The sequence below is a fragment of the Chlorocebus sabaeus genome, chromosome 2, assembly GCF_047675955.1.
Source record: "Chlorocebus sabaeus isolate Y175 chromosome 2, mChlSab1.0.hap1, whole genome shotgun sequence".
NCBI classification, from domain to species: Eukaryota; Metazoa; Chordata; class Mammalia; order Primates; family Cercopithecidae; genus Chlorocebus; species Chlorocebus sabaeus.
The window spans coordinates 11,469,024-11,541,112 of record NC_132905.1 but is presented as its reverse complement, the minus strand read 5'-3'; the positions used below and the strand labels follow the sequence as shown (position 1 = coordinate 11,541,112).

At 40.6% G+C, this 72,089-nt stretch overlaps 2 long non-coding RNA genes across 2 annotated transcripts in view; both read left to right on the top strand.

The window, feature by feature from the left end:
* Positions 1 to 12,056: 12,056 nt before the first annotated feature.
* On the top strand, positions 12,057 to 15,952 carry LOC103244152 (uncharacterized). Its single transcript, XR_005234898.2, has 3 exons — positions 12,057 to 12,712; positions 12,843 to 13,179; positions 15,284 to 15,952. It is a non-coding gene; the product is annotated as an uncharacterized lncRNA (long non-coding RNA).
* Positions 15,953 to 70,804: 54,852 nt separating this feature from the next.
* Positions 70,805 to 72,089, top strand: part of LOC103244127 (uncharacterized) — a 19,166-nt gene continuing 17,881 nt past the window's right edge. The window contains exons 1-2 of the long non-coding RNA XR_012089076.1: positions 70,805 to 71,673; positions 72,028 to 72,089. The exon at positions 72,028 to 72,089 is cut by the window's right edge and continues 798 nt beyond it. This is a non-coding gene — a long non-coding RNA (uncharacterized lncRNA). The remainder of the gene's footprint in view (positions 71,674 to 72,027) is intronic.

The window sequence follows — 72,089 nt, the reverse complement described above, 5'->3', positions numbered from 1 at the left end:
CACACAGACACACACACACACACACACACGAGAAGGCAATGTGAAGATGGAGGCAGAGATTTGTTATCTGGTCACAAACTCTGGAACTGCAGCAGGTAGGGAATATGTGCTCACCTGAGGCCACTGGAGGGAGTGCAGCGCTGCCAACACCTTCATGGCAGCCTTTTTCTCCAGAACTATGGGAGAACAAATTTATTTTAGTTTAAGACACAAAAGTATGTGGGAAATCATTACAGCGCCACAGGCGACAAATACAGAAATAATTAGTATCTTTTCCATTGCATGTATTTCTCTGTGATTCTTCTCACTTTTATGATGGTAAGAAATTAATGGTCTAGATTAGGATTGGCTATTGAGGAAAGGGATTGAGAGAAGCTGTGGGCTGATTTTCCTGTGGGGTCTTGGGTCTAAACTCTTGAATAAAGAGTACATTTGCTTAGAGGATTCTGATGCTATTATTGAGAACCTAATAAAATTTAGGGTAGGTGGATTCAGGGCCCTGGGTATCTTTAATGTTTCCCATATCAATAAGATCTCCTGTATGTAGTCGGTTATTGAACAACTCCAGGTTTTAGGATCATAGGTGACAAATCAGATAGACTATTCAGTCTTCATTACGGTGAGTGGGGAAGAGATGTTTAGGCAGAGAACCAAATGAGATGAGAAAGCAAACTTAGAGGACGTGCGTCTCAGGCAGAGGAGACTGTAGCCACAAAGGCCTGAGTCTGGAACTATTTTGGCTCATTTAAGGAATGTAAAAAGGCCAAAATAGTTGGAATTCAATGAAAGTGTTATATTGTTTGGTGCATATAGGTTTATGATTATAATGTCTTCTGTGGAAAGTATGTTTTTTACTGTTACACTATATTCCTCCTTATCCTTTTATTACTTTAACTCTAAATTCTATCTCGTCTGATGTTAACATTGATTTCCCGTTTTGTATATCTTTGCCCATACTTTTATTTCTCAATGTTTTCAAAAAATCAGTTTGTTTAAATTGTGTTTTTTGGTAAGTAACAAAATAACATATATCCTAAGGTAAATCATGTGTCATCTCCCCCATTTGAGAGGCATAAAAATGTGAATTTTGTTTACAAATATTTTCATCAGAATTTCTAATATGAACATATCTTGGTGCTAAGCAGACACTTCCATTATCCGAACATAACTTGCATACACAAAATAACTCATTTCCTGATAAGTTTCAGTAATTGAGGTATTATTGCACATGTCATTCAACATATTGAAATTTTAGGATCTCTACATGCACGAACTTTTAAAAAGAAAGTCATGGCTCTACTGGGCCACAAAGAATACATTTAAAATTTACAGAGTCAGCAAAAATTACTAATTTATTTAACTAATAACGATATTGGTTTTTATTTATGTCTATAGTCACACCATCAGTATGGCATATGTTTGAATTGTTCCAATAGTGCAGATGGAGTTACTGTGATTTAGCAAGACTTTCTCTACTGCACTTATGACCAATATGATACTCTTGGGAAGGGCCCAGATGTGGTCTAGATGGTCTGTGTCTGTGGGAAGGAAGCATCAAGTTTCAGCCCATAAAGGAATTGAACCCCTGACCGTGGCCTTATTAGCACCATGTTCTAGCCAACTGTGCTAATTGGTCACACATGGCAAAAATTTTGGAGACAACATTTTTTTTGTTGTTGTTCTGACAAAACATGTCGGAACATAGGATCCTTGGTTTTAACATGTTTGTTTTTGTCTGGAAAAAAAAAAAATCCTTAGATTTGGGGTCAGATCTAGCTTGGTTTGAGTATTAGCTCCCTCTCCTGATGACTGAGTTACCATGGTTTTCTCTTTGAACAATGAGGATAATGAGGCCAATTTTGGAAGATTTTTTTTTTTAATGTCAGTGTAAGTAAAATAATTTACATGGGAATACCTAGCATATAATGCAACACAAAGTAGTTATTCAATAAATATTCTTTTATAGTTTGGTTTAAATCCTTGTGAGGTAAACCGATGATGCAGAAAACCACAACACATCTCCTGCACTTAGATTATCCCCGCTCTCTTTCCACCTTCTGTCACCTTCAGCGACACAACTAACATGCTAACACATCATTCACTTGCAAAGTGATTATATTTATGCAATAAAAATAATGCAAGGCAGAGGAGAGCCACATTATTCAAGTGTTTTTAGTCTGTTTGGTCCTGGCTTGAGCACAGTGAGATGAGGTGAGTTCAGCACTCTAACCCTCCCAGGCAGCAGAAGCCTGGAGAGAAGGCAGCAGAGGAGTCAAGAGAGCGAGTCTTCAGGACTGCCCCCTGGGTTTTAATCCTTACTCTGTAGCTGTGCAGCCTTGGGGCAAGCGTTTAACCTTTCAAATCTCTGGTTTTCTCATCTGCAAAATGGGGATCGTTATTGTTACTACCCCAGAAGATTTTGTGAGATGAAGTGAGATAAGACAGGTGAATAATTTAACCAGACATATGGGAAGTGTTCAAAATTGCTCAGGGGAAGGTCATGTGTCTCATCTGCATACCATGCACTTTATGACCAGGGCTGCCTTTTTTAACTTCTCTGAGCCTCTCTCTCTCTCTCTCTGTGTGTGTGTGTGTGTTTTTTAAGACTTTAAGCCCGCCCCAACAAGCTTCTTTACTCAGAATGTAAAACAAATTTGCTATAGTATATTGACTAAATATACATCAGGTATCAATTTTATTTGTTGCAGGAATGAGTATACTGTGTGAGTCTCTTAAAAGGTTGGTACTCTGGTTTCAGCCTAACCTCAGCCTTGATCTGAATCCAATGTTTCTCAGCCTCTCTTTCTTATCCCCTGGCTCTACCCTTTAATTCCACATCAAATCGTTCTCTCCGGCAGTCTTACCCTGAATCAGTGGTATTGACCTCACATGGAATCACAGGACCGTTCCCCTCATTTCCTCTCCCCGTTTTTCACATTCAACCTCTGTTGACCCTTCCCAGGTGTTACTCATGTTATGTATTCTGTAGACTGAGTCATTTCCCCCTCTGAGTTTCCAATTTATTTCTTCCACTGCCAAAATGTCTTTTTCCCTCTGTATCTTTCACAACCCCTGTGTTCCACATCTGTCACCTTTATATGTGTCCTGAGCCTTGCGATTCTCCATCTGCACTCCTGACCACTTCCTCTTCCTCACTCTGAGCCCTTCATTCTCCGTGTTGAGTAAACATTCTTGGCCTCAAGGAGCTTTCATCAGCAATGCTAATATTTTAAATATTTTCATTACTTTTCTCTCTGCCATAAAAATCCTTCAAGACATCCGTATGATCAGTCTAGAGCACTGATTCTCAGTCAGGGAGGGGTGATTATGCCCACTAAGGGACGTTTGTAAATGTCTGGAGACATTTGTAGTTGTCACAACCGGTGGGGGTCCTTCTGGCACCTGGTGGGGAGAGGCCAGGGATGCTGCGGAACAATACTCCAAACCGACGACAGCCCCACAACAGAGAAATATTCAAATGCCAATAATGCCAATGTTGAAAAACTCTGGTATACATTAGAAAGTGTATTTATCTTAAAAAACTAAAATAGAACTCAAGCACAATGCAGTCATAGGGATAGTTAATAATAAAACCATAATAACTCAAATGTATTTGGCATTTGTCATGTGGCAGGCACCGTGCCAACAGTTTTCCCTTCTTTGCCTTATTTGCTCCTCATAATTACCCTATAAGGTAGGAACTATTATGATCCCCATCGCAAATGATAAAACCGTGGCCCAAATAAGTTAAATTATGCAACTAAAGTCACACAGCTGATTAAGGACTAAGCTGAGATCCAATCCCAGGAAGCCAAATGGGAAGGGCTTCTTTATTTTCAACCACTATGGTGAGCCCTGATGCATCTAGAAACAGATGTGCCGTATACTTCAGAGCGAGGATTCTCTAACTGAGGTTTCTTGGATAGGATTCAGGAGGTCTTTGAGCCCCGTGGAAATAAATGCAATATTTCCATCAATGTGCATTTCTTTTTTAGAGGGGAAGGGGGATATGGTTCAAACAGTCAAATTATCTCAAAAAGATTTGCAACCAGGAATACATTGGGAATCCATGAACAGCTTGCTCTTGACTTTCAGGAAAGGAGAGGTTTTGTGCCCTGGATTAGGCTGCCTTTCTGCAAAGGTGGGATTCTCTGCTAGTGGGCTCAAAAATTCTGAGCAGACTATGAACCATCATTGATTAAACTTGATAAATCATTTGCCAACCTTGAACTTCCAAGGACTGTTAAAGGGCACAAAGCAAATTTAATAAAAATCTTAAGAAATGGGGTGACCTTAGGTGATTTATTTATATAAGATTAGGAAGTAGAATGGCTTCAGGTACTAATGGTTTCAGTGTTGACCTATCCATGTCACAGGACTGTTTGCCTGGGTGTTGCTGATATTGTCCTCTGTGATTCTGACTGTCCCTGAATTCGTGGCTCACCTAGTGCCCTACAAATTTACATGTTTGCTTATCTGTGTTAATACCTTCAATCTGGTTACCTCCAGCTTTGATGGTTTAGGAATCACATTGATGCTTCTTTACATATTATAATTGATGATGTCTAGCATCTAGGACATTTGTTAAACACCCATCTCATGTGTATCAACTTTGGTAAACATTCCCTTTGATTGCAGTCATTTGTTGACTCTATTTTCCTTATTGATAATCTTTTCAGCTGCAAATGATGATATATTTGTTTCCTTTCAAATCCTTAGCCCTCTAATTAGCTTTTCTTTTTTTAATGTATTGGCTGGAATCTTCAGAACAGTATTGTAAAGTAACAGTGATGGGATTTTTTGACAGCACATCTTCTGAATTTTCACAGTTGCTATAAACTGAATATTTACGTCTCTCCAAGGTTCATATGTTGACATCCTAAGCCCCAAGTGATGGGATTAGGAGGTGGAGACTTGGTAGGTGATTAGGTCATGAGAGCAGAGCTTCCCTGAATGACACTAGTGCCTTTGAAAAAGGGATCCAGGCTGGGCATGGTGGCTCATGCCTGTAATCCCAGTACTTTGGGAGGCTGAGGTGGGCAGATCACTGGAGCCCAGCAGTTTGAGACCAGCCTGGCCAACATGGTGAAGCCCCATTTCTACCAAAAATACAAAAAAAGAGAAAAATTAGCCGGGTGTAGTGGTGTGTGCCTGTGATTCCAGCTACTAGAGGCTGAAGTGGGAGAACTGCTTGAACCCGGGAGGTGGAGGTTGCTGTGAGCTGAAGTTGCACCACTGCACTTCAGCTTGGGGCAACAGAGCAGACCCCATCTCAAAAAAACAAAAAAAAATCCAGAGCTTCCTTTCCCCTTTCACCATATAAGGACATGTGAGGAGATGATCATCTACAAAAGAAATACAAGCCCTCACCAGGCACCAAATCTGTCTGAACCTTGATCTGGGACTTTCCAGCCTCTAGAACTGTAAGAAATAAACATTTGTAGTTTATCAGTCACCCAATCTATGATAGTTCGTTGTAGCAGCCTGAACACACTAAGATCACCACTTAAAATGATGTTTCTTATAGGTGATTTTCCTACTAAAATTTTTTCTTTCCACTGCTATGTTGCTAATTCCCTATTATGGTAAAAAAAAAAAAAACATTTAAAATTATTAAATTGTATCCATTTTGCATCTACCAAGGACATCAGTTGACTTTTAAACTTTTATTTCTAAGTTGACTTTGCATTTTTCCGCTTTTATCCATGATGCTGTGGTTTCCCAGAGAACAATCATATTTAAAGGACTTTGAAGTAGGAGGCATTCACTGTCACCACCCATGGGCGTCCTACAGCTACATTCAATATGTTCTTGGAAATACATTGGCTACAATGTAATGACTACTCAAAATATTGCTATCATGACCTACTTAGACATAAGGTAGGGGAGAAAGAATATTTAGCATTTTCCATAAATATATATGTCTCCAGATGTACCTATTCACAGGGAGTCAGAACAAAACAGCATTATGAAATGCTCCATGAGGTCTCCAGGGCCATAAATCAACTGAACTCAGCCAGCAGCATGTCTTCTTCAGAAGTCTATCTTTAGTCTTTGAGACTGCCCATGACTAATAAAAGGAACAAGGATATTTTATGATGAAGTTTATTTTTCCAATATTGAAATACCAGAGGTCCTTGCTTCCAATAGGCACAAATTTCAGTTACCATGGTTTAATTAAATAACTCCAGTTCCCCAACAATATGGGTCAATTTTTAGTTACTATGGTATATTACCTGTAATTGCATGAAGCATGAATTTCCCTGCTAGCTCTTCAGTTCATAAATCACTACCTAAATAACACATGCACATCATGATCTGTGACTGATCATGTCACTTCTTCGAAGTCAATGACTGGTCACTACGCATCCGTATTCAGTTCATACACAGACAGCAAAGCGTGAAGTTGTGTTGTATCCTTGTCTCCCAGTTATTAAACCATGTGACATTTTATAAAAGTGAGTAATCCTGGCCGGGCGCGGTGGCTCACGCCTGTAATCCCAGCACTTTAGGAGGCCGAGGTGGGCGGATCACGAGGTCAAGAGACTGAGACCATCCTGGCCAACATTGTGAAACCCTGTCTCTACCAAAAATACAAAAATTAGCTGGGCGTGGTGGCGCACGCCTATAGTTCCAACTACTCAGGAGGCTAAGGCAGGAGAATTGCTTGAACTTGGGAGGCGGAGGTTGCAGTGAGCTGAGATTGTGCCACTGCACTCCACCCTGGCGACAGAGCAAGACTCTGTCTCAAAAACAAAACAAAACAAAACAATAAAATAAAAGTGAGTAATCCTAAGAGAGGATTAGCAACAAAGATAAAAGTGCATTAAAGAAATAAAAAGTGGTAGTGCTGGAAGTGAAACTTACATTGAACCTAAATGGAGTTATTAAAGAAATAGTTGATCGTAGGAATATTGGTGCTGCTGTGGTTGGAGGCTCTACTGTGCAGCTGGAGGAACTTCATGGAAGCGAGCTTATCAAAATAAGTAAGGAAAGTGGTTGTGACAAAAAGGATGAAGATGTCCCAGAGGAAAGGATGCTGGCAAAAAATTCACATTAAAGGGATTCTCAGAGATAACTGACAACATTGAAAGCTTCACACTCAAGGTTTGGAAGCTGATTCAAACTTTGAATTGAGCATAACAATTCACGAAGGTGTGGAGAAGATGTTTTGTCTCATAAGTTCTACAATGAGAAGTAGGCAAGCACTGTTCGAACTACTCTTGATAAGTTTTTAATAAAGAAAAAGACTTCAATTTTCAATGTTTCTAATTTTAAAATTGTGATGCACTAAAGTATTAGTTTTACTTTTTTTTATATTTCCCTACTTATAAGTGAGAATAAGTGATTTTTTAATGTTTTGACAAACATTTTTAAAGGTCACAGAACAACTGCAATTTTTACCACTGATTATTAATAATCAGATGGTTTTGCACAGTTGCAGCCTGCACAATCGTTTTTATGGTCCCACACTACTCTGCAAAGTGAGGACAGTGATGTAATTTTCTCATTGAAGAACGCTTGGAAAATAGAGCAAGAGAAGAAAATTTACATATAACTCCATCCCAAAGGCACTTGTGAGTATAAAAATGTATATCTTTCCAATAGTCATTTTGATTGGTATAATTTTATATCGATTGGTTTTACATACTTGTGATCATGCTGCTTAAAGAATTTTATTTCCTTTTTAAAAATAGACTTTACTTTTTAGAGGAGTTTTAACTTCACAGCAAAATGGAGTGGTAAGTACAGAGAGCTCCTATTATACCTCATATCCCCACATAAGCACAGACTCCCCTACCAGCAACATCATGCACCAGAGTGGTACCTTTGTTACAGTCAATGAATCTACATTGACACATCATCACCCAAAGTCCATAGTTTACATTAGGGTTTACTTTTAGTGATGTATATTCTATGGGTTTCTAACAAATGTATCATAACATGTATCCACCATTATCCTGTCACATAGAATCATACTGCCCTAATAAGCCTCTGTGCTCTTTGAATTTATTAATATGTCTCTCACCCCAACTCCTGGTAACCACTGATCTTTTTACTATCTTCATAGTTTTGCTGTTTTCTTTTATATATATTTTTTGATGTTAATATATAGGTTTTATTAATCTGCATAATAATCCATTGAGTGGATACATAATAACTTAACTTTTTAAGTGAATTAAACTGAGTCGTTACAGGTTTTCACTTTTTTACGGTTTTTCCTTTGGTATTTTGCTTTCTTTTCATAGGGTCGACTTCAGAAGTATAGCCATTAGGTCCAAAGTCTCAGCCAATGGATCAAATAAATCTAGCCTGCAGGCAAATTTGGCCTGGCCGGCATATTTGTGTGTGTGTGTGTGTGTGTATACACACACACACATATACACATATATAAATGGAGCCAGTAGTTAGCACAGTTTACATACAAATCTGAATTTCCTATTTCCTTGAAAAAAAAATCAGGAGATCTGTTGACTCCAGGTGTTTCCACATGTCAGCAAGAAGCCGGACCTGTGTAGCTACTACCCTTCAGAGAGAAAGCAGTCACATCCTCCGTGAGCAGTAGAGTTTTATTTTCACTAAATGTGATTAGCAAATGGTTTTTAAAGCCAAAAGAACCATAGTTTATTTGCTGTGTTATATTTTGATTTATAGTCCACATATATTTCAAAGGAATTTAAGATGTCTCAACAAACTGGCATATGGATGTGTGGGAAATGCTTCTATAATAATGAACCACCCTGAGTTTGTGGAGCATTAAAAAGTGCTTTGGTTTGAGCTATTCTATTCCACCTTTTCAAAAGGTGGGTTCTTCCCTGAACCATTATGTAGTGAGAAGTTTAGTATCTACAAAAGGTATGGTGTTTCGTCGTTTTGCATCTTGTTTGATCTTCACACTGGAGAGTAGCAAGTATAAATTTTAAAAAGTTTACTTTCTGGGCCGGGCGCGGTGGCTCAAGCCTGTAATCCTAGCACTTTGGGAGGCCGAGACGGGCGGAGCACGAGGTCAGGAGGTCGAGATCATCCTGACTAACACGGTGAAACCCCATCTCTACTAAAAAATACAAAAAACTAGCTGGGCGTGGTGGTGGGTGCCTGTAGTCCCAGCTACTCAGGAGGCTGAGGCAGGAAAATGGCCTAAACCTGGGAGGCGGAGCTTGCAGTGAGCTGAGATCCGGCCACTGCACTCCAGCCTGGGTGACAGAGCAAGACTTCGTCTAAAAAAAAAAAAAAAAAAAGTTTACTTCCTAAAATTACTCTGGAAGCTTACATGCAGATGACCATTGCTCTGCTCCACCACCTTCAATGGCTCCCTGCAGCCACTGCAATGCTCTCTCCATTCATTAGCCATTCATTAGCTCCTCCCACCCTGACTTCACCCATGTAATTGTTTCCCTCTCTAAAGGTCCATTTAAAATGTGATCTTCTCTCTCATACTGCAGAAATACGACTTTTCTCCTTGTGAATGCCCATTGCCTTAATTTCTGCCTCTGGTATGGCGGTTGCTACTTTTTCACTTTATATTTTAGGTGGTTGGGTGGATGACTTATCTCTTCTACAAGACCTTTGAGATTTTCTTTTTTTTTTTCTTGAAAGTTTATGTCTACAAGATGCTGTTGAGAGCAATTTGATTCCTCATTCATTTTTGTTTCCCACAAAGTTTATGCCTGAAATGTGTGTATAAACAACATTTCAGAGAAGAAATGGAAATCTCCCATTGCTGCATCTCAGTGTGAAGAGATGGAGGGAAATTAAGTTCTAAATGACCAGATTTGGATGTTACATGACAAGTGGCTTCTGCACAGTAAACTAAGGCAGAACTGTAAGTGATGAGTAGGTATTCAAGAATGAAAGAGATCATGACCAAGGACAGCCACATCCGACCATTTGTTGTGTTTTGTTGGTATGTCCTGACAATAGATGGCATAACCGAGGAGAGAAACTGCTGGGGGATAAGGGCTGTACCTCTGGATATATTTTTCTATTGTGATTTTAGCTTCAGAGAAACTTCCCTCTTACATAACAAAGACTCTTGAGTACTGAAGATGAATATTTATTGGGGGAAAATGCAATGGGAAAATAAAGTACATAAAGAAATCAGAAGATTGGAGAAGCTTGACAAACTACTGGAAGTTTTATTCCCAAGTAATTTATTTCTTATTTGTATTAATTTGATCAATATTACATAAGTTAGGATTATGTTGAATTGCAAATAACAAGATCAGGTTTTTTTTTTTTTAATATAATAACAAGTCTAGAGGTGTGTTTAGATGACTGTGCAATGGCTAGGCCACTGGTTCTGATACTCTTGGCTTTTTCCTTATGGTCACAAGATGACTGCTTCAGTACCAGTTCTTACACCTGCATTTAAGAAATTAAAAAAAGAAAAAAAAAAAAAAGGCACAGGTACTTCTGCAACTGCATCTATGCTCTTTTATCAGGAAAGCAAATATGTTCCTAGGAGCCACTGGCAGAATCAGTTCGTTTCATGGCCGTGTTGTCTCACATGGTTACGTATCGCCAAAAGGGAACCTTTGAAAGGGAATATTTCACGGAATGTTTTTATACTCTGAAAATAAAGTCATTGTTTATTATATATGAGATAAAAGAGAATGGTTATTAAACAGGTAACAGACAGAATCGGTCACTGCCATTTAACTCCAATGTCAGGGGTCCCTAACTTCAGTATTCTGGGATTATCTTTTCTTTTAAAGCTCAAAAATATTCTCTGGGCCCTCATTCAAGCTAAGGGTTCTTTTTCTCCCTCCATGTTGAGCATCTGAAAACTTCCTTCTTTTCCTTCCCTCTTTCCGTCTTTCCTTCCTTCCATCTTTCTTCCTTCCATCCATCCTTCCTCTCTTTCCTTCCTTCCTCTCTTTCCTTCCTTCCTCTCCTTCCTTCCTCTCCTTCCTTCCTTCCTTCCTCCCTTGTCTTCCTTCCTTCCTTTCTTCTTTCCTTCCTTCCTTCCTTCCTTCCTTCCATCTTTATTCCTTCCATCCTTCCTTCCTCTCCCCTCCTTTCCTTCCTTCCTCTCCTCTCCTCTCCCCTCCCCTCCCCTCCCTCCCTCCCTGCCTTCCTTCCTTCCTTCATCTTTCTTCCTTCCTTCCTTCATCTTTCTTCCTTCCATCCTTCCTTCCTCTCCTTCCTTCCTTCCTCCCTTTCTTCCTCCTCCTTCTTTTTCCTTTCTTTCTTCCTTCCTTCCTTCCTTCTTACCTCCCTCCCTCCTTTCCTCCTTCCCTCCCTCCCTTTATTCCTCTATTTCTCTTCCCTTCTCTCTCTCTTTCCTTCTTTCTCTCTTCTTTTTCTTTCCCTCTTTTTTTCTTTGCTTCTCTTCTCTTTTCTTTTCTTTCTTTTTTGAGACAGTGTCTCACTCTGTCTCCCAGACTGCAGTGCAGTGGTGGGATCACTGCTCATTGCAGCCTCAACCTCCCAGGCTCAAGGGCTCCTCCTGACTCAGCTTCCTTGGTAGCTGGGACTACAGGTGCACAACACTACACCTGGCTAATTTATTTTTATAGAGATGGGGGTCTCCCTATGTTGCCCAGGCTGCTCTTGAATTCCTGGGCTCAAGCAATCCTCCTGTCTCAGCCTCCCAAAATGCTGAGATTACAGAAACGAGCCATGGTCCCCAGTTCCTTCTTTCTTATACAGACCCATTCAACTATCTTTGCAACATCAGTCTCTGAACTCACCTTTCTCATCCAAATAAGCCATCAAGGTTTCCTAAGCAAAGAGCTATCAACATGGATATGGATTAGTCAATTACCCCTAGAATAGAAAAATGACTGCAGTCTGTTGGTTAAAATGCTCTTTTTCCTTTCTCCTCACCACAAATGATAATAAACACTTATTATTTTCAAGTTCTGAAAAGTACTACACATGTTTTCGGTCTCAAATGTTGAGAAATCTCGACATCGGACACTCTATGCAGAAAATATAGAGTCAGTGGGACACGAGTCTGTGCTGTTTAAATGTACATTCAAGTATGTTAAGGTCAGTTTTATCATGCGACCATCGTTTCTGTAGTTTTAACTTACTGCCTCTGAATATGTTGTCTTGGTGACTCATGAAACAGTGTCAAAATCAGGAACGTGACTTAATGTATTATTCTCAACACTTACGATGATACCATATCATCGGACTGTTGTGAGTAATGATCATAAATGTTGTCCACTCAACCATGTTCAAACCACATGCAAACTTTCTAACCATATGCAGATTCCCATTTGTGACCGTCACCGTCACTCATAGTTTAGAAAATGTTGTGGTTGATTCTCCTCCAGCTCTATTGGCGGGCTGAGATTCAGTTAAACCAGCCAGCGTATATCACTATCCATGGTAGTAAGCAGCTTTGGAAATGGCTCCCATGGGGTCCCCACCTCCTGGTATTCACGCTGTTGTGTAATCCCTACTTTTTGAGTGTGGATGGACTTGCTAATTGATATGGTTTGGCTGTGTCCCCACCCAATTCTCATCTTGAATTCCCACATGTTGTGGGAGGGACCCAGTGGGAGGTAACTGAATCATGGGGCAAGTCTTTCCCGTGGTATTCTCATGATAGTGAATAAGTCTCCTGAGATCTGATGATTTTAAAAAGAGAAATTCCCCTGCCCAAGCTCTCTCTCTTTGCCTACTGCCATCCATGGAAGACGTGGCTTGCTTTTCCTTGCCTTCTGCCTTGATCGTGAGGCTTCCCCAGCCACATGGAACTGTAAGTCCAATTAAACCTCTTTCTTTGTAAATTGCTCAGTCTCAGGTATGTCTTTATCAGCAGCATGAAAATGGACTAATACACTAATAATGACTAAAATATGACAGAAATGATGGGATATCCCTTCCAGGATTAGGTTATCAGAGACTGTGACGTCCATCTCTCTCGTTTGCTTGCTGTGATGAAGCCAGCTGCCTTGTTGTGAACTTCCCTACAGAGAGGCCACATGGCAAAAAGCTGAGCATGGTCTCTGCCGAACAGCCAGTGAGGACCTGAGGCTCTCAGTCCAACAGTCCACAATGAATTGAATCCTGCCAGTAACCACTGAGTGGGTTTGGGAGAGAATCCTGTTGAACCTTGAAATGACTGGAGTGCTGGTTGACACCACAATTGGAACTTACAAAAGACTCTGAGCTGGAGGACCTAATGAAGCCATATTTGGATCTCTGGCCCATAGAAACTGTGAGGTAATAAGTGCATGTTATTTTAAGCTGCTAAGTTTGGCAGAGGAAGGAGGGGGGTGTAATTGGTTATATAGCAATAGGTAACTGATACACCCCTGGTTACAAAAGTTTGTCCAGGTATGTGCATGTGAGCAATTGAGCCAATGGTAGGTAGGCTGATATCCTTGACTTTTCAACTGGTAGGGGGAGAGGGTTGGGAAGGAAAAAAAGAAAGCAAGAGAGGAGGTGGAGGGCTGGTGGGTGGGGGGGAGAGAGAGAGAGAGAGAGGGAGGGGGGAGAGAGAGAGAGAGAGAGAGAGAGACTATTTTCTTCCATCTATGAAACAAAGAAGCTGTTCTATAGCTGTTGTCATCTTGCGACTTTGTGGAGGTAACCTGTCTTAAAAGAAAGCTAATACAAATCGGAAAGCATAGCTGAGAGGCAGGGAGATACCAGGTTCTAGAGCATCATTTAAATACCTTCATCACACTGTGTCTGAAGCCAGTGGATGTGAGTCACTGGATTCCCTTTTTTTCTTAAGCCAGTTTCCTCTTTTTTGTAACCCAGACTTTGACCCGATACAAACTGTAATTAGCTAATGATCAAAACTTCAGCTGCCCAAAGAAGGACTTGTCGCCCTAAAACAGATGCTCCAAATTTTGTTTCAACTGACACAATTTGGAGCATCTGTTTACAGCTTTGCAGGAAGGAGGAGAAGGTATTTTTAAGTGTGTGAGCACAGGTTAAAAAAGTAATTGGAAACTAAGTAAGTACAAAAACATCTTCAATCAAAGAAACATTTTGTAAGCTGAAATATTGTTCATTTTTATGATGGTACGTGTATATCTTCATATATAAAACTTCACTATGGTTAGAAAATGTCACAGGAAATAACAAATACACCTTTTTCAATCTGGTTATAAATATGCAGAATGGAGTTTATTTACCAAAGTGTTACACACTTCCAACTGATAATATATCAATAAAAGCTCTCACTCCAAGATGTCATTAAAGCCACATTTGTTCATTTCTATTTATTATGAGAAAAAAACAAAATGAAAAAAGTGGATTTGAGTCATATTTCCTGTGAGTTCATCATTTGCTGGCATATAACACTTGTGAATTTTATTCAATTCATTTAAAATGATTTCTTACATGCAGCCAGAAAGTTGAGGGTAGCAAGGAATTCAAAATGATCAGCAGGCATCCAAGATTTCTCAGGAGACAGATTTAGAATCACAACTAAGGTACGTTTTCCTTAAGGAATGTGTCTTAGAAAAATTAGTTCTAATGAACCAGAATTTGTTCCTAATAAATTCAGCTCATTTGTGTTTTGAAATTAGTAGACTCAAATGATCTTCTTAAAATGAGGTTTCCTCCTTTCTTCCCTTCCCTTCCCTTCCCTTCCCTTCCCTTCCCTTCCCTTCCCTTCCCTTCCCTCCCCTCCCGTCCCCTCCCGTCCCCTCCCCTCCCTTCCCTTCCCCTCCTTTCCCCTCCCCTCCCCTCCCTTCCCTTCCCTTCCCTTCGATATAGACCAAGATCTATGGTACCCATTTAAAATGCCCTCAGAACTCATTTTTTGTTTGTTTATTTCATAAGAGTGGGCATTCTGTCTGTACCAACCTTTGCCTATGGACCTGACATATAACCTGTTTTGGCCGGTGGGATGTTAGCCAACATCACACAAGGAGAGGTCCTTTTGCTCCTCTGTCTTTGCCAAAAAAAAAAAAAAAACCCAAGCTATCCTGATGGAGAATTAGACATTTGCTCCGTGTACCAGCCAACAGCCAGTGAGGCATAGAGTGAACCTAGCATCGCCAGAAGAACTGCCCAGCCCAGCCCAGCCCAAATCTCTGACCTGCACATCTGTGATTTAAATACATGCTCGTTGTTGTCAGCCACTGTATGTGTGTGCATGTGTTCAGGCATGTGTTTCCCAACGCTATCATGGTAATAGGTAACTGGTACACGCCTAATAGCTGAGTAACTCATTATATGGTTGAAATATCTGGAATGATTCTGATTTCCTATACTGAGTCCTGACTGATACAGAAGTTTATAGACATTTTCTCATTTAATTGTTGCAACTACCTAACATGGTAGGTGTTGTTGCTCTCCCATTTTACAGATCAGGATGCTAACTAAATCATTCAAGTCCATACAACTCCGAAATGGCAGAGTGGAAAGCAAACCAGGATGCTGAATTTGAAAGTCCACGTTCTTAACCATCAGATCACACTGACTGACTCAGTTTTCACATTGAGAGGGAAAAATATTACCAAGTTTCCTCTGGAAAGATCTGGAAGAAGGTAGGTTTACGAGGTCTGAATTGAATGGGAGCTATAAAAGAAGTACAGGTTTCATGCAGAGAATCTGAAGCTCTATGTACGCTTGCATATTTTAGAGCTGAATTCCTGGAGGGTTGTGCAGCCTCTTCATCTAATACGATTGAATTTGGCCCTATCTTCAGATTTAGTCATTTCTTCCATGACGGCGTATTAAATGACAATCTCAAATAAAGACCCGCTCATCTGAACAAAGGGAACACGCCCCACTCAGGCCCTTCTTTGATTTATAACCAATTCTCTTTTAACATGTGGACCCAACAAACGGGAGATGGCTGACTAGCTCGAACAATGAACTTGTTAGTTAACAGAATTAACAGTGTGTTGTTGCACTGTGATGACAGTAATAAAACAGGAGACGTGAAGCCGATATAGTCACAACTAAATCGTAATGGATGAGATATTTACAGCAAAGCTGTTAAAACATTGAATAAAATATGGGAAGAGCAAAAGCAGATGTGTTTTTATTCTTCTGAGTTGAAGCTTGCAAGGTAAAAAGATAGTTTGAGTAATAATCACAGGTTCTGATTCACAATGCATTAATAAATATTCATATGGTACCAGCCGCTGAAACTTTCCAGATACAGAAATAAAGTGAGAAAGCCTGTTCTTGCCTTACACTTTACTAAGTTTAGATTTCCAGACACACATGTCAATATCTCCATTAGGTTCCTGTAAAAGTTCTTTTATTTTTCACTGCGTTCCAAGTCTTGATGGTGAAACATTCATCTTTCCTGTTTCGTTCCAAATGTCCCAGTATTTCCCCCACTCAAACCACAAGAAAGTAGAAAGAAGTGATGGTCTATTAGTAAAGAAGAGACCTATAATTTAAGTAGAAGATAGAGGTGGAAGGAAATGAGCATTTCTCGTTGAATTAGGCACAGGTAAATGAGCTATATATCCCATTGGATGTCCACATCCCCAAATGAATTCGAACGGTGGGATGCCTGATTTTGCAACAGCAAGCAAAACACATTTATGCGTTTTTCTTTTGTTATTATCATTGTCTTTGTTTTAAAGGAGCAGGGAGTTTTTCGAGAGCACAAGGGAATGCTACGACATTACTCAGGGTTGAAACAACTTGGGAAGCGTAATTTGGGGGGTGTGAAAGCATCAGGATGCTTGGTCCAGGTTTGTTTTCCTGCATTTCAGGAAAACAGCTGTGGGAAAAGAAGGGAGAGGCTTGGTGCAGAACTGGTTTGGATTTTTGGGAGGGAGGAAGGAAGAAAGTGAGACAAGAGTGCTTTGCAGGGGCTCAGATCCCCCTGGCTGGGGGCCACAGCCCTCCCCTCGTGAGTACCTGGTTTGGGTATTGGAGGCTTCCTGATGGATGTCCATGAGTGCTGCAATCGCTAGCACAACAGGGCTCGTTGAGGTTGCTATGACATCCTTTGTTCCCCATTTCCCTGCTTTTACTGGCATATGTACCTTGGCTTGTATGTAGAACCGGAGGGCTTTGTGTTGCATTTTCATTTTCCCCTCTGTTTTATTAATCACTGCGTCCTTTTATCTCCGTGCACATCCCCAAGTCTTCTCCCTAGACTTCACAGAATCTTTCATTTGGGTTCCATTCTTTGCTTTCCCTCAGATGATCTCTGTTGGCTCTAAATGAGTTTTTGTTGTTTCTCACCCTCTCTCCCCTCCTTGGCCTTCGTATTATTTTTTCCTGTTAATTAATTCCATCTCCACAGACTTTTATTTGCGTTTTTTCATTTTCTTATTCTTCTCTGTCTTCTTTGAAAATCTGAGGGTAATGTTCTGGGCACTTGTCTGTGGCTCAGAGTTCTAGGAAGGGAGAGGCTGGGGAGGGTGGCTTCCAAGCAGGTAGGGCACAAGACCAGCAGGAACGAGCAGCCTCAAGCCAGGGCTCACCGCGGAAGCCTCTGACCAAGTGCCTCCTGGTCAAGAGAGGGTTATTTCCAGGGCCGGGTGCAGGGGCTCATGCCTGTAATCCCCGCACTTTGGGAGGCCGAGGCGGGCGGATCATGAGGTCAGGAGATCGAGACCATCCTGGCTAACACGGTGAAACTGAAAATACAAAAAATTAACCCGGGGTGGTGGCGGGCACCTGTAGTCCCAGCTACTTGGGAGGCTGAAGCAGGAGAATGGCGTGAACTCAGGAGGCGGAGCTTACAGTGAGCCGAGATTGCGCCACTGCACTCCAGCCTGGGTGACAGAGCAAGACTCCATCTCAAAAAAAAAAAAAAAAAAAAAAAAAAAAGAGGGTTATTTCCAGAAGAATCTTCCTTGCACACAAATCTGAGAGCAAGCAGGCCTCTCAAGGGTCAAGAGTCCTGCCACTTCCATTTTGGGGAATTCCCAAAGTGTTAGACAATAAAGGCGGACTAAAAAAAAAAAGTTATAAAAATTGGATATATTTAAAATATTTATGCTTAACAAATTAACACTCCTTACACAAATCTAAGGCTGTGTCATTGTGCCATGTGCAAGCAAATTAGCAGATTTAGAAACAACGCTTAATCTGAATGCACTACTGATAGTCTTGCAAACAAGTTTCACTAACAAAATCCAACCACGCCAGGTCTTTCAGAAAGCATGTGATGTTCAAAAGCTAATATTAATTTGGTTTATCGGCTCAACCCTGAAGGAGTTAGTTTCCTATTATTCTCTGATTCTCTTGTCGCCCTGTGCACAATTAACAAGGCATTTTTTTTTTTCCTGAATGGGGGGGTTGGGGGAGGTCTGAGTTTTAGATGGTTCACGTTTTTCCCTAGTAACTTTAGCAGAGGAATTAATTATTACTGTGCAATCATCTTTTTTGGAAGGATATTTGGAATGTGCTTCTTGTCTCTTTTCCCTTCAGACTTTTTTTCTTCTTCTTCTTTGAATTGGACATCCTAAATGTTAGCTTTACTGGAGCTGAACATACTGTAACACTTAACCCAGGTGAAAAATGACTGCTTGCCAATGACTTTTACATCTATATTAAGACTATTCTGGTTATATAGCACAGTTAGATATAATACGTTCAAATACAGAGAGTGTGATAGATCCAGGCATCGATGATATGCTTTCTTTGAAAACAAAAGGATTGCAAGAAGTGAGCCAGGTGTGGCTACTTAGGAATTTGAGCAAATAAGAAAGACACAGTTATTACTTTTTAAGGCATTGGTCTGTATCTAACTTTAGTTTTTTTTTTTTTTTTTTTTTTTGGAGTTATTTATTCATTGGCTAATAAAGATTTTCAGCCATAGATGGGAGTTTGTTTTTTTCCTAGGTAATTGGTAAATGAATAGAAGCCGACTTTAATCAGTAAACCAGGTATCTGATACATTGATTAAATAAATGATTCAATATTGTTGGAAGAACAAGACTACAACTTTATCCCAGTTTAAATCTTCAGTGCTCTTAGAACTTCATTCTTAAGATGAGGCTCTTTCGGTATGAATGGAATTTATTTACAGAAAACGAAGCATTTGGCTGAGTTTGTGACTTACTCAATAATGCACAGCAAGTCTGAATTAAATCTGTGTAACAGGTTCTAATCCCATGGTCCAGCAATTAGACCATTCTCCCTAAGCTTCTTTGAGAATTAATTTCTCATTATAAATAAATATATTCTGCACCATGGTCTGAACATACCAATGCTAAGCACATTTTCTGACAGACATTTCAAAGACAGAGATGAGCTCTTGCATCTTTTCAAAAGCAATGCAAGGGACATTCACACAGCAGGTGCTGGAAGGGTCCCTCTGGCAGACAGAGGGGATGCGGAAGTTCTGCTCAATCAGGTTTTCCTGACCAAGCCTGTCTCTGTAGCTGCGGTAAACATGCACAGGTCTAGTGCTCAAAAATGGGCCCCTGGCTCTCACAATGAACCTGACAACCTGGCCAATCAAATTCAAGTCTACCACGTTGCCAGGGTAACTAATACACAGTCACAAAAACAGAATGATCACAGTGAGGGAAAAATACAAAATGCAGCATTTTCATGCTTAGAAAAAGAAAGAGAAAACACAGGCTGACCATACACAGCAGGGATTGGTACTTCCTTCTTCCTTAAGTATGAGCCATTCATTTATAGCCATGTGCAAATGCCTATGTGCAGATGTATGCACCTATCCACTTTTGCAGAAAATATGTGCTTCACTTCTGGAACATTAGTGAATTTAGAATGGGAGAAAGATGGTAGATTGTGGTTTGAGGTGAAAGATCTGGAGGCACACACACAAAATGAGCATCCACCCTTCTTCCTTGAGCAACTCCTGGGTTGAAAGGTGCTTCCAGACTCACCTAACTCAGTCAATGGTCCTTCCTTTCAGTATCTAAAGGATGCTACTCCCAGGGTAATAAAAGCCACCCCCTGCCCTTAGCAATGACTGTCTCCAGGCTAACCGGTCCTTCTGTTTTGCTATGTGCCCCCATAGTATAGGTGCCCAGGTGATTCTGAAAAACGTAAATCATGTCCTTCCACCAGTGAGCTCCTCCCCTGGCTTCCCTTGCAGACTGAGCAGCAGGTGGTTTACACCATGGCCCACCAGGTCCTGCTGAGTTCGCCTCTTCCTAACTCTCTGCCCTTATTTCTTGACTCTCTCCCCTGCAGTCCATTGTCAACAATCTTCCTTTCTGTCCCTTGAACATGTCAAGCTTATTTCCACTTGCATTAGTTTCTCGGAGTTGCCTTAACAAAGCCCCACAAACCAGGTGGTGAAAAACAACAGGAATCTATTCTCCCATAGTTCTGGAGGCTTGGAGTCTGAATCAAGGTGTCTGCATGGACATATCCCCTCTGAAGGCTCCAGGGGAGTATTCCATTTCCTTCTCTGAGTTCCTGACGTTGTTGGCAATTCCTTGGCGTGTGGATGCTTTGTCCCCATCTCTGCCTCCCTGTGTGTTTCTACATCTCTTCTCCTCTTCTTATGAAAACATTGGTCATTGGATTAGGGCCCACCTGAATTGAGTAGAACTCAACTTCACTATATTTGCTAAGGCTCTCTTTCCAAATAAGGCCGTATTTACAGGTACTAGTTATCACTTCAGCATATCTCTTTGGGGACACAATTCAATCCATAATGCCACCTCAGGACTTCCACCTCGAATTCCCTCCTACTAGCCCTTTTCATGGCTGGCTCCTTGCATCTTTTGGGAATGAGCTCAAAAGCCATCTTGTCCGAAGCTTCCCAGATCACGTATTTTTGACTTCCCACCCCTCAACTCCTTGTCATCACTGCACTTTATTTCTTTCTTAGACCTTATCCCCACCGAATATACAACCCCCCTCCCTCTCTCTAGAAGAATATGAACTCCCAAGAGTAACTGCTTTGCATGTCTTATTCACAGCTTCGTTCCCAGAGCATAGATGAGTGCCTGCAACAAAATAGGTGCTTGATAACTATGCACTGAATATAATATCTGAATCAGAAAATTTGGGAAGTAGGAGAAGTTGTAGAAGAGAAGGCTGAGTTGAGGTGATACTGAACTGATGACAAGCATTCAACAGTTTCTCTGACAAATATCTGTTGGACATCCATTATATGCCAGGCACTGTTCTAAGTTACAGCTCAGCTAAGACAGACACAAAGCCTTGAGCTCACGAGACTTGTATCCGAGAGCCCCAGCACCTGCCATATGTTGAGTGCTTGCTATCTGCCGGCACAGTGCAGAACACCTGTGATGTTAATCCTACAGAAAATTGTAGAAGGCAGGTGCTATCATTAACTTTACTTCTTCCCAGGCGAGGAAACAATTTCAGAGCAAGTTCACCTCACTGGTAAGCAGGAGAGCAAACTCCTTCTAAACGTGGGGTTCCCTTCCCCACCCTCTTGGCTGCTGCTTTATGGAACTCTTGAAGAAAACACTAATGCTGGCCAGAAGTCCATGTAGTTGGCAATAAGTTGCATTTTCCTGATGAGAAAATGAAACGCAGGAAAGTTAAATCACTTCCACACATCACAAGCTAATGGGTGGCAGGTAGGGAAGGAGGGAAATGGCCCTGGTTTGTTGTCAGAGCCCATGTTCATAAGCCCCACCTTTATGTCCTTCTCAAGTCTACAGGTTTGTGGGCAGGTATAGCAGGGCTATCCTTTTTTTTTTTTTTTTGACAGAGCTCAGATCCCAAGGTTCTCAAACTCTGAAGAGTGTAGGATTCATCAGGGGATTCCAAACACAGACTTCGAATCAGCAGGCCAGCTCTTTCCATTATCCTCGTGTGACCTTCTGGGCCTCCCTGATTTCTCACTCATAGCCATATTCATCACATGGCAGGCTTTGTGCTACAGAAGGGTTCCTGGGAGTCTGCAGGACACCATGACCCAAATCACTTCTTGTTATTCCCTGAGACGGACATATGTTGCTTTGCTTACCCCAAGTCCAGACCTTCTTCTAGTAGTAACATCTCAAATTTCCTTTTGAGGAACCATGCCTCCCTCATCCCAATCCAAAGAGTTTGAATAGATTTGACTCCTCCCCCTTGGTTCCAGATGTGACAAGGTAATTAAATGGACTTTATGGGGAACTGGGAGACATCTTTTCACTAGGGCTACAAAGTGCATAGAATGCATATTGGATGCTGTTACTGTGAAGGGAGAGTCACCCAGATAATAAAGCCCTCATTGAGGTAAGCGGAGATGAAAATTAGAGAAAGAATCCTGATGAAATCTTGGAATGGCCAGATCTGGCCCTGGGAGGTAGGCTTATTGCAAAAAATTCCACGATAAGTAAGACAATAAAGGCCCTTTTTTTTCCTAAAATCAGATTAAATTAGATGTTGACACCTGCTGCCAAAACAATCCCAAATAAAACATCTCCTTTAGGCCAAATCCCCTGTACTCCAGAACAATCTCCCTGAGAAACTGGAGTGGCTCATGATGGTATTTCAAACTAAAGTGCCAGTGATTAGGAGTGCTTGCTGACTCAACCACTGGAATGTTCTGGAGATGAAATTGATATTTGAAAGCAACTGGAGGGTGACTGACAGTTGGTAGGTACTTAAAAAATATCCTGAGTCTATCTAAATGGTGTATTTTCTTTTTTTACATACTAGAATATATGTACTTGGCCAATCACAAATATGTTTATAATTTGGGAAGTATAATAGGAGATACTGTAAGTAAGAAAAGTTCTCATCATTGCTTTTTGCCTGTTTGGTTTATTTTACGTGACTGTGAAATGCAGAATTCCAAGATTTTGACTTTTTGCCTGATTTTCCTGTCTCTCCCATCTCCTTTTCTCCTACACTTGCACCATCCATCCCCAGTGGTCAAAAGTATGAGGATCCGCCATTTGGAACTTCATCTTTTAAAGACCAAAAACTCCTCTTCAGGAGAAGGAAGGATGTGCTTTACATGTGGCCTTATCTAAGATAAACAGTGAAGTTCCAAGTTCTCTAGTTTCTTTATTTAAAAATAAATAAATACCAGTGATTTATAGCAAGGGTAGCAATTTAGTGCATAAGGAATTTTTTTGCTCTATTCCTCTCCATCTCCATCTCTCTTAAAGTAACTAATTTTAACAGCTTAGTGCATAACCTTGTAGTCATTTTTCTATGGTATTATAACCAGACACTAATGCATGCATGTATACGCATGCATGTGTCTATGCCTGTATACATAAACACACATACACACATCATTTCTTAACATATTCTTGTACACTGTTGCTTTGGGATATATTTCCAAACGTATGATTGCTGGGGCAAAGGGTATGTATAATTTTAATTTAAATGAACACAGATGATTACTTTCCAGAAAGTTTACAGAACTTCACATTCTCACCAGTATATTTCTCCAAATCACTGCTATCTCAGAAATTTTTGGCACATGATACTGTGGTAGTTTCATGATTTTTATTCTTTTTTCTCTTTATAAGACTTAGCATCTTCCTCATTTGAGTCCTTAGGACCGTCACTCAGAATCTGCTCTATGGCCCCATTTTACATGCATTTCCTGCGTTTCCTGTGTTCTTACGGAGGTTGCCCCTCATAATAATGAGGATGAAGATGCAGCTGATGTTTATTGAGTGTTGACTACCTGTGCTGAGTCTGCTATACACATACAATGCTGAACAGGTTCTTTACTGAAAGTTTTTCCTTTGATCTTCACAATAACCCTACAAGCTATCTAGTCTTATAAGTCGGCTTTTACAGATTAGGAAACTGAGGCTCAGAAAAAAGTTAGAGGATAGGTGTGATGGCTCACACCTCTAATCCCAGCACTTTGTGGGGCTGAGGTGGGAGGATCACTTAAGCCCAGGAGTTTGAGGCCAGCCTGGGAAACCTAGTGAGACCCCTCTCTCTAATAATAATGATAATAATAATAGCAATAAAATAAAATAAATTAGCTAAGTGTGATGGCGCACACCTGTAGTCTCAGCTACTTGTGAGGCTGAGGTGGGAGAATCACTGGAGCTTGGGAAGTCGAGCCTGCAATGAGCTGTGATCACATCACTCCATCTTGTCTCAAGAAAAAGGGTGGAGGGGAAGGTTAGAGTAATTTGCCTAAATGTGCAGAGGGAGTGAGAAGCAGAACAGGGGTGAATCCAAGAGGTCTGGCAACTACAGCATAGATGGCACACAAGCACTGGGCACGTTGCCTGCTAGATACATACCCAAGATGGGATTCATTAAAATGAGGCCAGGTCTGGATGACAAAAATCCAGGAACCTCCTGAAATGTTGTGCAGGATGCTGGGAGAGGTTTGATTTATTTTCTTCATTTTCCAATCTAGCAATTTAATCTTACACTTCAGTAATATTTTAAACATGCATTCCCAATATTTGTGTACTTACTTATAAATTATATACTTGCACTGAAGTATTGATATCTTATGTCCACCAGAAAGCATACATAAGCAGTTATAATTTTAAATGGTGTCTCAGTTTGAGCCATTGTAGCAAAAATACCATGGACTGGATGGTTTACACGACAAACATGTATTTCTCATTGTTCTGGAGGCTGGCAGTCCGAAATCAGGGTGCCAGCATTGTTAGGTTCTGGTGACGGTCCCAGCATTGTTAGGTTCTGGTGACGGTCCTCTTCCAGGCTGCAGGTTACTGACTTTCCATTGTTTCCTCACATGACAAAAGGGGCCTTTAGTGGGTAACTGGGTCATGAGAGTGGAATCCTCATGAATAGGATCAATCCATCAAAGTAGTTATAAGCCTGCCTTGCCTTAAGGGCTGGGGAATTAGACTACACTTTTTTTTTTCTTTTTTTTTTAAGACAGTTTTGCTCTTCTTGCCCAGGCTGGAGTGCAGTGGCATGATCTCAGTTCACTGCAACCTCCACCTCCCGGGTTCAAGTGATTCTCCTGCCTCAGCCTCTCAAGTAGCTGGGATTACAGGTGCCTGCCACCATGCCTGGCTACTTTTTGTATTTTTAGTAGAGATAGTTTCATCATGTTGGTCAGGCTGGTCTTGAACTCCTGACCTCAGGTGTTCTGCCCGCCTCGGCCTCCCAAAGTGCTGGGATTACAGGCGTGAGCCACTGTGCCCAGCCAGACTACAATTCTTGATGAGGGAATAGGATTCATGAGGATCCCACTCTCATGACTCGATTACCCACTGAAGGCCCCACCTCCTAATATTGGGTTGGTGCAAAAGTATTTGTGGTTTTGCCATTAAAACCAATTGGCTGTAGCTGAGACTGCAGTCATCTGAAGGATGTGCTAGTTGTGCCATAGGCATTACCATTAAAAGTAATGGCAAAAGCTGCAAGCACCAACCTGTTATCACTTTGAATTTCAATATGTGGATTTTGGGTAGACACAAATATTAGGTCTATTACAAATTGATAAGATAAAACTGAAATTACTTGTAATCTAATTATTCTATTTGTGAATAGTACCAAAACATCATTGCTCTCACTAAATAAAATTAGTATTAGAAATGAACTGCATGCTTAGTTTTACATGTTTCATGACTTACGATGGCTTTATAGTATTATTAAAAAATATCTTAAGCCATGGCTGGGCATGGTGGCTCACACCTGTAATCCCAACACTTTGGGAGGCCAAGGCGGGCAGATCACCTGAGGTTGGGAGTTCGAGAACAGCCTGGTCAACATGGTGAAACCCTGTCTCTATTAAAAATATGAAAAATTAGCCAGGGTTGGTAGTGGGTGCCTGTAATCCCAGCTACTTGGAAGCTGAGGCATGAGAATTGCTTGAACCTGGGAGGAGGAGGTTGCAGTGAGCCAAGATGGTGCCACTGCACTCCAGCCTGGGCGACAGAGCAAAACTCCGTCTCAAAAAAAATAAAAACTAGGCCAGGTGTGGTGGCTCACACCTGTAATTCCAGCACTCTGGGAGGCTGAGGTAGGTGGATCATGAGGTTAGGAGATCAAGACCATCCTGGCTAACATGGTGAAACCCCGTCTCTAGTAAAAATACAAAATTTAGCTGGGCCTGGTGGTGGGTGCCTGTAATCCCAGCTACTTGGGATGCTGAGGCAGGAGAATCGCTTGAACCTGTAGGTGGAGGTTACAGTGACCCGAGATCGCGCCGCTGCACTCCAGCCTGGCAACAGAGTGAGACTCTGTCTCAAAAAAATAAAAAATAAAATAAAATAAATAAAAAATATTAAGCCATAACATATATTTGGGAGGAGGTTTATTGTTTTAGTTATCTAGTAACACGTAACAAATGATCCCCAAATTTAATGATTTAAACTCACAACTTTGTTTTGCTCATGATTTCTGGGTTAGGAATTAGGAAAGGGCTCAGCTGACTGGTTCTCAGTTGCAGGTCCTTGTGTAGTACAATCTGATATTGGATGAAGCTGAGGCTACAGTCATTTGAAGGATGTCTAAGTTGTGCCATTGCCATGGCTGGCAGCTTTGGGACCTTAACTGGGGCTGTTGGTCAGAGTGTTCATGTGCCCCTTTCACCACGATGGTCTCAGTGTAGCTGGACTTCTTGAATCGCAGATCTTGCTCCCTCCAGAATAACCGTCTCAGGAGAAACCAGAGAGGAAAGCTGTGTGGCTTTTCCTGACAGCCTTGGAAGTCACGTAGCATTCCCTCTGCCATAATCTATCCATCAAAGCTGTCATAAGCCTGCCTTGGCTCAAGGACTGGGAATTAGACTATACTTCTCCTTCTTCTTCTTCTTCTTCTTTTTTTTTTTTTTTGATGGAGTCTCACTCTGTCACCAGGCTGGAGTGCAGTGGTGCGATCTTGGCTCACTGCAACCTCTGACTCCCAGGTTCAAGAAATTCTCCTGCCTCAGCCTCTCAAGTAGCTGGGATTACAGGCACCTGCCACCACGCCCAGCTAATTTTTGTATTTTTAGTAGAGATGGGGTTTCACCGTGTTGGCCTGGTGATCTGCCCACCTCAGCCTCCCAAAGTGCTGTGATTACAGGCATGAGCCACCACGCCAGGCCTAGACTATACTTCTTGATGAGGGAATAGCAAGATCACATTGTAAGTCAGCCTATGGAAGGGGAGAGATGATTGAGGCTATCTCTGAAAAATGTAAGCCTCGTCATTACAGATTAAGTTATTTATTAATAGATATTTATGGAGTGCCTCCTATGTGCCAAGCTAAGAATATGAGTAAAAAGCTTGAAAAAACACAAGATCTTTGATGTTCTGGAACCTATATTCTAGTACAGAAAATATCGGATCATGGTTTTAAATGTAAATCTATATGTTACATAATCTGCTTGATAACTTCCTTTTTTGTTTGTTTTGACAGATCTGAGTTGCTCATCATCTTTTTTTTAAAATCACAATATAACTGATAAAAAGCTCCTATTAGTGGTGGGAGAAGTTACAGCCATTTTCTCCTTGCATGCAGATGCTTGCATTGTTATTATTTCCTTCAATTCAGATTACTTTGTAGGAATCTTTAAGCCACTAGTCCTTTTTGTGAGAGCTGCTATAGTTAAGAGGAGATAATGCAGTCTGTGAATCCACACTACCAGGCATGTGTAAATTGCAAGAAACCTCAATAGGCTATAGGCTAGAGGCAGTAAGAACGCCATTGACATCTGCAGAGACAATCTGACTTCCTCTCTTCCTATGTGAATACCCTTTATTTCTTTCTCTTGTCTGATTGCCCTGGCCAGAACTTCCAATACTATGTTAAATTGGAGTGGAGAGAGAGGGCATCCTTGTCTTGTGCTGGTTTTCAAAGGGAATGCTTCCAGCTTTTGCCCATTCAGTATGATATTGGCTGTGGGTTTGTCAAAAACAACTCCCATTATTTTGAGATATGTTCTATCAATATTGAGCGTTTTTAGCATGAAGGGGTGTTAAATTTTATTGAAGGTCTTCTCTGCGTCTATTGAGATAATCATGTGGTTTCTGTCATTGGTTCTGTTTGGATTACATTTATTGATTTGCATTCTACTGTAAAGACACATGCACACGTACGTTTATTGCAGCACTATTCACAATAGCAAAGACTTGGAACCAAACCAGATGCCCATCTATGATAGACTGGATAAAGAAAATGTGGTGCATATACACCATGGAATACTATGCAGCCATAAAAAGGATGAGTTCATGTCCTTTGCAGGGATGTGGATGAAACTGGAAACCATCATTCTCAGCAAACTAACACAAGAACAGAAAACCAAACACTGCACATTCTCACTCATAAGTAGGAGCTGAACAATGAGAACACATGAACACAGAAGGGTAACATCACACACCAGGGCCTGTTGGGGGGAGCGGTGGGGGTCTAGGGGAGCATAGCGTTAGGAGAAATACCTAATGTAGATGACAGGTTGATGGGTGCAGCAAACCACCATGGCACGTGTACACCTATGTAACAAACCTGCGTGTTCTGCACACGTATCCCAGAACTAAAAGTATAATTAAAAAAAAAAAAAAAAAAGAATGCCATTGTGTCCCCCGTCCCCAGTTCCTCTGAGTTGTGGAATTCCCACCTTCTCTCAGAATTTCTGCAATACCATATGTAACCGACGCAGAGGGAGTGAGGCAAGTGTCAAGCTGCTTATTAAAATATAACACACTTTAATTTCTTTTTTATTTTTAGTTTGAAGTAAGTATAAATAGAAGGTCTAATGGCTTTTTTTGCTTATTTTCCACTTTGGAGGACACTGCTCTAGAAAAGATCAGAAAACACTCCTCACCAGTTAAAGAGGGTGATGCTTCTGGAAAGGACACAGTCCCCAATAATGAAACAACCGCCACTCCTTGCCTCCGTGAGTGCCTTCTCTTGAGTGATGATGCAAAAGGAGCTGAAATGAGTTGCAACTTGCAGGAAGTAGCCTGACATACAACGTTGTTTAAATTAAAGTGAATGCAAAAGAGAAGCTTGTTATAGCTTAAATAGATAGGCGAGGAGAACTTTCTGTTTCCAATTGCTTGTCTGCTTTGGTTGGAGACCATATGCTTTGAAGAATCTTACAAATGTTCCTGTTCATATACATATTAGAGTATCTCAGGCTTTTCTCTCTGGAAGCCTTTGTGCCCTTGTCTGAAGGATCTATAAAAGCAATAAGCCATCTTGTAAATGGAGCTGGAATATGGGATGCTGTTGTTCCTTTTTTGCCAGCGGCCACTGATATTTATTCCAGAGTTGATGCATCAGTGACCAGGGTTATTGCTCCCAGAATCCATGTTAAACCACACAAGCAATGGAAATTTTCTCAGCTGTGCTGTGAACTCAGTCTAGGCTTATTTCACTCAAATATGAATAGCAATAAAGATATTAACAGCAATGCTAATATTAATTCTAATAGCTAACAGTACCCAGTGCCTACTCCTTGCCAGGTGCTGTGCTAGGAAGCCACATGGATTTAATTGTTACTCCTCACAGCAACCTTATGAGAAATATACTGTCACTTATTGGACGTCAGAGCAGGAAACTTCTCCAAGGTTTGGAGGAATTAAACAACTTGAACAATAGAGACTGAGCCCAAGGAGTATCCCCATAGTCTGACTCCAGGTTTGCAAGGTTAATTAATGACTTTCTATCTCTCTAATACATATCTCTATATGTTATATAGATATTTATATTGTATATAATAAAATAGGCATTTATATTATATATAATATAAAACTTATATATAAGTTTTGACAAATAAATTTTAACCACTATGGAAAACTTGCAACTCAAGTTTCTCCAGGTTTGGCTGTGTCCCCACCCAAATCTCATCTTGAATTGTAGCTCCCATAATCCCCATATGTAGTGGGAGGGACCCAGTGGGGAGTAATTGAATCATGGGAGTGGATTTTTCCCATGCTGTTCTAGTGATGTTGAATAAGCCTCATGAGATCTCATGGTTTTATAAAGGGCAGTTCCCCTGCACACACTGTCTTTCCTGCCACCATGTAAGATGTGACTTTGCACCTTCTTCACCTTCTGCCATGATTGTGAGGCCTCCCCAGCCATGAACTGTGAGTTCATTAAACCTCTTTTTCTTTATAAATTACCCAGTCTCGGGTATGTCCTTATAGCAGCATGAGAATGGACTAATACAATACATAAGTATATATAATATATAATATATACATATAAAATTTTTTATATATTATATAAATATAGAGTATAATATAAATGTCATATAATATGTAATATGTATTATTATAATTACATATCACTATAATATGTTATATATATATAATTTATTGGAAGGTCATTTGGGTCAGCTCCACACTGCTTTGTGACCATCTCACATCAATGCCTCATGTGACCATTGCCAGGTGTTGGTGGCAGAATTCTAAGATGACTTTCACTGACCCTCACCCTTGTGTAATCCCCTTCCCTTAAGTGTGCGGGGAACCTGTGACTATGACGAGATATCAGGCCCATGGAAAAAGAGATTTTGCCATTGTAATCATGATGCATAATTAGTTGACATTAGGATAAGGGGATTATTCTGGGTGGGCCTGGCCTAATCAGGTGAGCCCTTGCAGGAGATCATGCCCTTCCTGTAGAGAGAGTCAAAGAATGAGTGGGGTTTGGCATGAGGGAGATTCTCCAATGCTGGCTGTAAAGATGGATGGGGTCACATGGCAAGGAGTGTGGGTGGCCTCTGTGAGTTGTGAGCCAGCAAGAAAATGGGGACTTCAGTCCTACAACTGTAAGGAACTGAATTCTGTTGATAACTTCTATGAGCTTGGAAATGGATCCTTCCCCAGACCCTCCAGATATGAATGCTGCTTAACCGACACCTTGATTTCAGTCTTGTTAGATCCTGAGAAGGGAACCCAGGCATGCTATGCTTGGGCTTCTGATCAACTGAACTGAGAGCTCATGAATGGGAAGAGCTCATTATGTTAGGCTGCTAAATTGGTGGTAATTTGTTACATGGCAATAGAAAAATAATATACCATGCATTTCCATGTACTTTTTCTGCACTATAGACTCATTTAGGTGCCATGGATGTCATTTCTTTTTTCTTTTCTTTTATTTTTTCCTTTCCTTTCCTTTCCTTTCCTTTCCTTTCCTTTCCTTTCCTTTCTTTTCTCTCTCTCTTTCTTTCTTTCTTTCTCCTTTCTTTCTTTTCTTTCTTTCTTTCTTTCTTTCTTTCTTTCTTTCTTTCTTTCTTTCTTTCTTTCTTTCTTTCTTTCTTTCTTTCTTTCTCTCTCTCTCTTTTCTTTTCTTTGGTTTCCTTCTTCTTTCTTCTTTTTGTTCTCATCTCCTTTGCATTGTGCTTACACATAGCAGGTGCTGTAAATGTGAGCTAGAGAGGCTGTGTGTCCAGTAAGGAGGACAGACTCTGGAGCCAGACTGCCTGGATTTAATCCTGGCACTGTGTCTTACCAGCTGTGGGACCCTGGGCAAATTACTTAACTGCCATGTGTAAAATAGGAATGAGATAATCATGCTTGCTCATAAGGCTGGGGTGAGGATGAGATGACCTTTGTGTGTAAAGTGCCTAGTACATAGTAAGAACTCAGTAACATGTTAGTTATTATTACTGTGTGTTTCATAAATTAGCAAATAAATCTTAACTACTATGGGGAAAAAGCCCTATAAAAAAATCCCCAAATGTCTCTACCTGCTTAAGATAAGTTTAAGGATTTTTAAAAGCTTTTCTGGACGACTTGCTATTAAATTACTAAGGTATCTGTACTACAGGGATGTCCTCTGGCACCGTGGAGAATTGGGGCCCGATCCTAAATCGTCCCATTCCGTATGATTTCTATTTGAATTCCTTTGGGGAGAGAATCTGTATCTTTGAATGAAACTTTCAAAAGTTCCTGTTCACATATTAGAGTATCAGTATCTGCAGGAAACATTGATTTCTTCTTTGCTGTTGTTAGATGTTCCCTTCTGGGCATGACCATGTACCGTGTTTAGCAACAGTTGCTTCTAGTTTCCCCACATGTACTGTGGGCTGAAAAGCCCACAGCGATCAACCAAGTATATATGTCATGGTCTATTTGCCCCAGCAGGGCCACTTGCCACCCTGTCCTACCCTGCTCTCTGGCTGCAAAGCTGAACTTTAGGGGCTGCATCAACTGGCTCCCTAGCTCACTGCCTTTCAGCTGGGCAAGCTGGCAAGAAATAAGAGGGAAGAGAGGATGCTGGGATATATGTTTTCTAGACTCACTTTTTCTGGGGTTGCCTTGGCTGGTCGTTTCCTCCATGGTCATCATTCCTCTTCAGGTAGCCTTTTTTTACAGAGCTCTTCCTTGTTCCTCATTCTGGGAACAACACCCTCCTCTTTCCCTTCAGACCTCAGGATGGTAACAGCTCCTTCGAATTTTCTACACCAAACCCCTCTGTAAATAGTGCCTTTACTGAACTGCCTTTGAATTATCCCAGTCTAAATGAGCCATGTGATTTCTGATAGGCCCTTCACTGTTACACTGAGATCGTTAGATTTTTAAGAAGAGTTCAGAGTCCATAGGTTCTGACTGTAGCTCTTTCATTAGCAAAGTGCTTCAGTTTGACCACATCTATATGGGCTGTTCAAAGGACCATTTCTCTTGCTTTTCACTAGGTTTTCAGGTATATTCTAGATGATGGAAGTTGGCAGAGAAATGACCTGTGTATAAATGAGATATTTCAGGATGTTTTGCCATCAGGACATCCCACTCCACTGCATCTTATTTTGAAGCAAGCTCAGATCTGAATCCATTGAAACAGGAGCTGACAAACTGAAGATGTGACTCTTCAGGCAAGACAATTTTTAAAGGTTGTTTGTACATGTCTTTAGATAAACCGAATTGTCTCTTGAATTCCATTTCCTGCAGATTATTTTGGGAAATTCTCGAAATGGATAGTGCATTCAGTTCTGATATGGAACACTTCTATTTTGCATATTGACATGCATTTTAACAAGAAAAAGGTCAGTGATGGGAACAGCACTGCTTGTTGGTATGACAGTCGACATTTACCTGAGCCTTTTTGATACACTGCAGTTTAAGATAATTTAGTAGGATAATTGTCATGATTGATTTTTATTTTCTTTCTGGACCCACAGTTCACCCTGTTACTCTTGGGCTGGGTAACTTTCAGAAGCTTAAATTTCCTTTTGGTGAAAATTCATTTATTAAGTTCTGGGTGGATGACAAACTTTGATTAAAATCGTGAACTCTTCTATGATCCATTGGTGAAAGCTGGTGAACCCAACTGCTGTTGACTTATTCTTTGACCAACATCTGTTCACCGCATGACATGAGAATGGCAGAAAATGAATGGTTGGGATTTTTCTGTGCATAATATTCTTTCTTATAAATCACACATCTTCTGAGGACTCTGATGGGAACCTGGGGAGAAAGGTGGCATTCAAACACATTGTCATCACAGTCATAACAGTCATGTAGCTTTACATAGTAATTCTTTGTCCACCAATGGTAAGATCATACTTTTGGGAAAGAAGAAGAAAAGACAAGTTATATTTAGAATAGTTTACAACTTTCACTGATGAGACAAAAGGGAGGCACTTGAGGAGAAATGCATGACACTTAGATCAAAAGAAAGGAAGAGATGCCCAGAGAGGGCCAGAAAAATATCATATAAAAGAAAATCCCAGTTCAATTTGAGACACATTTATTGACCAACTGCTATGTGCCAAATACTCTGTCTGGTGTTATTTCTCACAGGATCAAACAAGATGAATGTCACTTTTGACATTAGCCTGCTTGCATCTCCCAGGAAAAAGGGAACGAAAAACTGTCTGTGTTAAGTATTTGCTGATTTTCCAGCCATATATCCATTCCTCTCTCTGATTTTCCTCGGTATAATTCTTCCTTGTTCCCAGGCTTTGAGTTACAGAGAGGGCTGACCCTATGTCTATTCCCAACCCCAGGTGTGGACATGGGACCAGGCTGAGCCAATTAGCACAGCAATAGGTTCAGCAAGCCACCTGACCCCAAGTATTGCTATGATATTCAATCCTACACTTGGCAAAAACCAGGAGAAAAGTTCTTATCTGCTGTACTTGCACTTGATAGGGACTCTAAGTGTAAGAGTATGTAAACCCACAATGTCTGGGAGTTACCACGTGGAGAAATCTTACTGAACATGAAGCTGAGCACAGTGCAAAGTGGAATTTAGAGACTGGCAGATATCAAGCCCTCTGACTGGTATTTGAGTTCCTGGATCCAGCTATGCCTGAAGCTACATTTACCTCCTCGGCATGTCCAATACGTTCTCCTCTTTAACTTAAACCTATTTGTTTGACTTTTTCTCATATCCTTTTCAAAGGCCAACATATTTAATTATTATTATGCTAGTTGTTATGGGTTGAATTTTGTCCCCCAAAAAGGTATGCTGAAGTCCTAACACCCAATAACTTAGAATGTAAATTTATTTGGAAGTAGGATAGTTGTAGATATAATTAGTGAAGATGAGGTAACTAATTAAGGTAGGCCCTTAATGCCACATGACTGGTGTTCTTATAAGAAGAAAGACCCCAGGGATAAGATGACCACGTGAAGTAGAGGCAGAGACTGCAGTTATGTTGCCACAAGCCAGGGAACCCCTGGAGCTACCAAAAGCTACAAGACGTACGGAAGGATCCTCCCCTAGAGCCTTCAGAGGAGGCATTACCTGGATGGCAACTCAATTTGGGGCCTTTAGCCTCCAGAGCTGAGGCAATGTTTCTATTTGTTTTGTTTTGTTTAGTTTGTTTGTTTGTTTAGAAGGAGTTTCGCTCTTGTTGCCCAGGCTAGAGTGCAATGGCGCAATCTTGGCTTACTGCAACTTCCACCTCCTGGGTTCAAGCGATTCTCCTGCCTCCTGAGTAGCTGGGATTACAGGCACCTGCTACCATGCCTGGCTACTTTTTGTATTTTTAGTAGAGACGGGGTTTCACCATGTTGGCCAGGCTGGTCTTGAACTCCCGACCTCAGGTGATCCGCCCGCCTGGGCCTCCTAAAGGGTTGGGATTACATGCATGAGTCACTGCGCCCAGCTGCTTCTGTGGTTTTAAGCCACCCAGTTTGTGGTCCTTTGCAATAGTAGTCCTAAGAAATTAACACATCAGGGCCGGACACGGTGGCTCACGCCTGTAATCCCAGCACTTTGAGAGGCCGAGGAGGGTGGATCACGAGGTCAGAAGATTGAGGCCATCCTGGCTAACACGGTGAAATCCCATCTCTACTAAAAATACAAAAAGTTAGCCAGGTGTCATGGCTGGCACCTGTAGTCCCAGCTACTCAGGAGGCTGAGGCAGGAGAATGGCGTGAACCCGGGAGGCGGAGCTTGCAGTGAGCATAGATGGCGCCACTGCACTCCAGTCTGGGCCACAAAGCGAGACTCCGTCTCAAAAAAAAAAAAAAAAAAAAAAAAAGGAAAAAAAGAAAGAAAGAAATTAACACATCAGCAGGGCACGGTGGCTCATGCCTATAATCCCAGCACTTTGGGAGGCTGAGGCAGGCAGATTATGAGGTCAGGAGTTCAAGACCAGTCTGGCCAATATAGTGAAACCCTGTCTCTACTAAAAATACAAAAAAATTAGCTGGGTGTGGTGCTGTGTGCCTGTAATCCCAGCTACTCAGGAGGCAGAGGTTGCAGTGAGCCGAGATCGTGCCATTGCACTCCAGCCCGGGCGACGGTGCGAGACGCTGTCTGAAACAAAAACAACAAAAACAAAAACAAAAAAACCCACACATCAATAAAAATGAAAAGTGATCTGCCATGATGAGGGTATTATGGGAGTTTAGGCAAGAACGTGACACAACCTGATGGGAAGATGAAAAAGATTTCAGAAAAAGTTTTCGAAAGGAAAATGGCTCTTGCACGGGTACTTGGACGACATATAAATATTGAACGGGTGAAAAGGGAGAGAGGAGTGTCGAGCAAAGGTGCTTGTGGATATGGAAATGTGTTTGGTGACCTGCGAGGAGGGGGTTGTTGCTCCAGCACGAATGGCTGTGGAGGTTCCCCAAGGTATGACACAGGATGGGCAAGTGTGGGTGGAGTCATGAGGCACTTTACCCTTCACCCATGGAATCTACATTTGAGCAGGAGGGCAATGGGGCCCTGTCATAGGACAATGGGGCTGTTTCCACCTGGAGTCCTAGCAGCCGTTCATGGTGGGCATTTTAAAACAAATTTGGAATTTTGGGGTCTAAGAATTTGGACACCCTATTATACAGTGGAGTTTCTCGATCTTGGCAGTATTGACATTTGAGGCTGGGGTAATCATCTGTTGTCGAGGGCTGTTCTGGGCATTATGGGGTGTTTAGCAGCATCGCTGTCTTCTACCCACTAGACGCCAGTCACCCTCTCATCTCAGTGTGACAACCAAAAATGTCTCCAGACATTGGCAAATGTCCCCTGGGAGCCACAGTTACCTCCAGTGGAGAACCTCTATACTAGATATGAAAGAGATTAGACTCATTCCGCAACCAACAGTTACTGCAAGCCCGTTGGGCACCAGGCACTGTTTTAGGCACTGAGAATAATAAGTGAGCATGAAAGACAAGGCCCTGTCTTCAAAGGACTCAGGTTTTCCAGCAGGAATGGCTTCATGTCACATTTCCACAGTCTATGGCTGGGCCAGCTGGGTCCCAGATGGCTGTCCAAGCTCTGTGGGAGAGAATAGCCGGAAGACAGAGGTTTCTGCAATCATGACACCTATATTGCTGTTGAAGATTGTAGTATTGACTGCTAGGGGCTTCCATATATTTATTTCCACCTCTTCCTTAGTAGCAAACCTTCATTTTGAACTGGACACAACCCCTGGCATAAAAGTCTGCGTTTCTTTGCTTCTCTTGCATTTCTTTGGAACATATACATTATGACTAAATCTAGCTAAAGAGACATAAGAGACAGTGCTATGAGGACTTCAGAGAAGGCTCCTTAAAGCAGGTGAAGATAATGACAGTTTCCACTCCTTTCTTTTTCTGCTGCCTGGAATGTGTATTTGATGCCTGGAGCTCTAGCTGCCACCCTGGAGAATTCGGTGCATGGTAGACAGAATAATGGTCTCCCAAAGACATGCGTGTCCTGATTCTCAAAACCTGTGAGTACCTCACCTTAGATGGCAAAAGGAACATTACAGATGTGATTAAGTCAAGGATCTTGAGAGGGGTGATCATCCAGGTGGGCCCACTGTCATCAGAAGGGTTCTTAGATGAAGGAAGCAAGTGGGTCAAAGACTTTGGAAGCAGAGGTTGGAGTGATGCGCCTTGAAGATGGAGGGACAGGCCATGAGTCGAGGAATGTGGGCAGCCCATAGGAGCTGGAAAAGGCGAGGAATTGATTTTCTCCTCGAGCCCTGAGAAGGACCACAGTCTTGCTAGACATCTTTTTCTTAGCACTTAGACTCATTTTGGATTGTGACTTTCAGAATGGTACAATACTAAATGTATGTTGCTTTAAGCCACTAAATTCGTGATCATTTGTTACAACAGCAAAGGAAAATGAGTGCAAAGTGATCTTGAGAAGGGACTCTTGTGCTCGGTTGGGGAAGTGGAAAGACAAGGATGTATGTTCCCTGGTGACACCACTGGGCGACCATGTTGGCCTTAGATTTGTTACTTTTGGACTTGTTTTATGCATGAAAGAAATACACTTCTATCTTATTTAAAACAGTCTTGTATTTGGTTTAGTGTTGTGTGCCACCAGTCTGCGTTTCCATAGCTTTTGAAGTTATCTATTTGACATCCATTAATCACAAGGCCAAATTAATGACCAAAGTTGTTTCCATTTATTCTGTGTTCCATATTTCATACTCTGAGCCCTCTCCTGTAGCTTACTCTCACACACCAGCCCAATGTGTCTCCTACCCTAAATCAACCTGGGGCCAGGTACCAGCCAACTAGGAACAGCTTTAAGTCCCAGAGCCCACTAGAATTATTTAAACTAGATAGTTCTAAGCTGTTCACCTGTCCTGCCTCAACTTTCCTGCAGAAAACCGGATGAAGGCTGTGCTGGGTGCCTTCCTGCAGATAAAGTTGTGGTCAGGGATCTTTTTATGTGGGTGACCTTTAAGTTGAAACCTCAGTGATAGAGAGAAGCCATTAGGAATAAGGATGTGGCCAGTTCAAGTGCTTCTAGGCAGGAGGAATAGCTGGGCAAAGGTGTTGAGGTGGGTGGGAGCTTTGTAAATTAGAAGGCCAGGTGGTTGGAACATCAGGAGAGATGGAGAAAGATGAGGTCATATGGTGCCAGATCAAGTTAAGGAATTTGGCCTTTCTTCCAGGTGCTGTGGGAAGCCACTGGAGGGTTTTAAGCGGAAGACATTGGCTCCAATGTGCATTTTAAAGAGATCACTCTAATATTGCTATCTTGAGCATGGGAAAAGCTGACCCACCATATGGCATGGTCCAATTCTGTCATGCCAACTTTCATTAGTCCCTCCTGGGGCCTTAAAAATTATATTATAGCTGACTCCTAACGCTCATGTGAATTATGATCCCGGACACCAAAGCGAGGCTGCTTTTCTTTGTGCATGTGGTTTCTACATCAGATACGGTCTTTCTGTGAGGCAGATAAATATAAGTACTTGAAAGTATTTTATGGATCAATGAAATATTAATGGACCTGGAGGTGCTTTAAGTTTATTTATAAAGCTGGGTCATCTATAGGTCAAATACCATTATAGCAAATGCAATTGTAATGAATATCTTTGATAAATTTGGTTTTTAAGCCTCAACCCATGTCCTGCTTATTTCAAAATTATGAGCTGTAGGCCTGCAATTTCTTACATGCAATTCTGAAATCCAAAAAAAAAAAAAAAAAAAAAAAAACCCACCTGAAGACCAAAGCTGGTTATTTTAAGTTTGTTTTATGATTCATTTGATGGCCAAAATTGAACTAAGGGATATGGGATATCCCCACACAGCAAGATGAATAAAGACTATATATATGTGTATATATACGCACATATATATAGTGACTTTTGAGGCTAGGTTGCCCTGCAGAAATATTGGGTTTGATTATAGGGATCTGCCTCAGTTTCCTTTGAGATTGTGATTTAATATATCTGAACCTATTAACCTAAAATCTAAGTAAAACTTGAATTTTGAAATATATTTGGCCTGAAAATTCCAGATGGGGGATTATAGACCTCCACAACTATACGTGATCGTTTCTTCAGAATCTGCAAAACAGGCATTTGAAACATAATTGATCGTATTAGAAGGTAGGTGGAGCCGTTTAAAAGACTGTAAATAAATCACAAAAATTGTAGTAAGTGTACATTTGTCTGTCCCATTAATTTAACAAAACATTTTGTTTGTGGGTGGGGATGGGGAATCCTGTAAACTCTGTGAGGTCAAGGATGAGGACGATTTTATCACCGTATCCCTAATACACAACAGAGCCTGAAGCACTAGCTACTCCATAAATATGTGCAGAATGGAGTGATTAACTCGGCTGAGGAACCTGGGGATCAGACGATGCATGACTCATCCCAGTGTTGGGGTTGGGGGACTGGAACTCAGGTCTTCTGACACTTTTTTTTTTCTCCTTATGCTATCATTGCTGTGCTAAAATGGAAGAAACAATTGAAGGCCTGTCTGAGGTAATCAAAAACATGGGAACACAAAGGAGGAAGAGGAAGGCAAGTGGCCTTCGTTGCCATCAGACAAAGCTAACCAGTCTGTATGAATAGCCAAGGGCCCTGTTTCTAGATAAAAGAAAACTCTCTAATGAGTTCTAATCCAAGAGCATCGCTGGCAGTGAGAGATTGTAAAAGCGAAATATTCACTTTGAAAAATGAAACCTATTAAATTCAGGGCATTGTAATTTCCCATTGTGAGACTGTGGTACCAGCGATTAAATTCTATTGTGTGTCTACAGTCCTTGTTACCAACGATGTTTAGTATTATTAACTGAGATTCTAAGAATATCAGCTCTCCATAGCTGGAGTGCTGTTCAGTTCCTCATGTGAAACAATTTGCATATATCTCGGATTCGCCCTTGATATGCCTCTTTCCCTCCTTATTCCCTGTGTGCCATTTAGAAGCCAGTCCTGTAGACTCCATCTCCAAAAATATTCTGTGTATGTTCATTTCTCTGCCCACATGGTTCACATCTGGGCAACTCTGGCAGCTCTTATTCTTTAAAAAAATATAACTTCAACCTTTATTTTAGACTCATGTGCAGGGGTACACATGCAGTTTTGTTGCATGGGTTTGTTACATGGTTGTGGATATTCACATCAGCTTTACTAGATCGTGCTAAGCTGATCTCCAAAGTAGTTCTACCAATTTACACTCCTGCTGGCAGTATATCAGATTTTTCCTGTGTTACGTAAGAATTTTCCTCCGTTACATCCTTGCCTATTGATAGTATTTAGACTTTTAAAAATTATTGCTCATGTGTAGGATATAAAATGGTTTTTCATTTCAATTTTGCATCTCTCCAATTACAATAAAATTAAGCCATCTTTTAAAATAATTTCAACTTTTATTTTAGATTCAGGGGGTACATGGACTGGTTTTTACATGGGTAGATTGCATGATGCTGAGGTTTGGGGTGCCGTTGATTCCATCACCCAGATACAGAGCATAGTACGTGATTTTTAATTTTTCAGCTCTTGCCCCCATCTCTCCATCACACCTCTAGTAGTTCCTGGTGTCTATTGTTGCCATCGTCATGTTCATAAGTACCCAGGGTTTAGTTCCCACTTACAAGTAAGAACATGCAATATTTGTTTTTCTGTCTCTGCATTAATTCATGTAGGATAATGGCCTCCAGTTGCTTCCATGTTGCTGCAAAAAAATGATTTTGTTCTTTTTTATGGCTGCATAGTATGGTCTATATGTACCACCTTTTCTTTATTCAATCCACCATTGATGGCCACCTGGGTTGATTCTATGTCTTTGTTTTTGTGAATAGTGCTGTGATAAACATCTGACTTTTGGGTAGAATGATTTACTTTTTAAAAAAATATATAGACCCTAGCAGCTTCTGAACCGATCTATTTTCTATCTGTCCTCTATATGGCGGGCAAACTGCTTTCTAAAAAGATGGAAATTGTCCTAAGTTGTGTTCCCCAGAAGCAGATCTTGAAAGAAGGATCTGTGTGGAAGTAATTTATTAGGAAGTATCTACTGAAAATACCAGAATGGAAATGAGGAAATAAAGCCAGGAGAAGAAGGAGGCCAAGCGAGTATACAGTATCTACAAGTTCTAGGGAAGGTAACTTGGGTTCTAGCCCTCTATCCCACGGGGAACTTCCGAGTGTAAGCCATCATCAAATTGTCCCAATTAGGAGTAAGGGATATTTATATTTCTTGCACCTGCCGGTCATTTGTAAGGGCTGCAGCCAGAGGTCATCAGTTTCCACGTAACCCAGGCTCTGAGTGTGCGGGAAGAAGACTATTCTCATAATAGCCCCAGTAAATAAGCACAATGATCACTTTCATTCCTTTCATTCGACTGACAAGGAAATCACATTTTTGCAGCAACAGAGATGAAGGAGTGGTAGAGACAGAATGTGACCCCCGGATGTTTTAGAATCTGTCTTCTTAACCATGGCTTCAGATTATGCTACAGTTATCTCACAATCACTAAGGGTGGGCAGCCACAGAAGTGCCAGAGAACATATACGAAATGACTGGCTTATGATCTTCTAAAGTGTCGGGTTATGAAAGTCAAGGGAAGACCAAGGTAGTGTTCCAGATTGAAGAGGATAGAAGCAACAGTTGATTTTGAACTTGCTCCTTTGACTACGAAGGACAATTCTAGGACAATCAGAGAAACACGAGTGGGACAATAGGAATAGATCCTGTGATTTATGTTAGTTTCCTGATTTTGATGGTTGCTTGTGTAAAAGAATGTCCTTATCTATAGAAAATACACAGTAAGGTGTTCGGACATCAGGTTAGCAACTTACTCTTACAGTGCGGGGGAAAAATGTTTATTTTTCTATACTTGAAACTTTTCTGCAATTTTAAGATGACTTCGAATTTAAAAAAATATTTAAAAATCCTCGAGCAACACTTACGGAAATATAATTATCTTAATTATAACTCTTAGCTTTGAGTTTCAAAATAGAGATGTAGTAAGAAGATAGTTTTATAAGCCTTGTACGAGTTTTATAAGCCAGTACAAGGAAGTACTATTATTCTGAGTAGTCTCCAAACTGGGTTTTTACATCCCACAATCAAGGCTGGGTAGGCGGACCACAGAAGGAAACTTAGAGTGGCAAAGGTAAGGTTATGTATTAAAATAAATTTCTGATCACATAAAAAGGGAAAAGCTTTTTAATATACTGAAAAAGAGTATGTTGATAAATAGCTTTTTTTTTTTCTTTTTTATTATACTTTAAGTTCTAGGGTACATGTGCACAAGGTGCAGGAGAAGTTTTTAGAGGCCAGAAGGAAGAGCCCAGAAATGTAGTGAGGAGAGAGGAGGCAGGAAATCCTCAGAGGAGTATCCTGGTGATTCTAGGTTTCAGGTCATCTTGAATTTAACTCTGGAACACAATTTTTAGTCTGAAGACTGAGGCGAATGAGGCCTCATAGAGAAGCATCATGTTAGTTACAAGGACACCTCTTACATAGTTTCAAATAAGAGAGTGATGGCCAGGCGCGGTGGCTCACACCTGTAATCCCAGTACTTTGGGAGGCTGAGGTGGGTGGATCATGAGGTCAGGACATCGAGACCATCCTGGCTAACACAGTGAAACCCCGTCTCTACTGAAAACACAAAAAATTAGTCGGGTGTGGTGGCACGTGCCTGTAGTCCCAGCTACTTGGGAGGCTGAGGCAGGAAAAAGGAGAGTAACATTGGCTGGCCTGGGCAGCATCACAGGACCGCACATACCCTGACATGGTGCGGAAACAAGCAGCCATTTGTACTCATGGGGATATGGAAATGTTGTATGAACTCTTTGCCTGGAAGAAGGCTGGGTCCAGGTAGAGGAAGTTTAGGACTCGGACTTCATGCCCAGAAGCAATGGTGAGATCCAGGTTCATTAACACCAGAGGCCAACACAGAGCCCAAAGGACTGGTGGGTCTCAATTGCATCTTGGTGAACACCAACCTTGAATGCCCATTGAGCAAGGAGGCCACACTTTGTAACAGTAATTGCAGTAAGTGTGGAGGGCAATGCCGGAAGACCATGAACAGAAGGAACCGTCATGAAAGGGGAGCTCACAGGCCAGTAGTACCTTCCTCGCACCATGAGGAATTGACCTTTCCCTGATACCCAGGTGCATTATGGAAAGTAGACAAGAACCCTGAAATTAGGGAGAAACTCTGAAAGGTTGAAAAATTACTCCAAAGAAAATTTAGCAAGATGAGTACTAATGCCCTTAATGGATAAATGAAGAGATTTTGGCTGTCTATGTGAATCAAGCTTGAGAACAAAGGGATTTATGCTGGAGAAAATGATTCAGCTCTCCCCGTCCCTTTTCTTTTATACACTGCAGTCAGAGTTATAAATGTTAACCTTTTTTTAAAATGAATTATTGATATGTGTTATAACATGGGTGATACCTGAAAACATGTGCTAAGTGAAAAAAGTCACAAAAGACCCCGTATTTTATTATTAAATTTATTTGTTTGTTATTAATTTTTTTATTTCCATAGGTTACTGGGGAACACGTGGTGTTTGGTTATATGAGTAAGTCCTTTAGTGGTGATTTGTGAGATTTTGGTGCACCCATCACCCGAGCAGTATATGCTGCACTCAATTTGTGGTCTTTTATCCCTCACCTCCTTCCCACCCTTTCCCCCTGAGTCTCCAAAGTCCATTGTGCTATTCTTATGCCTTTGCATCCTTATAGCTTATCTCCTACTTATGAGTGAGAACATACGATGTTTGGTTTTCCATTCCTGAGTTATTTCACTTAGAATAATAGTCTTCAATCTCATCCAGGTCTCTGCAAATGCCATTAATTAATTCCTTTTTATGGCTGAGTAGTAGTCTATCGTATATATATACACCACAGTTTCTCTATCCACTCATTGATTGATGGGCATTTGGGTTGGTTCCACATTTTTGCAATTGTGAATTGTGCTGCTATAAACATGCACGTGCAAGTATCTTTTTCGTGTAATGACTTCTTTTCCTCTGGGTAGATACCCACTAGTGGGATTGTTGGATCAAATGGTAGTTCTACTTTTCGTTCTTTAAGGAATCTCATATTAACTAGAAATGATGAAGATGATAAAAGTAACTAAGTGGCATGAGGGTGAGGTTAAGGATGCCCTTTAATGACATGTTCAGAGAAAGTTCTTCCAAGAGAACTGAGACCTAGCCAAAGAGAAGAAACCAGTGATGAATACAGTTGGGAGAAAAATGTGCCAGGAAGAAGAAACAGCCCAGGCAAAGGCCTTGAAATATTATTGAGTTTGGCATGTTCTGAGTCATGAAAGAACAGTGGGGCTGGAGCTCAGGAAGTTAGGAATGGAGTGACCAAGGATGAGGAAGGAGAGTGGACAAGGACAGGTTATATAGGGCCCGGTAGGTAACCATATGGAGGTCTGGGTTTTATACTAAGGGCAATGACACCATGAAAGAGATTTAAGGACTTGATTTGTGTTTCTAAGTGATTGTAATGCCCTGTTCAATAGAAAATCGGAAGAAGGAGACCAGGAAAGAGGCTACTGCAGTGCATAACCAGAGATGGAGTTCAGTAAATGGATTCAGAATATAATTTGGAGTTAAAATTGCCACAACTTGCTGATGGATTGGCTATGAGAAAGAGGATTGACTATGAGAAGAGAAAGTAATGATAATTCCTAAGGTTTTGGTTTGAATAACTCAGTGGTTGGAGTTGGGGGTGATAGAGTCTTTGACTAAAATGGAAAGACTGGGGCAGAAAAGTCTTGGGTGGGGTGGGAGTTGCTAACTCCTTTGCTAATGCATGGCTACTGTCTGATCTCTCAATACTAAAGAACCTGGATCTGCCAAACAGTAAGCTCTCCTTCAAACATCAAGGGTGATGACAATGCTTGCAATATAGTTGATATAAAACTATGTTCAAGTCCGTGTGTTTCCTGTATTAGGTTTTTACTTAGTTGATAATTTATTAATGACACTGTTTACATTTGCATTTGGATGCCTTGCTATAATTAAAATAACTCTTGAATTTATCAACTGAGCCCTAAATTAAAGACCCATGAAAGGCTCTACATGATGGAATAAATTTTCATATTCAATTGTCTTAGATATGGACAACCATATAAGTTTTTCTGACACATGTAATGTTTGACATCAGTCAAAAAGAGTACAACAGAAATATTCCATGTTTAAAGCAGAGCTGGGGGAAAAGAAGGCTAAAACATTCCATATTGCATAAAAGAAAGAGTTAGATTGTCACCAAAGTGAAAGGAAATCAATGGGATGACTTTGGAGACCCATTTCAATCTGTTGTTGACATTGTTTTCTGGTAGTAATTTTCTCAAAATGTTAACAGTATTGAGTTTGCCTATTGATTCTATTATTTTTGACCTTGCATTAGTGTGGGCTAATCTTACATGCCATAAAAATGTTTTTTCACAGCTGAAATTTTTGCATGACTCTGGAGGAAACCTCCAATCCGGTCAGATGCCCTGCTCAGGATTTCGATGAGTGTATAGGCAGCAATAATGAGCTATGTTGACTTCCAATACACTTTCATGTTGTTTACATTTTATTAAATGGTTTAAGCAGGGTCATCATATAAATGATCAACATATTGACTAAAACACTCAAGCCTTGAAGAATTGAAGGCTGCAGACAGCCAACCAGATTGGTCAGCTTGAATTTGAGTCAATAGCATAAATATATATTTGGCTACAGAGTCAATAGCATAAATATATATTTGGCTACAGAGTCAAAGCCAACTTTATATTCATTATTCTGAAAACGCTGCTAAATAAACAGCTCCAAAATGTCCCACTGGAAGATGCCCTTTCTACTGACTCAGTAACCCTGCCTAGCTATGTCCTCTCCAGAACCAGATGATCCAAGCTGAGTGAATTGAGCAAAACTGGGGGCAGTTGATGAAGACTAAGTGAATGGGAAACCAAAAACTCTTGAATGATTTTCCTGGGAAACAAATAGATTTATTGTTGGCTCTATGTAGAAGAAATTTGGCAGCTATGTTTTCAAGGGTTTATGAAATACAGTCACAACACACCCTTAGCATCCGATTTCCCAACCTACCATTCCCTTATATCTCCATGGTAGGTCAAATCACCGTACATCACACTACCCACCACACCCCTTGCCTTTGAGGCTGTAGTTACTCAGTCTGCAAGCAAAGAAATTTCAGAGTTTACTGGCACAATGCTAATGGGTTTGCCCACAAATACTTAGAAGAGTATTGCTAGAGGAGTTAATTTGCCTCTTAATGATTTAATTATATGCTACAGCTTTGCTGTACAAGAATAACAATGTTCCTCCCTTTCTTGCTGCTGGGCCTGCTGATTTTGGAGACTTTTGGAAAAGAATGGAATTTACTCTCCTTCAGTGAGAGGGGAATTGAGTGATTGGGAAAGAGAGAAGCATTTCTCCCATGCCACAAATAACTGTGCACATTCATCTATAACGGAAAGAGGGGGATATGTCAGGATGACAGTGATAAGCATTATAAAATGCACTCTGATTTTTATTTGCATTATCTTGATTGAGCCCATGAAGTAATATTAGTTCTAATTTTCCTATAAGGTTGAGTGAGGTCACTTGGATTGCTTAACACAGAAATAGAAAGTGGATGAGCTAAGGGTCCAATAGAGGTCTTTTGACTCCAAAACTCAACTTCTGTTTTTCCCTACCTGAACCTACCTTTCTGTGGCTTAAAAGACTTGAGTTCCCTGGGCCCTCTGAGTGGGAATGATTGTGATTTTAGGATCAGGGTGGCTCTGTAGACCACACTGTGTACTTCATTTTGTACTGCAGGTTGGGTTCTTTGGAGGCAAAATTGGGAGTTTAAGGTATTTATTGGGATTAACACCTACAAAAAGAAGTGGAGAAAGCAAGATTGGGCAGAGGCAGATGTTGAACTGACATGAAACTCTGATCCCTGCCAACCCTTTGGGGAACTCTGGTGCTGGTATTGCCCATCAGAGTGTCCTGCCTTGGACAGAAATGACTGAGCCTTTATGCCCCCACCGTGCTCTATCACTATGGGAGCTGCTCTGAAAGCATGACTTGGGTTCAGTTGGCACTTTGCAGTTGTGGCAGTTCCTGCATTCAAGAACAGATAGCAAGGGGGTGGGGGGTACAGTCTGCTGACCCACACCCCTCAGCTAGATGGTAAGGCCTTTCCTGAAGGGAGGTCTGAGCTGAGCAGCTCATCTCTCTGTCTACAGCCCACTGTTTCCAGGTATCTATAGGAACACTAATCACTCAAGAGGGACACAGAAGGGAGAGTGAAAAGATTACAGGGTGCAGAACCAGGATGACTGAGTCTGTATTCCAAATCAGCCTCTTCCCAGCTGGGGCTTTATGGTAAAATACTTGAACTTTGAGATCAATCCAACCTGTAAACTGGAGAAAATGGGGCAATTTTATTGATATATGATGAGGACTAGGAATAATTTCTTTAAAGTAATTTCAGTCAATAAGGGCTATTTTTATGAACCTCTGAAGAAAGAGGTCATATTCTGGGCCACTCATCAGTCTTCCTAACACCCACTTGTTTATATATCTACCCCTGGTTATAAGCATTTTCTTTCTGCTCATCGCATACCAAAGCACCATGAGAATCCATGCACCTACAGCTGGATTTTCCTCTAGGCTCATCCCTGTAAGATCTTATCCCAGGGGGCTGGGAATGAAAGAGGGCCCTGCGCTGAACTTGGAGTCCTATACATGGTTGAATCACCAATGTAAGAGTCCCCCCCCCAGGAACTCAATGCAGAGGCTAGTTCACTTAACCAAGGTTTCCCTTCTTTGCTCTGGTCTGCAAAGGAAGCCAAGCTCAAAGGCCACTGGATAGAGCCTGGGGCCAGTGGTATCTGTGTGTACTGCCTGGCACTCTCAGGATTCAGGTGAGGGCAGAAGGAGACCCAGGAATATTTACTGAATGCTTATTACTTGCTGGTCACGGAGTCATGCCTTTGCACGCATTTCTCATTTCATCTTCACAACAATCCTTTCATGAAGGTGTTAGCGCTGGCTGCATTTTAGTGAGAAGCAGAGGCTCACAAAAGATGAGGGAACTTCTCAAGCCCCTATAGCTAGTGAGTGTTGGAGCTCAGAATTGGGCTAGGGCAGTCTGACACACGGCTCTGAGTGTGAGACAGATGGGGAATGTGAAGAGAGTTGAGCACATTCACTTCGCAGGAGACTGTGAGGTTTTCCAGTCACAGTGTTGGTCTCAGTGCAGTAGAACGTGGGTCTCTTTTCCTCATTTTCTTTAGTGAGGGTAGATTCATCTCCAACTCTCATTTTTCTGTTAATTCTATTACTCCTAGATTTAATTGCATTTTCCTGCAAATTAGATTCTTCAACAACTGTACTGTAGTTGCACACATTTCATGTACATATGAGAAATAAAGTTTATGACGATTATGGAATCTTAGATGGAAGACTTCACTAGCCATCGGCAGCAATTATTCCCCATTCATTGGGCTTTTCCCTCTGATGACTGTCAGTTTTTATATCCTCCCTGTTTTCTTGCCTGATATCTAGTGGAATAATTAATCAGCTTTCCTCAGATGATGTTTATTAGTTAAATTGACTTAAGTTTCATGTAAGGCAATCACTGAGTGTAAAATTCCAAAGTCAGGCTCTCCTGGGTTAAAAAAAAAATCCCGGCTTTGCTGTTTATGAGCTAATGGCATAACCTTCATCAATTTTTTAAAGCTTTGCCTCTCAGACTCTCCATCTGTAAAATGGACATACTGTTACTTATCTTGTGGAGTTTTTAGGTGAGATAAATTTAAATGCCTTATACAGAGTGCTACAGTTTGAATGTTTGTCTCCTCTGAAACTGTTGTTGGAACTTAATCTCCAATGTGGCAGTACTGAGAGGTTGGATCCTTTGAGAGGTGATTGCATCGTGAGGGCTCTGACTTTATGAATGAATCAATCCATTCATAGATTAATGGATGGATAATGGGTTAACATAGGAGTGGGACTGGTGGTTTTATAAGAACAGCAAGAGACACCTGAGCTAACACATTCAGCCCCCTTCCCATGCTATACCCTGGGCCATTTCAGGACTCTGTAGTCCCCATCAGCAAGAAGACTGTCACTAGCTGCACACCCCTGGCCTTGGATTTCTCAGCCTCCATAACTGTGAAAAGTAAATTTCTTTATAAATTACTCAGTTTCATGTATTCTGTTTACAGGCAATAGAAAATAGACTAAGACACATAGTAAGCGCTCAACAAATTCTTGTAACAGTATCACCCGGTTTTCCATGAAAGGTAAAAGAACAGATGTGAGATTATATTTTTATTTCACAGCAGGATGGGTACTTGTTGTTATTTGTATGTTTGATTTTCTTTTTTTTTCTTCAGGTCAAGAGGAACAGCATCGATTGCTAATATGCTGTCTGCTTTCAACCCCCAAAGGATTATTTGCAGAATGAAATGATCTGTGGTCTTTAAGTGGTGGGGATGGGAGGAGCTGAAGAATTCTTGATCCTTCGAAGAGGTCCCAGTGGACTTGATTTCTCAGTGGAAACAAAGGTATTTCCTTCCTCAGTGGGAAAGAGACACCAAGTGATAAACCGAGCACCCTCTTTGAAGATTTCCCGGTATATTTGTCCCTAGAGGAGTGCGCCTCCGGGAGATTTATTGTTGGAAGCTTTTAGCCTCAAGCATAATTTTTAAAAGTATGTATTTCCCTAGAAACGGAGTAGCTCCATTTAAAAGTCACAGGTGCCCCCAAGCTCTGCTCGGAAGATTACCTCAAGTTTCATTTCATACCGTCTCAGACCTGGAGGCAAATTATTTAGTTCATCACTCTGAAAATGGATTTTTTTCCCTTCTACTTCCCGTTTCCGTACCTGCCATCTTGTGGAAAGGGACGTGCTTCCCAAGAGATGAGAAATGGACAGGAGTGAAGCCTGAGTCCAAGCACTGTGATTTTTTATATCCCACAAATGTGCAGGAATATTTAGTCAGGGAGATCATCTTCCTGGAGAAATTGGTCCATCCTACTCCTGGAGTGCTGTGATAGTTGTAGTTGCTCCGGTGCCAGCTCGAAGACCAGGGTCAGAGTACAGTCGCTTACGTGGGAGGTTAAGCCATAAAACACTGGCAGAAGAAGGGGAAAATAAGACAAGGATGCGAAGGCAATCAGGAAAGGGCATGTCATCAAGCAAGGCACTGTTCTGGGCAATTGGAGCTTACACCTGCTGGGGAAGCCTGAGATAGTGGGGAACATGTACCTCACAGTGATGCTGGTGAGGGCCGGGGGAACTGGGGTATTAATACACCAATTCCATCTGTTATTGATTGAGGGCTGCTTACTGGCGGTATTGAGTCCCTGGCACTTCAGGTCAGAGAAAGCCCTCGATCATAGAGAACATCAAGCCATGGGGCCTAGAGTGCCAAGGGCTGAGTGGATGTGGGCAATGGCCAATAACAATAGCTACCATCCGTGGATTGAATCTTCGGCATCTCATTTCTTCTAAGTCTCCTTAATCTCTGTGCTTGGTGCTGAGGTGAAGCAAACAATAAAGATCCAGTGGTGTCCTTAGGATGCTCACACTTCAGTGAGTGAGTTGAGGAAGCTAAACAGGTAAGCAATTTTTAGCCTGTGAGGTTAATAGTCTGTGGAGATATATTTAACAATATGTGCATCATTTGTGATATGCATGTTATTTGTCAGGCTGTACTCTAAGCATTTACCTTGACTAACTTATTTGATGCCCACAAGAACCCTCTCAAGTGGGTGCATTTGTTATCTCTTTTAGCGATAAGGAAGTGGAGGTATGGAAACATTAAGGTGTTAGACTAATCTGTAGTGAAGCCAGGATTTGAATATAGGCTATCTACTTCCAAAGCCCTGTTCTTATCCACTAGGCTATAGGTCAGGCTTTCTCAACTTTATTACTATTGCCATTCTGTGCTGAATAATTCTTTGTTATGGGGGCTGTCCTGTGCATCGTAGGATGCTTGGCAGCATCCCCTCTACCACTAGAAGCCAGTAGTACCTGCCTCCCCACCTCCTGTTCTGACAACCAAAAATGTCTCCAGACATTGCCAAATGCCCACTGGGGCACAAAAAGCCCCAGTTGAGAACCACTGCTGCCTATTATAAAGCAATCAGTTTTTCCTAGGGAAGTGTTATAGAAGGCAGATGGAAATTTCTTTTTGTTTAATCTTCCTTCTCATAAACATAAGGAGAATAGTAGTATTTCAGAGCTGATCATATCTCTAAATCAACAGCCAAGTATCTCCCAGGGTGGAGAAAATGGAAGTAGAAATCAAGTTATTGAAAAATCAAGGTAAGTTTGTGTGTGTGTGTGTGTGTGTGTGTGTGCATCTGCCTTGTAAACTGGGCATGCTTGCCCACTGTGCTCTGCTACCAGCCCTTCAAACAGGCTGTTTCCATGGTCATTTTTTAAATGTTGTCTTGCAACTTGACGAACTGAGAAATTAGCAAAAAGACCGTTAAAGGAGAATAGACAGTGTGTTCACACAGGATTGTCTGTTTTATTATTTTTCATTTTCCTTGGGCGATTTTATTTGTGATTTTTTTGGAGTTTTGAACTCTCTTTATCCAAGTAAATACATCCTTCTTCCTTCTCTCCCAAGCTGGGGGTTTCCAAGCTTTGTTTTCTGAATCTTTCCAACCCTATTTTATCCATGTGGCTTCTTGGAGCTGGTCAAGTCGGCGAACTGATCCTTGAGATTTTGGGGTGTTCTGTGTGAGGACAGTAGCCCTAACTTTGGCATTAAAGTGTCCTCGTTTGTCTCCTTTCTTTCTTCTTCCAAGATACTCTTTAAAAATTCAGTCTTCTCCAAATTTGGCTTTGTTACTAATCTATGTGATCAGAGAAGCATTATTTTAGTGTTGGAAGCCTGAATAATTCACTGTTTCAGTTGGTCATGGAAGTAAAATCCCAGAGGTTTAAGCATTCTTTGTAACAAAGCATTTCCATGTGCCTGTGGATAATGTATTAAGCAGTGCTTTGTGAACCTGCTTGCTTCTCTATGACCAATGCTTTTGATGATTGCTGCTCATGCTCAAATACATAGTCACCCTAATGACTTAAATTCCTTTTGCATGGTATTTGTGGGAGGTGAAAAGCCACCATGGTCAAGATCGTTGACTCCGGGGTTAGATGGGACTGGGTTCGAATCCTGGCTTCACTACTGTCAGCTGTGTGAGACCAAGCAAGTGTGACAGGCAGAGTAATGGCTCCCTGAAGATGCTAGTGTCTCAGTCCTTGAAACCTGTGAATATGTTGCCTTATCTGGCAAAAGGGACTTTGCAGATATGATTATGTTAAGAATCTTGAAGTGGGAGATTATCCTGAATCATCTGAGTGGAACGAATGTCATCCCAAAAAGGAGGTCAGAATCAGAGAGGTTAGAAACTGCTAGACTGTTGACTTTGAAAATGGAAGAAGAGATGACAAGTCAAAGAATATAAGAAGCTTTTAAATGCTGGAAAAAGTAAGAAAATGGACTCTCCTCTAGACCTAGAGCCTCCAGAAGGAACACAGCCCTGCTGACACCTTAAGTTTAGCCCAGTGTGACCCAGTTTTGACTGTTGACCTCCAGAACTGTAAGATTATGAATTTGTGTTGTTTTAAAGCCACAACATGTGTGCTAACTTGTTATAGCAACAATAGGAAATTAATACAGCAAAGTGATGCAGTTTCTCCTAATCATTGTTTGGTCATGTACAAAGTGGAATAATAACAATATTTACCCCTTCAAGCTATTGTAAGGTGTAGAAGAGAGAGGCACTTGGCACTGGGCCCAGCATAAAGTACATATTTAAAGGTACTGGATTAGTCATGGGTATTTTATTTTGCCATACCTTAGCAGTTCCATCATCCTTCCTATTATTAAGTTTCAAAAATACTTATCTGTGATGGCTAATTTTATGTATCAATTTGGCAAGGCTATGATGCCCAATGATTTGGTCAAACAGTGGTCTAGATGTTACTGTGAAGGTATTTGTGAATGTGATTAGCATTCAAAGCAATTGCCTTAAAGTATAGCAGATTGCTCTCTTCATAATGTGGATGGTACTTATTCTATTCATTGAAGAGCAAAGACGGAGGTTTCCAGATGAAGACACCATTATGTCTCAAGACTGGAACATGGAAACCCTGCCTGAGTTTTCTACCTGCTGGCCTACCCTGCAGATTCAGATACTAGACTGCAACATCAACTCGTACTTGAATTTCCAGTCTCCCTGTCTGCCCTACAGATTTTGGACTTGCCAGTCCCCACAATTGCATGAGCAAATAAAAAAAAAATCTTATTTCTCTCTCTCCCCATCTCATTGGTCTTTTTTTTTTTTCCCTCTGGTATACCCTGATTAATACACCATCCAAACTAAATGTAACATACCAAAACATTTAAGAGCATGAATAAAGAAGAGGTTGGAATGACAAGCACATAACATTAAAACTTTCTATTTTGTTAAGAACCTTGCATTTCCTCGTTGACATTTAACCTGAAGACTACGCCTCAGGTTTTTTCTTTCAGCTTTAACTCAAGAACGTATAATTGGGATTATGCCAATAACACAATTGCTTAAGACAAAATAGTATCCCAGAAAAAAAAAAAAAACCAAAAAACAAAACTGGGATGGTACTGTGATGTCTTTTATAATGGAGTTTGACTTTGGACTTAAAGCAAGAGTTTATATTCAGCAAAGATGATTGGTATTGCCTTACTAGTTTATATGTTGCTCCTTCTCTAGTTTCCTCTGAAGATCTCCTACCTCATCCTAGTCACCTAAGGTCCTACACTAAGACTCCTTATTGATCAAGCAGCTATAGAATAAAGAATAAAGAGTAAAGAAAAAAGCCTGCACAAGGGAATGTCTGTTCTGATTGGTTAGTGCCATGCCAGTGCTATGTAGGTTGCTGATTGTTTTAGTATCACTCCTGCCTAAAAGTAATAGTTAAGGAACCAAATGCAATAAAGGATTGCTCAACTATCCAAATTGTTAATGTCCATAAATGTGTAATTTCAACAGATGTAACTAGTTTAAAGGAGAAATAGGTAAAAATGTGCTTATTTCATTCTTTATCTTGGATAAAATTTTAAATCCTCATTTTCCAGCCACTCTTCTTAGGACTTAAATACTGTGTCTCTTGTTTACTTTTTTCTTTAACAGACAGAAGTGTGACTATTTTAAACTGGACAAATATTTAGATTTTCTCCTCTGAAGATAAGTCCCAGTGTCTCAATTGCTAATTTGCTTATAATTCTTCTCTATAAATTATTTCACTATTGGCCTTGGAAGAAAAGACCAACTCATTCATATGACTGGAATTTCTTCCCCCAATTTCATAGAGGAATTCATTTTCTAAACACGAGGATTTGATCAATAAACAACTTGCAATCCCTAGGAGGACTTTAAAGGGATTTAGATTGTCAAACATTGACTCAGGATTTGTTCTGGTAGTTGTTAAAAATTACATAAACATAAGTTTTTTCTTTTTCTTTTTTTTTTTTTAACTTCCATCAACCAAAGAGTGAGTAGTAGGAGAAGAGAAGACTTGGACTTGTTATTGATTAGTTGCTACACATGCTCTTCCAAAGAAAGTTAATCAACAAGGTGTTGACAATATTAGCACAGTCTTACATCTGTCTTGGAAATCATTGCTCACAATTGCAGAGTTGCTGCTGCATCCTTCCTTCCTGCCAGGAACCAATAGAAGTGAGCTTGTTTGCTACATACCAACAAATTTTCCAAGAGCCTGTGGACCATTCCTGTCCACCAACTAAGTGCTGCAGTACAGAGAAGCAGAACTTCTAGGCCAGAAGAGGGAAGTCATTCCCTACACACTCTCTATACTAAACATCCTGATGTAAAAGGCCACGTCCATCTTGTTAACCTAAATTCCAAGCACCTAGATTCTATACACATCGAGGTTATGTGTATAGAAAAATATATATGGAATGATTTGGTTTTTCCTATATGTTGAAATCACATTATAGGAAAGTGCAGCTTAAAGTAAAAACACCATTTGTCAATGGGAATTATTTAGTCTTCGATAAATGTTGAGAGCACATAAAGAGAAAACACACCTTATAAGGAATTTATACATAAAAATTATTTTTAGGGAAATTTAATTTAAAACAAAAGATGAGCCACATTAAATTAATTAATATTGCCCTATGCATGTTAAATCTTACTTAAGAGAAATTACATAAATAATTTAAAAATACAAAATTTTATATAATTAATTCTCCTTTAAAAGGTGAACTTTGTACTTCTGGATGATGAGATCAAAAGAGCCACTAAGCTCTGCTACCAAAGGCAGAAATTATGCAAGGGAATTCCCAAAAAGGGGGAAGTTATGCAGGTGAACTGTTTTTACTTAACAATGCTTCTGACACCAAATCAGAGGTTTCTTTTCACATTAACGAATTATCCAATTCTCTGAACACCAGCTGGGTGTCCAGTAATTCAATTGATCTCTGACACCGTCTACCTGGAATTAGCAACAGATTCAACAAGTTAAAGGGCCCAGCCCCACAAGACTGCCCCGACTTCAGACACCAGTTGCAAATCCCAGGTCACCTATACTTCTGACCAACCAGCTGTATAGACTGGTGGTTCCCACAGCTCTCTCCTCAGGTTTGACAGTTTGCTAGGATGGCTCACAGAACTCAGGAAGCCACTTAACTTACTTCTGCTGGTTTATTGTAAAGGATAAAGATGAGTAGCCAGATAAAGTGGTACATAGGGCAAAGTTGAGAGGAGTCCTGAGTGCAGGAGCATCTCTCCTCATGGAGTTCAGGTGCCCCACCCTCCTGGCACACGGATGTGGTTGTCAGCCAGAAAGCTCTCTGAACCTGGTCATTTTGAGTTTGCAATGCAGGTCTAATTAAGTAGACATGATTGATTAAATCATTGGCCATTGATGACTGACTCAATCTCTAGCCCTTTTCCCCCTCCCTGGAGGTTGTGGTTGGGAGTTAAAAGTTCCATGCTTTTAATCAAGGCTTGGTCTTTCTGGCAACTATTCCCCATCCTGCAGCTATCTAGGGACCCACCAAGAGTCACCTCATTTGAGCAAAAGATGCTCCTGTCACCCTTATCACACAGCAAATTACAAGGAACTTAAGAAATATGTGTCAGGAGACAGGACAAAGACCAACTGTCTTTCTGTGGTACCCCAGTGGTACAGAGAGTGGAAGGCAAGCTCACAGCCAGCTCTCTCAAGGCCATGTTGACATTTGGGATGCTAGGTGCAGAAGGACAGAGAGCAGTTGCAGTCTATCAGAGGACTGAGAATGATAATTCTTCAAGTGCATAAGGAAGGAATAGAATATGGACTGTATTCCATTAAGACTCTTGACTTTTAGTTTTTCAAGACACCGTTCTTTCACTTCTTCCAGTCGAAGATATCACATAGCAAACCTGTGAAATAGGGATTGAGCAGGTAAGTTCTATAAGTACAAAATAACATAAAAATGAGTAATAATTAATATGGTTCTCCAGTATCTATTGCATTCATTAACGAGGAAATAATAATTTTCAATTCATCCTCACAACGCCACCTCAATGAAATTTCCTCTCTATTTTATTTTTGATACCACTTTTATTATTATTTTTTATTATACTTTAAGTTCTAGGGTACATGTGCACAATGTGCAGGTTTGTTACATATGTATACATATGCCATGTTGGTGTGCTGCACCCATTAACTCATCATTTACATTAGGCATATCTCCTAATGCTAGCCCTCCCCCCTCCCCCCACCCCACATCAGGCCCCAGTGTGTCATGTTCCCCTTCCTGTGCCCAAGTGTTCTCATTGTTCAGTTCCCACCTATGGGTGAGAACATGCGGTGTTTGGTTTTCTGTCCTTGCAATAGTTTGCTGAGAATTATGGTTTCCAGCTTCACCCATGTCCCTACAAAGGACATAAACGCATCCTTTTTTATGGCTGCATAGTATTCCATGGTGTATATGTGCCACATTTTCTTAATCCAGTCTATCATTGATGGACGTTTGTGTTGGTTCCAAGTCTTTGCTATTGTGAATAGGGCCACAATAAACATACATGTGCATGTGTCTTTATAGCAGCATGATTTATAATCCTTTGGGTATATACCCAGTAATGGGATGGCTGAGTCAAATGATATTTCTAGTTCTAGATCCTTGAGGAATCGCCACACTGTCTTCCACAATGGTTGAACTAGTTTACAGTCCCACCAACGGTGTAAAAGTGTTCCTATTTCTCCACATCCTCTCCAGCACCTGTTGTTTCCTGACTTTTTAATGATTGCCATTCTAACTGGTGTGAGATGGTATCTCATTGTGGTTTTGATTTGCATTTCTCTGATGGCCAGTGTTGATGAACATTTTTTCATGTGTCTGTTGGCTGCATAAATGTCTTCTTTTGAGAATGTCTGTTCATATCCTTTACCCACTTTTTGATGGGGTTGTTTGTTTTTTTCTTGTAAGTTTGTTTGAGTTCTTTGTAGGTTCTGGTATTAGCCCTTTGTCAGATGAGAAAATTGCAAAATTTTTCTCCCATTCTGTAGGTTGCCTGTTCACTCTGATGGTAGTTTCTTTTGCTATGCAGAAGCTCTTTAGTTTAATTAGATCCCATTTGTTAATTTTGGCTTTTGTTGCCATTGCTTTTGGTGTTTTAGACATGAAGTCCTTGCTCATGCCTATGTCCTGAATGGTATTGCCTAGGTTTTCTTCTAGGGTTTTTATGGTTTTATGTCTAACATTTAAGTCTTTGATCCATCTTGAATTAATTTTTGCATAAGGTGTAAGGAAGGGATCAGTTTCAGCTTTCTTCATATGGCTAGCCAGTTTTCCCAGCACCATTTATTAAATAGGGAATCCTTTCTCCATTTCTTGTTTTTGTCAGGTTTGTCAAAGATCAGATGGTTGTAGATGTGTGGTATTATTTTTGAGGGCTCTGTTTGTTCCATTGGTATATATCTCTGTTTTGGTACCAGTACTATGCTGTTTTGGTTACTGCAGACTTGTAGTATGGTTTGAAGTCAGGTAGCATGATGCCTCCAGCTTTGTTCTTTTGGGTTAGGAATGTCTTGGCAATGCGGGATCTTTTTTGGTTCCATATGAACTTTAAAGTAGTTTTTTTCCAATTCTGTGAAGAAAGTCATTGGTAGCTTGATGGGGATGGCATTGAATCTATAAATTACCTTGGGCAGTATGACCATTTTCACAACAATGATTCTTCCATTTGTTTGTGTCCTCTTTTATTTTGTTGAGTAGTGGTTTGTAGTTCTCCTTGAAGAGGTTCTTTACATCCCTTGTAAGTTGGATTCATAGGTGTTTTATTCTGTTTGAAGCAATTGTGAATGGAAGTTCACTCATGGTTTGGCTCTCTGTTTGTCTGTTATTGGTGTATAAGAATGCTTGTGATTTTTGCACATTGATTTTGTCTGATACCAATTTTTAAAGTTATTTCATTCTCTTCTTACTCTCCTTATTTTTCTAACATTGTTTCCCCTGTTACCCTCTGTCACTCTTTGGATTTTTAGTGTTGTATTTATGTTTACAAACATACTAATTAGCTAATTACTATTTAATCCTTCCATTTGGTGCCCTTGCACCTTATTCCCCTCACCCTAGTCCTGGCACTGGTTTATGCTGTGCCAGCCATAGGAAGGAAGAACAAGAGCCATTTAGTACAGTAAGTAAAGATGACATGACTTTTTTGTAATGAAATGGAGTGATGAGTGTTTTAACCTTATGCTCCTCTCTTTCCAAGGATAAAATATTAGCATTATCTATTAAAAATTAAAAACAAGTTTAAATTGTGGGTAAGGACTGCCTAAGAGCAAAATTAAAAATAAATGGTTTAAAATCACAAAGGAAGCATCAACAATTTAAATAAATTTTCTATACTTTGAAAGCAACATAGACCACATTAAAAAGCATACTATATAGGCCGAGTGTGGTGGCTCACACCTGTAATCTCAGGACTTTGGGAGGCCGAGGCGGGCAGATCACGAGGTCAGGAGATTGAGACCATCCTGGCTAACACGGTGAAACCCCATCTCTCCTAAAAATACAAAAAATTAGCTGGGTGTGGTGGCGGGCACCTGTAGTCCCAGCTACTTGGGAGGCTGAGGCAGGAGAATGGCGTGAACCCGGGAGGTGGAGCTTGCAGTGAGCCGCGATTGTGTCAATGCACTCCAGTTTGGGCAACAGAGCAAGACTCCATCTCAAAAAAAAAAAAAAAAAAAAGCATACTATAAACATGGATAGATATGTGCAATATATGTGGCACATGCATTGTAAATATATTTACTGTTGAAGAACTCATGTGAACCAATTTTTCACAACTAAAACCTATGGGAGAAACATGGGCAAATACTCCATTCACACAAGAGGAAATACAAGTGGTTAGTAAATATTTGAAAGTGCTTGACCCTAACAAGAAATAAATTCATACTAAAAAGGTATCTTTCTACCTATTCTGTAAACAAATACAAATTTTAAAAAATATCAATGCTGGGGAACATTTGGTGTATCTGCTCAAGGAGGGCCAAATATGGACTATTTTTATTTCTCATCATCTCCCTAAGATGAAGTTACCCTTTGTTTTATCTCTCTCCTGATTTAGCTCCTGTGGGGACTAGTTCACCAATCGTAATTTCTAGAACCTTCATGTTAAATTTATATTTAGCTCTCTTGACATTTCCTTGCCCCTGTGGTTAAGGCTGCCATATCCTACCTAACAGTTTTCCCTAACTTGACTCTTGAAAGAGGAACTTTGTGAAAGCTGCTTTTCTTCCTCTCTGGAACTCTGCCTAGTAAGGGGGGAGGCTGCCACACAAGGTGACCAACTTGTCCCAGTGTGCTTGGGACTTTCCCAGTTTTATCACTGAAAATTCCTGAGAAAACCCAGGCAAACTGAGACGTTGGTCACTGTACTCCCATGTGAAATTAAATAGAAGATCCTGGTATGCCCCTGTTTTGATATGTTAGTTTTCTAGGGCTGCTTTAGCAAAATATTATAAACCAGATGGCTTAAAACAACAACAATTAATTCTGTCACAGTTCTGGAAGCTAGAACTTCACGTTCCCTCTGACAGCTCTAGGAGAGAATCCTTCCTTGAGTCTTCTAGCTTCTGAGACCAAGGCCAGCAGCCCTTGGTGTTCCTTGGCTTGGTAGATGCATCGCTCCCCTCTTTGCCTCCATTGACACGTAGCCATTTTCTCTCTATGAAGATTATATGTGTCTTCACATAATCTTCTCTCTGTGTTGTTTATGTCTAAATTTCCCCCTTTTTGTGAGGACACCAGTAGTATTGGATTGGAACCCATTCTAATAACCTCATCTCAACTTAGATGAATTTGCGAAGACCCTATTTCCAAATAAGGTCACATTCTGAGATTCTGGGGGTTAGAAATTCAGCATATCTTTTTTTGGAGGACACAATTTAACCCATCATGCCCAGTCTTGCGTTCTTTGGTTCTTGTACAATGAACTCTTTAGTGTAAATTATGGAAAGTTGTAAGTGCAGGATTGAGACATTTGTACTTCATCCACTAGGCATCAATGAGTCACTGATGGCTTCTGAACAAAGGAGTGACATGCTGTTAGTGTCGTTTTAACAACATTAACATGGAAATAGTGTACATGATGGATTGGCTCATGATGGAAGCTGGTTATTAAGACCATGAGAAATCTCCTGAGCCTCGCGCCCAATTGCAGTCACTGCCTGCTGCTGAGCTCAGCCTTTTGTTCAGTACAGAGCACACATCTCACACCAGAAAGGCCTATAATCCTAAGGCCGTATGTGGACATCCTTTACAGCAGTCAGAGCTCATCCTAGTTGATCTGCTGCTAAAGGGTACTGCTCTGTCTACCCTCTTGTGAAAGACTTTCTTATCAAATAATAGGTAAGAATTCAATTTCTTACCTATTTCCTCATGCTCAATCCATGTCTTAGTCTGTTCTGTGCTACTATAACAGAATACCACAAGCTGGATAATTTATAATGAACAGACATTGATGTGGCTCATGGTTGTTGAGGTTTTGAAGTCCAAGAGCATGATGCTGGCATCTGATGAGAGCCTTCTTCCCGTATCATAACATGGTTGAAAGTATCCACAAGGGTAAGAGAGAGCATTTGAGGGAGGAAAAGGGGTCAAACTTCCCTTTACAACGAGCTCAATCTTGTGATTCTAAACCCACTCCCATGAAAATAACATTAATCCCTTCATGAAGGAAGAGCCTTCATGACCTAATCAGCTCTTAAAACCACCCCACCTCTCAAAACTGTCACATAAGGAATTAAATTTCCAGCACATGAACTTTGAGGGACATAGTCTTTTTATTTTTATTTTTTGGATGGAGTCTTGCTCTTGTCACCCAGGTTGGAGTGCAGTGACGTGATCTCAGCTCACTGCAACCTCTGCCTCCTGGGTTCAAGCAATTCTTGTGCCTCAGCCTCCTGAGTAGCTGGGATTACAGGCACGTGCCACCATGCCCAGCTAGTTTTTGTACTTTTTTAGTAGAGACGGGGTTTCACCATGTTGGCCAGGCTGGTCCTGAACTCCTGATCTCAAGTGATATGCCCACCTTGGCCTCCCAAAGTGCTGGGATTATAGGCGTGAGCCACTCCGCCTGAAGGAGGGACATATTCCAAGCATAGAAGCCCACATGCTTATTTCTTCCTGCCTGTCTTAAATCTTTGAGTGTCAATGTTCCCTTCTCTCCCCCAATACACGTTCCCATGTGTATACCCAACCGTACTGCAACCTGGGCTGCATCTGATTTCTAATTGGGGCATACTTTCTTCTTGCCTTCATGGTCTTTGAGATTACTTTACATTCTTCTCCTCAGTCGGATTCCTTTGACTTTGATCTTGGCATTTGACTTTGATCTCAAGATTAAAACTCTTAGTTATGAGCAAATTATAGGTTGGGGTTAGCATCTGCTTGCCATGGTTTCTGGCCTGTGTATTACCTTAGCCATTTTTTCTTGACAACATAACTCTTGAGTTTTCACTCTGTGAAGGGGTTTTATTTCCTGGCTCCCTGAAAATTTGCAGTCAGGAAAGTCTTAGAGTATTGACAGAGGAGGGGAGGATGAGGTTAAAATACCCAATACCTAATATTTGAGCATCTTAGCCCATTCTATTCCTTTTTCTTAGAGAATCTGCCCTATTTATGGCTTAAGAGCTTTAGCCTTGAAGCCTGATCTTTGATGTCAGCTGCTTGAACAAGGAATGGACACGCAGCCAAGACTGACTATAAAAGACAGTTTCTTCCTCCAAATTTAGAGCGATACTGAGACTGGATTAATTAACTGGAGTGAAGCTCAAACTTCACTTCATAGACTCAAGGTTTAAGGCTGCCATTTTGGACTATCTATGATGGGTTACCTGTAAGTGTGTTGAACATATGAGTCCCTCCTCAAAGGATAGAGAATGAGATGTGCATTCATTCACTTGATAAATATTGACTGAGAACATACTAAAATGCCATCGTCTGTTTTAGGCTTTGAAATTATGAGAGCGGAATGGCCTAACCTCCCAGAATGTGCTTAATTGAGGTGAGAGGAAGAAAATAAATAAATAACGCCATCTGAAATTATGTTACAGAGTTAAAGGCAATGAAGAAAGGGTAAGAGAATAAGGAGATAGAGAATAGGTAGGAACTGGGGGCAGGGGACTTTGCTACTTTAGACAGAATAGCTGCAGAAAATATCTATTAGAAGATACTACTTGAATAGAAACTTAAATAAAATGAGAGAGTGAGCCACAGGGCTATCTGGGGAAAAGACATCGCAGGCAGAGGGAGCAGGTGCAGATCCATGGGATGTGAGCATATATAGCGGGACAAGAAAGCTTATGTGGCTATAGAAGTGAGAGGGAGGGAGAGAGTTATAAGTTCTGAGACATAAGCAGTGGCCAGATTAGAAGGTCACTGTCATCATGGTGATTTTATTTAAAGCATGATGGAAAACCATGGAATAACATGACCAGCTTTATATAGATGTGATTTTTGTTTGTTTGTTTGTTTGTTTTGCTTGAGACAGAGTCTTACTCTGTCACCCAGGCTGGAGTGCAGTGGGGCAATCTCGGCTCACTGCATCCTCTTCCTCCCAGGTTCAAGTGATTCTTCTGCCTCACCCTCCTGAGTAGCTGAGATTACAGGTGCATGACACCATGCCCAGCTAATTTATATATATATATTTTTAGTAGAGACGGGATTTCACCATGATGGCCAGGCTGGTCTCGAACTCCTGGCCTCAAGTGATCTGCTCGCCTCGGCCTCCCAAAGTGCTGGGATTGCAGGCGTGAGCCACTGTGCCTAGCCCAGATTTATATTTTAAATGGATCACTCTTGCTATTATGTGAAGGACAAATGATAAGAGGGGAGTGAAAGAAAGGAGGAGGGAGAGAGAAGAAAGAGTTGACTACTTGTCTACATTATAAGTCCTGTAAGTCTTCACTCAGTCTTCTCTGGTCTGAGAAGTTCTTGTGCATGCTTAGGACATATAATTCCTTACTTGGTTAAATTAAGTGGATTTCTATTTTTTTTTTAACAACCAAATTGTTCTCTGATTAGGACACTCCCAGGACCCTGAAGTATGGTCAGATAATACATGAGAAGAGGAGGGGATGACTATAAGACACACCATGGTGATATATTCATAGGGCCTAATTTTGTACTATTTTCAGTGGGTGCTGAAAACATAATTCAATTTATGGAAAGACTCATTCTACAACAGTAGTCTCAACTGAGGACAATTGTGCCCTCCAGAAAACATTTGGCAATGTCTGGAGACATGTTTTGATCGGGAGGAGGGTACTGCTGGCATCTAGTGGGTAGAGGCCAAAGATGCTGCTAACCATCCTGCAATGCCCAGGACAGACTCTCACAACAAAAATTTTCATCTCCAATAGTCAATAGTGCTGAGGTTGAGAAACACTTCTCTAGAATATTGTGGAAGCAAACAGAATGCGCTCAGACACAAGCATGATTATTTGCCAGCAGGCCTTCTTGGACCTTTGAGATATGTCCTCTAAGTTGAAGGAAGGACAAAGGATAATGAAAACTATACTTACTGGCTGGGTGCAGTGACTCATGCCTGTAATCCTAGCACTTTGAAAGGCCGAGGTGGGTGGATCACTTGAGGTCAGGAGTTTGAGACCAACCTGGCCAACATGATGAAACCCTGTCTCTACTAAAAATACAAAACTTAGCTGGGTGTGGTGGTGTGTGCCTGTCATTTCAGCTACTCAGGAGGCTGAGGCAGGAGAATCGCTTGAACCCAGGAGGAGGAGGTTGCAGTGAGCAGAGGTCATGCCACTGCACTCCAGCCTGGGCAATAGAGCGAGACTTCATGCAAAATATATAGCAACTTAGGTGTATGGCTGTTACTGAATATGTCCTTTCCTCTGTGGTCCAGTGGTCTATCTTGAAGCAGTGACGTACCTTATAAGAGGATCAGTTTTCTAGATACAGGAGGAGGACCCATTCAGATGCTGATAATAAATTTTGAGAATGGCCATCTTGCAAATGCACCATTTCCTAATTCATACCCTTTGCTGTAGTTTTGCAGATAGGCATCAAATATTGCCGAATTACCATCAGTGGTTTTTACATAAGACATGTGCAAATAAAAAGCAATCAGATTGATGCCAAATATTTATCATTAATCTTCATAAATAAGTGGAAGTAAAACTCATTGTAAGACTAACTTAACAATTTTCCCTTTATGTCACATTGAAGCCTTAATGCACTTGCAAATTCAATTCTGTAAATAAATGTTTGTTGAATTGAATTGCAAATCAATCCATTTTGATTCTTGATAAAGAAATGGGTGAGAAAGAGACTGACTGGTGATTTCAGGCTGGCAGTCACCATATAACTACCCTAGAGGAGAAAAAAGGACCAGGATACCACCATTGCAGGAAGAGTATTCAGCTCTAGTGGTCCTAGAACCTTCCTTGTATCTGCTCACTTGGGAGAAGATTGGTGTTGTCTCACCACCTTTACAAATCTTCTGGGAGGGGCTGGAGGCTGTTACCTGGACATATTTCTGGCAAATTTAACAAATCTCTTTTACACATTGCTATCATCATTCTTTTCCTGTACATCTCTGAATTATAGTTATGTATTTGACAAATATTTATTAAGCATCTACTGCATTGCAGGTACATATCTGGGTACTGGAGATGCAGCAGAAAATAAGACAAGCAAAACTTCCAGATCTCCTGGAGCTTGTAGTCTAACAGGTGAGGCAGACAATAAACCAGATGCTTGGCTAAAATGTGTGAATTTGAGATAATAATATGTTAAAGAACAACATGAAGGAGGGTGGCGAGTAGGGAATTTCTCTGACTAGGATAAGAAGAGGGTTGTAACTTCAGATAGGTTGGCTAGGGAGAGCTGGGTTGAGACAAGTCTTCTGAGGGAAGATTGTAAAGAAGTGAGGGAACAAGTTCTGAGGTTGTCTGAGAGAGGCAACTTCCAAGTTCTTGGAAGAGCACCTGTTAGTGCTCCAAGAAGGAGCCACGGCTCATGTCTTGGGAACATTGTGTTCCTGGTTGGTGTGCCTGGAGTAAGTGAAGGGACAATGGGAGGAAGGGGGATCCCAGTGACGCAGGTCTCATTGGTCATTGTGGGGATGTTGGCTTTTATAGCAAGTGACATAGAGGCCAGTGGACGATTGTGAGTAGAGGGGTGCCTTGACGTGAGTTGCATTCCAACAGGATTATTTTGGCTGCTGTGAGGATAACATGATGTGGATCAGGCAAGTAAGGAGTCCAGTGTCATAATACATAGGAGCAACATTGGTGGCTTAGATAAGGGAGATAGAAATGGACAGGGTTGCTTCCCGACACAATACTGTTCTTTTGTCTGCTTACTCTTGTTTCTCCATTTCTAGCAGTAGTTACGAATTCATAATTCCTGTTGACATTTCCTGCACTTTCATGAGTTTCTTGAGCCCTGTCTGTTTCCCCGGTTTCATTATTATCAAACAGCTCAGCTGTGATAGACTGCTGATCTTCATCTTCATATTGATTAATTTCATTTTCACATGCATCACCTGCGTTTCCAGCATCTTCTGCACAGTTTTCAGATGATGAGTCATTTGCGAACGACAGATTTTCATTATAGGAGTCATCTTTGGAGCAGGATGTGTTGGACTAGACTCAGGTAAAATGTTTGCTCAATTCTGCTTAGTGCTGTCTCTCATGAAATGGGATTTGATGAGTTTCTTTGAGCCCAACCACTGTCGAAATAATTACAAAGCTGTTTTCTCTTATTTATTTGCTGATCAACTGGGAATTGTGTTATTGTTTTACATGGGAAATGTAATTCCAGCAGTCACTGCTTTTAAATGAAATGATAACTGTTCTGCATTGTGATTGTATAACTGCCCATTATGAACTGAGGACCTTGGTCCCTTGAGTCTGGATTCCAGACTGGATGATGGGGAAGGAAACTCACTCCAGCTCACCTCAAATTGGTTAACAGAGGTCTCTCATTTATGGCAGGGGTTGCAAGTTGAAATACTTCTTAAGATTCATCAGCCAAAGTAACTGGGTGAATCGGGCATATGTAAGAAAACAGGGACTGGAGGGTACTGTCTTGCTGAACTCTATAGGGATAAGCCAAGGTCAGTGCCATTTGGTAGTTGTCTTGCCTAAATGTGGTTTCAGTATTAACAAATTTCCTTAAAAGAAGTCAGAAATCTGTATTATTATGGGCACTCTGATATTTAATTGTTTTTTTCATGTTTAGAGCAACAAAATAGGTCTTTGAACCAGATCCAATTCAAATTGTCTGGTTTGTAACTCCTGATTCACAAAGATACCTTTGCACTTTCTGTATTTATGATGCTTCTTTTATCTGCTTTCAGTGAGAACGACCATATGGGCCTCTATATAGTTGAAGCTTACTATAACTAACAGTAAAGAATCTTACTTACGAAAAGTAATAAAATACTTTTTCCTTTTTCTATAACACAATGCCATAGACCAGGTAGCTTATAAACAACAGAAATTTGTTTCTCACAGTTCTAGAGGCTGGAAAGTCCAAGATCAAGCAAGCTATCAACAGACTCTGGATCTGGTTCACACATGGCACCTTCTTGCTTTGTCCTCACACGGCAGAAGGGCCAAATGAGCTCCCTTGGGCCTGTTTGATAAGGATATGAGTCCCATTTATGCGGGCTCTGCCCTCATGACCAAATCACTTCCTGAAAGACCCTGCCTTCTAATACCATCGCCCTGGAGGTTAGCATTTCAACAGATGAATGTTGAGGATCACAAACATTCAGACCACAGCAGGGTGGTTCTCTAACATAACCATGTTCTGAAACTGGCCCCTGGAGGACTGAGCATTGAATCCTGGCCTGAACTGACCCTTAGGCTCTTGGTTCTGTGCTTCACTTCCCACCAGTGAGTCGATGGCGTAGTGGAATTGAACTCAAGACTCTGATTCCAAATCCTGTGTTCTTTCCTTCTTTTCTGTTCCTCCTTTTCTTCAAAATCCAGTGCAAGTATCCATTTGAGTTAAGCCTGGAGCACCACCGGTTTATAAGGAAACATCCTCTTTGGATCATCTTTTCATGGCCACTGTAGGATTTAGAAGAAATGCAGGACCTGAACTGAAACCAGTGTTGTCCAATCTCAGCACTGCAGCTAGTCTGCTTGGCAACCAGAGCCCAGGCACTGTAGCCTCTGAGACTTGTACTGCAGTCATTTAGAAAAATCTGTCTTGATCTGTTTGTCTCTGTCTCTGTCCCTCTCTTTCTCTTCACCAACATTGTCTCTATTTTAATTTTTGAACTTTAAAAAATGTTTTAATTATTACTGGTAAGTAAAAAAATTGTGCTAATGAGACACACATCTAGAAAAAGGTCACCTAGACCTTCCAAAGTGAAAATTGACTTCATGAAGAGCCAGCACCACCAGCTTTAAGCCCTGGACAGTGCTGCTAAGTGTATACCTTAAAGTGGGTAGGCATTAGCTGGGATCATTTGAAATACAGATTTTGATTCATTAGGACTAGGGTGAGCCTGGACTTTTGCTTTTCTTAGGAGCTCCTGGTGATGTTAATGAGGCTGATCTGTGGACCATACTGAGTAGCAAGGCCCTATAAAACTGCTACCTCATCTCTCTCTTCCTCTGTCTCTTCATCCTCAATTATGTTTTCCTTCAAACATCAACATTCAGAATAAATGAGAAATCATGTTTTATTCAATATATTTATTTTTCTGTTTTGTTTAAAAGTGACTACATTTTAGCTATACTACGAGTTAAAAAGACTTTCTGTGTGTGTGTAAGGAGGGATCGCTTTTCCAGGAATGAAAGTACCATTGAGACCATACTTTGCATGGTCCCAGATCTAAATGGCCAAAATAAATAATAATTACAATGATATTATTATTATTATTGGACATATTCTTTGTTAAGCACTGTATTAATGTTTAACTTAGTACATCTCTTTGCTTATGATAACCATATGAGTTGGGAACTGTTGCACCGATCTGAAGTTTATACATGACACATACAAAAGCAGGGCAAGAGACTCTAAGGAACTGGTCCAGGGTCACAAAGCAGGTACATGGTAGAGGCAGGATTCAGCTAATACCTGGGATTATTCAAAACTTCAAATCCTGTAGAATTTGGAGGTATGCCACCATGCAGACTGAGTATACCATGTCCTCAATAAAAATGACAGAGGGAAGTGTTTTGTTGGTATCAGCCCTAAGGCTTCTGGTCTTTTTTTTCTTGCTGGGTTTTCCAGAGAGTGTCCAACTTCAACCAGTTTTCTGGAGTACTAGGACAGGTATCTGGGTACCAGAAGTGACCACAACAGGATATAGCAAGGGAAGATTAGCCCAACCAGGAAGTAGACTGAACAGTTGAAAAGAGGTTCTCAAAAGGCATGAGGAGGGAAAAATGCATGACATGCATTTCCTAAATAACCCAATTGTTGGGGTTCTCCCATGCTGAGGGATTGAGGAGAAAATATGATCAAACCCTTGCTGAGGATTTGGCCATTGGCATGGCCTTCTGGTTAATCAGGCCGTTTCCTAAGTAGAGGCAGGTCAATACCATGGGCAATAAGGGTCCAGGTGATCCTGAGGGCAGGGCATTTACAGAGGCAGCTGAAAGGCCCTCTACCAACCAGGCGTGAGACAAATGTGATTCTCTGCCATCCACAACCAGCCCAGAGAGCCCATCACCACCAATAGTATTAAAAAAATGGTGAAGAGGGTGAGCTCTGGAGCCAGACTCAGCTATTAACAGGCCTGGGCCCTTTGGCCCTTGTGATACTCAAATTCTTCATTTGCAAAATGGTACAATGGTATCTTCCTGATGGGACCGTTGTGAGAATTAAATGAGGAATTATTTAACTATTGTAAGTGAACTAGAGATAATCCCTGATTTTCTTCACTATAATATTTCTGCACATAATGTTTCTTAATACAAAGAAGGGACCGAATAAATATTAATAGTTCTTACATGAATGATCAAATAAAGACCCTGCTCATAAAAGCACTTAGTACAGGGCCTGGCATAGAGTAGAAACTCAGAACTTTGCTAGCGTAAACATGAAATTTCACACAAGAGAAAGACTCATCAAGACTGGGTACTCTCAGGGAAACCCAACAGTTAGGAAATAATTTTATGATGCAAGCTAATGTTTAAATAATGCTTACTGTCTGTGTTAGACACTCTTGTAACCAAGCATTTAATATTCATCAATACACTAAAATCTCTAGGCACCCCGTGATGTACAGGGTATTTTTACACACCCACCCCATCTTGCAGATGAGAACACTGAGGCATAGAGAAGATCATTATGTAATTTAAGACCACAGATCTCATAAATGGCAGAACTTGGATTTAAAAACAGAAGGTTTGGCTCCAGGGTCCATATTCTCAATCACTGTCTACCATTGCTGTTTATTTATGAGACTTCCAGGGTGTGAGGACTTGCCTCTAACCTTGTACCTCTTTGAGCCTACCCTCATCTCCATTCTAGAGGTAGTAGGGCTTCTTGGAAAGAGAACCATGTTAGCAGGGAATTGTCTATAGAAATTGGGGAAGACCATGTGGGCTAAACTGGAAATGTACTTTTTCATACAAATGCTTTTTAATAATCAAGCAGAATTACGATTTATTAAAATTAAATTGTGGCTCCTTTTCCATCACAAAAACTGTATTTCTGGTTGTTCAATGGAAAGATCATACATAAAGAAAGCAAAAAACAGGTAGTATTTGGCAACACTGGTCATAAAAAAGAATAATGGAAATATTATTTTTTAACTAAAATAACAGTGGAAAGAAGTCGGAAGATGGTGTTTTAGGAAGTTTTAAAAATCTTTATAATCTTTGTTTTTTAACTCCATAATAATAAATATTCACAATATTTTAATAAAAATGTGTTTTTATAAAGAATCCTCCCACCATGGTGATAATAGAGAAACCTTGGTTATTGACTCTCAGTGACAGCTTATAAATGACATATAGAAAAATCTGAATAACCTGGAAGCTTCTTTTTTTTTTTTTTTCTTTGAGGTATATCCCTTCATCTGGCTCTGGATCCAGTCAATCCTACCTTTCAGAGATATCAATTTATAAATCACCTCTTCCGCATCTCATTCCCTTCTATCAATTTCTCCTTCTCAGCATTTTAATTTGACCAAAATCTCTGCCATCTTAAAAATACTACTTTTGGTCTTATGTTTGCCCATATTGCCCTATTTCTCACTCATACTGAATAATATTTTGTAATATTAAAATGTTTATCATTTAAAAATTATCTAACATTTTATAACTAAATTTAACTCATTTATATTTATTAATTGAACATCTATATACCATTGCATTGGTATCTTTCCTTTGCTAGGTACATTTTTTTTAACTTGACTGTTATCAGTGGATTGGATTTACTTATTTTTGTGTTTATATAGTAGTTTCACAGTTTTATATCTTATTTCTATGTTTTGACATTTATATGTACACTTTAAATCACATACATGGAAAATTACCTGTCCAGTGTATTTTGAGTCAGTCAGTATCCTCTGAGCAGGAAAGAAATGTTAGTATGTTTCACTCCTCTCCATTCTCACTTCCTTATCTATGATACAGTGACCTTTCGAAATTTCAATTCCAGAATCACATTAAAACTATTCACACTTTAGAAGCATTTGGCTTGGCTATGCTTCTATCCAACTTATCAAAGTGTGAATGAAGAGGTTGTATTAATTCTGCCTTCTTTTAAAGGTCTATTTCTTTTTTTTTTCCTTTTGTAAGGTTTTTTTATACATTTCCACTTATTATTTTTGTTGTATATATTTGAGGAGTACAACACGATATTTCGATATACATTACATAGTGAAATGATCACTACGGGTAAGTAGATTAACATATTCATCCCCTTCCTTATTTGTCTCTTTCTGTGGTAAGAGCACCTAAAATCTACTCTCCTAGAAAATTTTTAGTATACAATATTATTAACTATAGTCCTCATGCTGTACATTAGATATCTAGACTTATTCCCCCTATCTACTTGCAAGTTTGTACCCTTTGACTTATAAGGTCTCATTTCCTTCTCCTCCTTGCTCCCGTAACCACTGTTCTACTCTCTGTTTCTTTGTATTCAACTGTTTTTTTTTTTTTTTGATTCCACAATTTGACCTTATATTTTACAGATTACTTGTTTTCTACCCTTTCTTGTATGTCATTTTCTTCTACCATAGATGCTTTGGTAATTTTCCTGTGGTATATCTTCAAGGAACTCAAAGAGACTCTGTGGACGGTAAGGTTTCTGATTTCGTATGTGTTAGCAAATAGTCAAGCACCTGTTTGATCAGATCCACTGTCTTCTAGTTTACAATGTTATCTAGCCCACAATGATAGCTAAAGACAATCAGAACTTTAGCCTTTAAAGAGAAATGGCTTTAGCTTTTCTATTTTCAGGTTTTTATCTTTGGATTTGGTTCTGACATTTTATCATACTGTTTATAGGGGTGGGTCGTTTATTGCCATCAGTTTTTCTGTTGCTTAATGTTCAAAGGCCCCATTCAATTTAAAGATACTTTTTATTCTTCAGCTCTAGAAAATTTTCTTATATTATAATTATTTGTTATATAATTTTCTTCTTTCCTTCTAGAACTCGTTCTTGATAAACGGTGGAAATTTTGGATCTATATTCTATGCCTTTAAAATTATTTT